This window comes from Pinus tabuliformis, chromosome 4_1, assembly GCF_031772625.1.
Source record: "Pinus tabuliformis cultivar Carrire ecotype Pingquan chromosome 4_1, CPIR1, whole genome shotgun sequence".
NCBI lineage: Eukaryota > Viridiplantae > Streptophyta > Pinopsida > Pinales > Pinaceae > Pinus > Pinus tabuliformis.
Genome location: NC_142303.1, coordinates 801,244,936 through 801,317,024, shown reverse-complemented (window position 1 = coordinate 801,317,024; position 72,089 = coordinate 801,244,936).

Here is a 72,089-nt window from a genome sequence, read left to right as displayed (position 1 = left end):
ATGGAAAGACTCACCCATGGACCCATCTGAAAACCTCACAAGGTTGTCACAATTCATAGGAGCCTATGATATAACAACTATTGACAAAGTGACAGAGGTCCAAATGCTACTTAGAGAAAAGGAACAAAAGATTCTGTTGTTGGAACAACAATTAGCTCAGGAGAAATCTAATCAACAAGGAAAGTTACAAGTAGCCCATCTCTAGCAGGAATTTGAACAGATGCAAATACAACATCAGGCCAACCTAGCAAAAAGAGAAGTGTGGATATAAGCCATGACATATAAGTATAAAGAAAATCTGAAAATCAATGAGCTCATAAAGGAAGCACTTAGTCTTAACTCCCAACTAATGTAGCAAAAGGAATTTCTATGCCATAAAATATCGCAAAGAAGTCCTTATTGCAAGATCAGTGATAAGCTAACAAGCCAAGTTGTCGACATGAGACTTGAGTATGAAAAAATCTATAAAAATATTTATGACTTTATCACCCAGCAAGAATCAAAAGAAGGGAGAAAGGCTGATCTGCCAAAGATGGAGGAATCACATAAACTCATCTTGTTCACAGATTGGGATTCTCGGCTCAAGCAAGAAGAAAAGGAAACAACGGTCACGGCAACAGCATCAAACAACATCATAGAACCCATCGACGAAAATCTGCATGGCGCCAACCTGGTCACAGAATCCGCACCAGGGTTTCTTCCAAATGTCAAATAGTTAGAGCAACAATGGAGGCAGGCAGCGAAGGAAAAGGAGGAGGTGATCAGACAAATGGGCAAGCTAAACTGGGAAGCATACTGGCAGTTCTTAGTAAAACCATACAACTAGTGGATGACCTTGCGATGCTTAACTACCTCCACACAAAAAATGGTGCCAGCACTGACATACACTATATTTGTTGGGTAGTTAAAATTAGCGATCGACCAACCAATGCAGCTCAAGCCAATGACAGATATTTGCGATCTCAAAGATCAAATGCAAAGGAGTTAGTCACTTAGTTTTATTTTTATTTCACTTTTATATTCTCATGATCTGAGGAAGTTCATTTAAAACTCCTCAACTATTTTTTTGTAATAATATATTTTATGACCTATAGTTTAGTATTTAAACCCCTCTCATGCATTTAGAGAGGGGTCCAGAAATTTTATCAGAAACATTCTTCAAAACATGAACTTCTGTACCTTTGAGGGGGTTCTGATGGAATGAACAGAACATGATATATTTTCTCTTAGACATCTAGCATGCTCTAGTGAAATGCACTTTTGTATTCTTAGAATATGTTGGATTGATTGAAAGTTGGTCAATATTGCTGAAGCACATGAGAAGGAATCATCATATATGGTACTTTTATCTTATGATCTTGTTTTATTTTTAGGCAATACTTATTCTTTTACTTTTTTTATGTGTGAAAGTATAAATTACAGTTAGCATTATTGCACTTTTTTATGATTTTGGCTTTGACTTTATTCTCAATACATGAATGATTTATATGTGATATATATTTCTCAATCGTTTTAACTAACTATTTATCCAAAACGATTATTGTTAATCGATATAATTTCTTATTGCATTTGAATGATATATATTAACAATTGTTGTAGGACATCATTGTAGATCGCATGTTGTATTTAATTCCCGAGTATATTTATATTCAAATAGTGTTTGAACTAGGATATATGCATGTGTTTAGTAGTTTAGATTATATTACACTTAGCTTAATCATTCCCTCGTTACATCATATATCACCCCATCAACACTATCAAAATATTTTATGGGAAACTGGTCCCATTACCCCCAGTCGGATCCACTACACCAAACAGAAAAGGAGCTGCTAATGAAGGTCTAGACCGGGTGGTTTTCCCCCATGTTGTAGCAATGATTTTTGAGGCTTCAACATTTTGGTACTAGAAGGAGGGCCTAACTATGAATGGTTTACTAAAGCACCGAGTGAAAAGTTTGGGATCCCCCCATTTGAATTCCCTCTACAAAACCATAAGAGAGCTAAGAAGACACAATTTGAATTCCATATTGAGGTTCTCTCATCATCACCTCAAACATCCTCATTCATTCCATCCATTTCATCACAAAATCATCCATCCACCTCACCACTTTAGATCATGGTTTACATAGGTACTGGAGCACAAGCCCCCTCTACCTAATCACCTTCAACTATTAGAACATATTCCTCTAAAAAGATACCTACGATGGCTAAAGACCCTCAAAGGACATGGACAAATCCAGGAGCTGTATGGATGGCAGGACCCTTACATCAATTTCTAGCCCATCCGGAAAAATGGTTACCAAAGTTCAATCCTGATGATGGCCTACCAGCTGAGGAACACATAAACAATTTTATGTTGTCCATAAACCTAAACGAAGTAGTGGAAGAAGATGCAATTGTAATATTTTTCCCTTATACCTTGCAAGGATCAGTAGGATCATGGTACTTTTAATTACCATCAGGTTCCATTAATAGTTGGGATGCCTTTCAAGAGTAGTTCCTAACCATGTTTGGAGATGAAAAATCAACAAATATTCTTATCAATGGTATATCCAACTTGAAAGTCGAACCTAGGGAACCAATTAAGGACTTCAATTCATGTTTTAACAAGCTATTGAATAAAATTCCAACAGCACCCAAGCCTAGCGATGAAGTCCAAAATGAATGGTACATTTTTGCTCTCCCTTCAAATAGAGTTATTTTCATTGATAGAGATTCCAAACAAACTTTGGCAGAAAACATGAAAGAAGACATAGCTGTAGAAAAATGTATCCTAGCCTTAGATAAGGAAAATGAATTAGAAGAATGAAAGTCAAGAAAGTGACTTTTAGTGACGAATCCAAGAAAAAACCACCTAAATATCCTTTTGATCTTGAAGGTTTAACAAAAGTCCTTAAAACCATGTCCAGTGAAATTGTTGATACCAAGAAACATGTAGTAGAGACTTCCTCAAAGAAATCTTTTAGACCATACAAAAGAAATCCCCCCTATGAAACTAAGCCTCCGAGCACCATAACAAATGCTGAATCGGATGTGGAGGAACATGAAGTCTCAATAGATGAAGAGAAAACATATGAAGAAGAGGTATTCGAGTTACAAGGAATGTGATATTTTATCCTACCTAATGAAGAAACACAAGAATCATTACCTGTTGCAACTAGGAGTAGAAGCCCTATTTATTTGAAACAAAAAATTCAAAGCAAAAGGTATCAACTCTAGCTCCCAAAGACAAACCAATAGGTAAGAAATGTTCATCTAAATCCACTCAAACTGCTCCTACTCAATCAAATGCTTCACCTCTAGCTAAAACCCTGATAGTCTCTGATGAAATGGAGTATAACATAGTGGAAGATATGAAAAAGACTAGGGTGAACATTACCTTTCACGAGCTTAACAAGTTAAAACATCAACAAAAGCTATTGCTCAAAGATCTAAAAGCAGTCCCTACTTCGCCTCTTCCTGCTACTGTAATCTCGCAAGCTGCCCAAGAAATAGGAAGGCCTCCTAATACCTCATTAGATGGAATCAATCCTACTAGCATTGCTCTAATTGGAGGAAGATCTAAATCCCATACTCCTCTATTTATTTTGGCTTTTGAAGTTTTCAACAAAAATATACACAACTGTTTAGTTGACTCTGGAGCTTCATCTAATATTCCACCATGAACAATTTATTCCAAATTGAATGTTGAACCCAAAAAATATGTTGTACGCATTATGTAGTTAGACCAATCCCAAGTCTAAGTTATAGGAGAGCTCAATCAAGTCACTATTAGACTCTCATAAAACCCTAAAGTGTTTCAAGTCATTGACATTCTTGTGGTTGATATCCCCGAGTTCTACGGTTTAATCCTTAGCAGAGGCTAGTCAGAAAAGCTTCATGACTATTTTGCAACTGACTGGTCCCACCTGTGGCTTCCCTATAATGGAAATCCAAATCAAATAAGTGTTGACCACAAAAAACATCAAAAGTACATTGTTACAGAACTAGAAGGAGAAAATGAGCTAGTCGCATATAGCAGCAACATCATCATAAACTACTCAGTTGAATCACTTCTAGGAAATTTTAATGCGAATACTTCACCTTTCTTGGAAAATTCTCTTGTATCCAAAGTTGAAATTTTTTCTCAAACATATACTTCTAGGTGTGTAAATTTTGTAGATAAACCTGTAGATAAACGATGGAGCTAGAGCAGGATGCATATTGGTTAGCCCAGAAGGGGAAAAACTATGTTAGCGTGCAGACTTGAATTCGAATGCACAAACAATACTAAGGAATATGAAGCATTAGTTCAAGGGCTGTATAAAGCCATCAACCTTAATATCAAACATCTTTTAGCGTTTGGAGATTCGGAAATTGTGATCAAACAGGTAAGAAATACTATACATTGTTTGTCTGGAAATTTGAAACATTATCAATCCTTAGTCTAGGATCTCACTTCTCACTTTACAGCATTTAATATTTCCCCTATCCCAAGACTCCAAAACACAAGTGCCAATCTTTTGGCTAATGTGGCATCCAAGCTCATTCCACCAGGAGATTATAATCCCGATCACTTTTCTATTGAATTGATTTTTAGGCCTTCCATTCCCAATAATATCGCCAATTGGCAAGTCTTTAATAACGATCCAGATATCATAAGCTTTCTAACATCTGAAGGCTCGTATGATGACCAAATAATTGATGAAGATCAACATGACAAACAAATTAAGCAAGAAGCAACTATAAATTCCATACCTAAGTTTGTGGTTAAGCTAGAAGATTTATATGATCTTAAGGACAGATTCAAGAAGCCCACCAACTCAAAACTTCAAAGTTCAACTTTGAGGTTTCAATTGGTTAATCTTGGAACTGACCTTAAACCTCAAAATATCAATCTAGATCTAGGTCTTACACTAGAAAAAAAAATCAGCCTTCATTCATTTGTTGAAGAAATACAAGAATGTATTTGCTTGGAAATATGAAGATATTAAGACATATGCCACTTCTATAATTAAACATATCATCTCCATGATATCTGATGAAAAAACCGTGCAACAAAAGCTAAGGAAACTCCATCTGAAGTTAGAAAATTAGATCAAATCTGAATTGAATAAGCTGCTCAAACCCAAAATTATCTTTCCTGTCAGGCACTCAAGGTGGGCTTCCAATCTTTTTCCCGTTAGAAAAAAAGAACGGTGATATTCGAATATGTATATACTTTTGCAATCTTAAGAAAGATTTTCAGAAGGACAATTTCCCATTACCTCGTATGGAATAGATACTGCAATCAATTGCAGGCTTAGAACTAATGTATTTTCTGGATGGATTCTCAGGTTACAATAAGATTCTAGTACATCCAAATGACTGGTTCAAGACTACCTTTCAAACCAAATGGGGCACCTATGCTTATCAAAAGATGTCATTTGGGTTAATCAGTGCTGGTGCCACATTTAAGAGAGCCATGGACATAGCTTTCAAAGTCTTGGTTAATAAATCAGTGGTAATCTATTTAGGTGATATAACTGTGTACTCAAAAGGCGCACTAATCATTTAAAAGATTTAATACAAATCTTTGAGCGTTGTGAGAGGTACGAAATTTCTCTTAATTCAAAGAAATATTTCTTTTCTCTAAGTGAAGGAAAGCTCCTTGGATTTATTCTATCCAAAGAAGGAATTCACATTGATCCTAATAGGATAAGAGAAATTTATGGAATTTCTTTACCTCATAATAAAAAATCTATGCAATCATTCCTAGGTCACATAATTTTTTTCAAAAGATTTGTCCCTGACTTTTCACAAATTGTTTTACCTCTCCAATCTATGATTAAGAAAAAATCTCTTTTTAAATGGGGACATACTGAGCATGAAGCATTTGATCTGATTAAACAAGAAATCTTAAATTCTCCCTCACTAGCAACCCCGAATTTTTCTAATCATTTCATTTTATATATCTTTGCTTCCGAGAAATCATATTAAGCTATATTAGCACAGGTCAATGATGATAAAGCCGAAGCATCAATTTCTTTCTTTAGCTCTAGTTTGTAGGAGCTGAATTAAACTATTCATATGTTGAAAAACAAGCTTTTGCTGTTTTCAAATCAATAAAGAATTTTAGACCCTTTCTCCTCAAAACCCACACCAAGGTAATAGTCTTGTTCTTAGCAGTGAGAAATCTATTAATTCAAAGGGATATAGGTGAGAAAAGGGAAAATTGGGTAACATCACTGCAAGAATATGACATAGAGATTAGACCAACCAAAATTGTAAAAGGTCAAGGTTTTTGCAAAATGTTAGCAGGAGCATCCAACTTACCAGCACTACAAGATTCAGGTGATGATATACAAGTATATGAGGTAAGCCTCAATGACACTGAATCCAAATATGTTGATATCATTTTTTATTTGAAAAATGGATATTCCCCCACGCAACTAAGTTACAAAAGAAAAAGGGCTTTAAGGTTAAAATCTAGACAATATCAAATCATCAATAATGTGTTATTTAGAATAAATTATGATTATGTTTTTCTTAGATGTCTTGAAAAATATGAGGCAGAAAAGGTTTTGTAGGAACTCAATGATGGACTAGCTAGTGGACATTTTGGAGGGGATACAACCGCACATAAAATCCTGCACGCTGGCTACTATTGGCCAACCTTATTTAGAGATGCACACGATTATGTAAGGAAATGTAAAGTTTGTCAAACAGCTACTGGGAGATAGAGGAAACTCGCATTAATATGCAGCCATTCAACATTGAACATCCATTTGAACAATTGAGACTGGACATAATAGGTGAGATTGTTCCTCACTCTTCATTTAAGCATCATAAATGTATCCTTACAACAACTGATTACTTCACAAAGTGGGTGGAAGAAATTCTACTTAAGGTAGTCAATTCTGAAAATATCATTGAATTTATTGATCAATTTATTATTACCAGATTTGGTCTACCATCTGCTCTCATGTTTGATAATGAATCTTATTTTACAGGCAATGCTATGACATAATTTTCTCTTAAAAGAGGTTTTAAACTTAAATACTCTGCTAAATATTATCCTCAGGTAAATTGCTTGGCCAAATCTACAAACAAAAGCCTCATAAGAATTATTAAACGAACAATTGATCAAAGTCAGAAAAACTGGCACAAATCTTTAATATTTACTCTATGGGCAGATCAAATAACACAGAAGGCCTCAATAGGCACTTCTCCTTTCAATTTGGTCTATGGGAAAGAAGTTGTCCTCCCTACAAATGTAGCTATTCCCTCCCTATCCCTAGTTCAATTTATTGAAGAAACCCCTTCCTCTTCTATGCAAGTGAGACAATCACAAATCCTTAAGCTCGAAGAAGAAAGGGAAAAGGCCAAAATCACACATGCACATCATCAACAATTAGTCAAATCTTCTTTTGATGCAAATTTTGTAAGTTCAAAATCCTTCCAACTCGGAGACTTGGTATTGAAATGGGATAAATCACATGAGGAAAAAGGTAAGCATACCAAATTCCAAAGAATGTGGCTTGGACCGTTTTAGATTATGGAACAAATAGGCCCATCAACCTTTTTATTGCAAGATCTACCAGGCAAGAGAGATTCTCTACTTGTTAATGGGCGGATCCTAAACAAATATTGTTCATAGAAGATAATCTCTTATATTCATTGTATATTATTGTTTTTACTTTTTAGGAAAATAAAAGTTCAGTAGCATTTACTTTTGGCCTTTATAATAATAGTCTCTTTTATATTTTGACTTTTCGCTTGTATAAGTAGAGATTGTTAAGAAGATAATTTTTACATTCAAAACATAAGCTAAGTTCTATCTCTCTGAAATTGCTAGTCCTCTACCAAAAGTAGTTATCCTTTGATGAAACTCAACTTTGTAAAAAAACCTTTGTTCTACCATCAGTCAAGAAAATTATTTGTAACAAGACAAGGCCTCTCTACAAAAGCATCTTTAACTCTATGTTTGTTATCTAGAAACTCTTGAGGAGTCAATGATTCTCCCCATCTAGTAAGATTTAACTTTTAGAGGGTAATTCTAAAATATGCTTAAACTTAAAGGATAAGAGGTCTCATTAAGAGCCTACTTGCCATGATCATAGGGAAATAACTAGCTGACATTACCAATACTGCATATCAAAATAAGGTAATGGCTTGAGATTATATCAATCAAAAGACAAGGGGTCTCATCAAGAGCCAACTTGTTCAGTTAAGTTACAACTAGTGAGTGGCATTTCAATTTTGGTCACCAAACCAAGACAATTTCCTTTAAAGAGAAAAAATAAAATTTCAAAGAAAAGAGAATTGTTTAGAAAAAAAGAAAAAGGAAGAAAGTATATAAATATGAACTTATCTTTAAAATTTCCACTCTTCTCTAGATGGGATACTAAATCATTTTTGGTTAAAAGGTAACCTTGTCGAGGCTATGGATGCCTGTTCGCAACAGAGACTATACCTATGACAACTAAGTACATCTAAAAGCTGATTTGAGAGAGTCTCCTATTTTTATCTTTAAAACCGAGTAATAAATGATGTAGGCAAAGAAATTTTCATATTGAAGAGGATAATCAAAAGGATAATAATTAGGTATATTTTGTTTTTATTATTCAGAGAAATGTTACTTATCTTATATTTCATGTATTTTTATTTTCTAAACTACCTTTATTTTGGAAGTTTTTAGAAATTTCAAAAAACTGTCAGAGATAACTGGTTCTTCCAATAAATCGCCAATTTTTGTGCTATTCAACAACCCCAACATTTATTAATATAATAGCTCATATTTGTTACACTAAAAAATGTCACCTTGACTACTTACAGTTAGTATGGCTCAAATCAACAAGTCATGCTACCCTCTTAGGCAAGTCTCATGCCTCTGTTATCCATCTCAAACTCAAAGAAGAGAGAAAGTCTTATAAAAATCATGTTTATCTCTGGGGTCGCAGGTTCTCTCTAGCCTTACCTGCGGGGACGCTGACCATGTTCACAAAATCTGCGTCCATAGACGCTCTGTATGTTAAGGGACAGGTGCGTCCCTCTGTAAAAGGCAAAATGCGCGAGTTTTATCTTGAAAAAGTTACTTGTGGTTACTTCTAGAACATTCTAGAGGTCGGTTTGATGAAATGGATGCGCCTCCAGTTGGTTCATGTATCTCTATTAAAGGGGAACTTATCCCATCAATAAGGGAGCTATCCCACCCATAGAGGGGGATGATCCCATTGATAGTGGACCTGAATAACCTCTTTACAGCACTATAAATGAAGGCATTGAGCCAGAAGGAGAGGAGGTTGGAGCTATACATTTTCTTTGGGTAAATGCTGCAGGATTTAGGTCTTCCATTAGAGCCTTTGTGAGGAGAGATTGTCTTCACTTGATTCTACTTGGGAGAGGGTGAGCTTTGTCAAAGTAGAGGAAAACCCTTGATGGACCCTGGGAGGAACTTGCACAACACCAAGGCCAGGTTGTAAGAGTTTCTTTGTTTCGTTATTAATACAAACTGGTTTATTTTTCTCAATAGCTTGTGTTAATGAGTTATTTCATGTGTTCCTTGGTCTGCATGTTGAATATATGTTTTATTATATGAAATGCAAGTGCTTGGTAATTGTTTGATTGTTTGTGGTTGCAGGAATTGACTTGAAGGAGGAGCTCATCCGGATCGTCAAGAACGGACTTCAACAACAGCGTTTTGGAATAAGGTAAGCCTAAACACTTGTAGTTTTCATGTTGTAAAAGGTGTATTTAGAGAAAGATCACTCCATTTTGTCTTGTTTGTCATTAGAATGTCTTAGACTTCTAGGAAGGTCAGTCGTGTCCGCACCCTTGACAGATTCCGTGTGACAAATTGGCGACTCCGCTGGGGAATCCATTAATGAGAGAGTCTTTTCCTTTATATGAACTTTGCTTTGAGAAAATCATTTTTATTTTCTGGTTTTTGACTGTGAGAATTAGTATTTGGGTGGCTTAGCTGTAGCTTTAGTTGGCTTTAGTTTTTCTTCCTTTTTCCAGAAAGACGCAGTCTCTGTGTGCTGCACAGTGCGTCCTTGGACGCGCTGTTGTCGACTGCACAGTGCGGGGCCGCACCTGTGACAACGGCTGGCCTGCGTCTTCCTGTAAAAGTTAAGAAAATTCCATTTTTGCCTTAAATTACTTTTAGATTTTGTTTTTTCTTAGTGTTTTCTGCCCAGATCCTTTAGTACCCTGTCAAGAATTCTCACCTGAACTCGTTTTGTGAGCTTTGAGTGTTTTAGTGGTTTTCAACGAAGTTTAGACCTAGGGTTTGATTTTTGGAAAGGCTTTGTAGTGACTTTGAGCTTAGAAAGTTGTCCAGCCTTAGATATCTCTGGTTAGTCAACCTTCTTAGAAGTTGAGCCTGCCGTAAAGTCTCCTTGTTTGAGCAACTTGTCATTTGAGTTGTTTTGGGTCAAATTTCGAATTGCTTGTTTTTAAAGTATTGATTTCCATTTTCAAAAAGGACAAAAAGATTAGAATTTTGTTTTGACTAGTTTTTGGTTCTGCAATAAGCTAGTCCTTGATTTGATTGTGATCAAGTAAAACACCTTAGAAATAATCATTGTTAGTTTTGGCCTCGTTAAGATTGCTTAGAGTAAATTTGCCTTTAGTTTGCTTATGAGTGCATTTTCATAGATTTTAAGAGTTTTTAAGATTGTTTTTTGGGTTATATTAGATTTATTTGCTTTATTAAAAGAAAAATACAAAAACATCTTCTTAAAAAGTCTTGTTTCAAGTAGCTTTTTGTTTTCAAAAGAAGAAAAGAGTTTTTTCGTGCATGTAAAGAGAAGTTATGTTTTTATGCTTGGAAAAGAAAAACGAATTGTTTCTTTGATTGTCTTCAATTAAGAAGTTGCTTTTATAAAGATTGCATTCTCTCAACTTTTTAGTTAAGCAATTCATCGAAAAAGTAAAGTAGTGGATAAATCATTTTAGGTGCATTTTGTAGTGGTTTCGAGTCGAGTCAACATACCACTAGTTTCACTTCCATCACCTTTTGACTTAAGAAACAACCTTAAAAGTAACGCTTAAATTAAAATCAATCTAGTAATCTTTATTTTTCTAGGGCTCTGAAGCACCAACATAGCTTAGGCTAGGGTCTTGGAGTAGGTGAGTACTTAACTCTCCAAGACTACAAAACCAAACAGATAGTCTATCTTGAGTAGAACAAATCCAATTGTTTCAGTTACATTCTGGGAAAGCTCCTCTTAAAGGAGAAACACGAGCTCGTGTCCGAACCAGTGAGGGGATCATTCCTCCCTCGTTGGGAACGACGCCAGGCAGTACGTATTACAAACGGTAAACCTCGGATTAACCATTGTCGAGGAGCCAGGGGTCACTTATCGGTAAACCTTGGATTGTTGTCAAGGAGCCGGTAAGGGGATTGGAGCTTGCTACTCTGCCCTTGCGTGCTGTCGGAGTTTAGACTGTTCCCCCAGGTGTAATTGTTGTGATTGGTAACCTTAGTGGCCATAATATCTAGGATTCTACCCAAGGTGACGGTGGAGGGAAGGTCCCACTGTACCTGGAGCAGACGTCGGTTATACTCACTTGGATTTTCTGGGGGGTTCGCTTCACTTCGAGACGGTTAAAGTGGAGGAACTTGGTCCAGTCTATTCATTAAGCAGGTTGCCGGGGTAACTGTTCCACCCACTATTTCTGTACTGAATCCTGCGAGGTTGGGCCTAATCACCAACTAGCGCTTTTGGTCCGGAAGACTACTGTTTGTGTGTGGTTTGACGCTCTAGATTATTTAGGCGTGTGCTTCAAATTTGATTGGTTCTTTAGAAGACTTTAGGTGGTTTGATTTGAAATTTTTTACTTTGATTTCGTGTGTTGTAGTTAAAATCTTTAATTGTGGCGGAATTACCGAGACAGTCCCGTAGACTTCGGGGCAAGTCTCCTGAGATTGTTACCGGGATAGATTTGTTAAGAAAACTCCGTAAATCGCGGGGTGAATCTCCTGAAAACATTCCGGGTCATTTAGAAGGGTTAAAGGTCCTTGTAACTCCTCCTAGTGGCAGTAGAGTAGGTTCACCTGAAGAAGGAGAATCTTCTTTGGTAGTCCATCCAGATTACCAAAGATTAGAAACAGGTTACAATCCCGAAGCTGTTACAGTTTCCGAGCTTGCTGGTAGTTTTTCATCTGCCAGTGAAACAGGCGAAGAACCTGAAATTTCAGAACCTGTTACTCCAACTCCTAGTGTTCCTGATTCACCAAGAATAGAAAGAATTATCACCGAAAATCTTCCTGTTGGATTAATTGCTATAGAAGAACTTGTTCCAGAGGAAGAAATAGGCGTTTCTGATTCTGAAGATCTAATTACCCTTGATCTAAGGGAGCGTGAATCCATCTTTTACAGTCCTCCTAGAAGTGAATCTTGGTACCTTGCATTAACCAATTTTTTAGACAACTCAGTAGGTTTTTCTACACCTCGTACTCCGGTTCCACCTAGAGGAATTCATTCTCCTGTAAATATGTCTGGTCAGTCATCTGTGTTTTCACAAAGTCCTGAATCATTTTTACATGGCGGTCCTTCTGTTCCTACTGGGTATCAGTCACTTTCTGGTACCTTTGCGGGAGCATCTCCTCAACCTGTTGATCATGGGTTATTAGTTGGAAACAGTGGTAATGTACCATTGAGTATAGGTGAAGTTTATATGATGTCAGGTTCAACTCCCATTAACCAACCTCAAGGTGGCCAATTACCGCCTGGGGGGCAACCTTCGTTAATGCCTGGGGGGCAACCTCAAGGTACTTCATTTGTGACTGGGGGGCAACCTCAAGGGTATCAACCCCAAGGGTATCAACCCCAGCCTCAATATGTACCCCAAAGTCAACCTCAGTATCAGTATCAACCTCAAGGATGGCAACCTCAAGGATGGCAACCCCAAGGGTATCAACCTCAAGGATACCAACCTCAAGGTCAAGGTCAACCCCAGTATTCGTATTTACCTCAAGGTTATCAACCTACGGGTCAATACCCTGGTCAAGGTTATCAACCACCTCAAGGGCAATCATATGGGACTACACCTTACAGTTATCAACCCTATCCTCAATACGGCTATGGATCTCAGTATCCTCAACCTGTTACGAGTCAATACCCTGGAATGTTAACATGGGATCCGTCACAGGGTCAACAGATGTCGCAACCAAGTATACAGTCGGTACCTCAAGCAGGACAACCTGCAGTTCCTGGTCCACCCCAGCAACCGCAACCTGTCCAGTCAAGTGTTCAGACCCCTGTAACTTCTGTAGTTACTCAGCCGCCAATTGCACCGAGTACTCCACCTCACACGGCTGCAGCAACTACCGCTTCATCTACCATGCTTACATCTGGAGTATCGGCAGCTCCGGTTTCTACTGTCCCTGTAACCGCTCCTCAGACATCTGTACCGTTGTCTGGACCCACGGTTCAAACCACAGTCCAGATGCCTGCAGGTCAACCTGGTACAAGTACGGTTGTTACTACTCAACCTCAATTTGTTCAACCTCCGTACCAGGGACAGTATCAACCTGGGCAAGCTGCCCAACAACCGGTTTACCAGTATCAACCGTATCCTGGGTACAATTATCAACCACCTCAACAACCCCAGTACGGTCCGGTTAATCCTGGTTTTCCAGGAGGATATAATATCCCCAATGCGAATCCTGTTCCTAGTTATCCTGGATATCCTCCTCCTGGGGCTGGTATTGTGACTCAGAGTTTCAGAGATCCTAACCGGCAGTTACCATTTATTGCGACTTTAGATTTACCCGACTTGACGCGCCTAACGAACGATCCAATTCAATATCTTCCGTTCTGGCCGCCAATGCCAAATAAGTTGCCCAGCGATATACCCAAGTTCGAAGGTAAGTCTGGAGAGGATCCGTCTAATCACGTGATGACTTACCACCTCTGGTGTGCATCAAATTCCATCTCAGATGATTCTATCCGCTTACGTCTTTTCCAGCGTACACTCATTGGTCTCGCAGCCAAGTGGTACATTGAGTTGCCACGGGCTTCTTTTTACAACTTTAGCCAGTTAGCTACTTCATTCTTAACTCATTTTCAGTTACCAGTCAGATACGATAATGGTACGGAATTATTAACTTCGCTAAAACAATCGACATCCACGTACATTTCTGATCACATCCATGAGTGGAGACGTCGAAGGAGATTAGTGAAAGTTTTTATCCCGGACCAAATTTTAGCTGAATGGTTTGTAAAATCATTATTACCAAGAATTACTGAAGATGTAGCTAAGGCCGGCGTAGTTACTGAGGAGCAAGTCATTGCTCAGGCACAATACCTTGACTTAGTTTACACTCAGTCGGGTACGTTACACGAGAAAATTCCGGATCTTCCAAAGTCAAACCAAATCGCTGCTGCTCCTTCGGGATCTCATGCCGCTGATGGTATGATCGGTATCGTGACTACGAAGAGTAAGAAGAAGTCTTCCAAGACCTCCAATACTCCAATTATCACTTTGCCTGATTCTCCGACAGGAGAGTCTTCTCCTCCTGAACTTACCGCCGACATTCACGCTGTAGAGTCATCTACGGCCAAATCCAAAAACGGTGGAAAGAAGAAAGGAAAGAAGAAGGCTAAAGCAGACAAGGCTCCAAAGGAGAAAACGGAAAAGTCGGAAACCAATGACGAAAAGCGCAAACCTCGTTATCCTTGTCTCATTTGTGAAGAAGATCATTTTACGAGAGACTGCCCTCATCGGGCCGAGGTAGTGAAAATAGTTAAAGGTTCTCCGACTCCTGCTGTGTTAAAGAATCCATTCCCGAGCAGGAAAATAAGATGATAGGTTCTTCTTCGAATGCCAGTGAAGAACCCATTTTGATGATGTCTCATGTCAGGATTGCGACTCGATCGCAAGATTATGGTAGTAAGGCTCCTGTTGATGGTAAAGAAGCAGAATCTTCTAACTCTAACCCATCAACCTCAGCTCCTGGTTCCGATCCACTACAGATCGAAAAACCTAACCCAGACTTAGTGATTAAGCCGCCCGCCAAGGGTGTACTTCGAAGGTCTGCTTTCAATCCACATGCGAGAGCAGCCCAGAATTACAACATTGTTGAAGACTTAGCTGTTTCACCTTCAGCAATGTCGGCACTCGAAGTGCTGCAATCATGTCCAGCGCAACGAAAATTGCTTTTGTCGGCTATTGGAGCTGTCGATGTTCAGGACCCGAACCTAATGATCTTTGATCTAGAAAGTAGTACACCGCGTCTCCCCCATCAAATGGCTTTCCAAATTCCAGTGATAGTCAAAAACAGGCCTATTCATCGGACTGTGATTGATGAGGGAGCTTCTACGTGTATTATGTCGATTCAATGTTGGAGATCGCTTGGTTCTCCTTCGTTGAACCAATCCCCCACCATCCTTAAGGCCTTTGATGGCCGTGGGTTCCGTCCGTTTGGTATTCTACAAGAATTGCCTATAGGGGTCGAAGGTAAAACCGTTAGTCTGGATGTGGAAGTGGTTGATGCCCCTCTAGACTACAACCTTCTTTTGGGTCGAAGTTGGTCATATGCTATGACAGCGGTCGTTTCATCGGTCTTCAGAGTCATTAAGTTTCCACATAACGGTAAGATCGTGACTATTGATCAGCTGACATACTTTTCATCCGACCCAACCTCTTTAGAAACTATCCAGCATGTTGGTAAAACGACAATCCCTTATAGGGACATTGGTGTAGGTTTAGTTAAGGATTCCGGTTTACTGGGAACTTTTCCTCTCCCTCCACTCAATGCAGACCCTTCGTTCGCAACAATTCATATGATCACGTCAGAAAACATTATTTATGATGATCCTTGGTATGTTCCCTCTGACTCTGAGCTAGACTCACTCGGTGATGTTATGCCGTTGAGTCCGTATGAGATTGCTTATGAAGCTCTTATGTCTTTTACCGACTTTCATTCAACCGACCAAATGAATGTGGTCAGTGAAGAGTCACTTTTCACCTCACCCTTAGAACGGATAACGTTTCCCGAAGAAGTGTCATCTGACGAACAACTTCGCGAAATCCTAAGTGTAGATGATCTACCATGGGACGATCTCCATCACAGATCTTCGTTTTTACCTAAGGATGATGCCTTTGAAAATGATTTTTCATCTATCTTTACCGCTGAATATGTCAAAGACGCTCAGGATCCAACGAAACATTCTGATTCAGAGCTGAATTTAGGGAATATTTCTCGTACTATTCCCATTGATATTTCAGTGAAGCCCGGAATCAAGGAGAACATTCATATAGGTGCCGCATGTACTGACGAAGAAATCCAAACTTACAAGGCCCTATTCCAAGAATTCCGCGACGTGTTTGCCTGGTCCTACGAAGAAATGCCAGGAATCGATCCTGCCATTGTTGTTCATGAAATCAAAACCTACCCGGATGCTAAACCCATTCGGCAACGGTTGCGTCAGATTCACCCTCGAAAAGCAGCTGCAATCAAAGCCGAAGTCGAAAAGCTGTTGAAAGCAGGTTTCATTTATCCGATCCCGTTAACGGATTGGGTATCGAATATTGTTCCCGTCAATAAAAAACAAGGAACAATAAGAATCTGTATCGATTATAGGGATATCAATCGAGCTTGTCCAAAAGACAACTATCCTACGCCTTATATCGATCAAATTATTGATGATTGTGCCGGAAGTGAGATGTTTTCCTTCATGGATGGTTTCTCGGGTATAATCAAATCAATATTCTACCTGCCGATCAACCAAAAACGGCATTCATTTGTCCATGGGGGACATTTGCTTATTGCAAATTACCTTTTGGCCTTAAGAATGCCGGTGCTACTTTTCAACGGGCCATGTCTTATGCATTTCATGACATCAAGCACATTGTGCAACCCTATCTCGATGATTTGCCTGCTCATTCTTTACACCGAGCTGATCACCTTGTCCATTTACGAGCAATCTTTATGAGGTGTAGGCATTATCGAATTCGGTTGAATCCCCACAAGTGTGTTTTCTGTATAGAAACAGGTCGATTGCTGGGATTTGTTGTTTCCAAAACCGGCATTCGCGTCGATCCCTCGAAAGTCGAGGCTATCATCCAATTGCCTCCTCCTTCGAGTTTGCGCCAACTCCAAAGTTTGCAAGGGAAAGCAAACTTTTTACGCCGATTCATCCCTAACTACGCCGAGGTCACTAAAGGTTTTACACGGTTGTTGAAACAGAACGTACAATTCTTTTGGGACGAGATTGCTCAACAATCTTTTGATGCACTGAAACACGCGTTGACCCATGCACCGTTATTGCATCCTCCCAACTACAACCAGGACTACTTCTTATACCTCGCAGCTTCGCATTCCACCATTGGAATGGTGTTAGTTCAAGAAGATGAATTCAAGGCAGAGCATGTGATATATTACCTTAGCAGAACCTTAAATCCAACTGAGTTAAAATATTCGCATGTGGAGAAATTGGCCCTGGCAGCCGTTCAAGCTGTCCAGCGTTTTCGTCACTACATTCTTCTCCGCAAAACTACTGTTATTTCGGATTGCAACCCTATGATTTATATCTTGACAAAACAACTGCTAGGGGGCAAGTACTCTAAATGGATCGTCATCCTGCAAGAGTTCGACTTGGAGTTTGAGAAGTCCAAGTCTAAGAAATCTTTAGTCTTCGCGGAATTGATGTGTGATTTCCCGAGTGCTGACACAGAGACTGTGGCAGAGGAGTCCATTGCGGACGAATCTTTGTTTCTTATTAGCACTGTAGATCCGTGGTATGGGGATATAATCATCTATCTCCAAACCCAAACCTTTCGGCCTGAAGCTTCCAAGGAAAACCGTCGAAAAATTCGGTTTCAATCCCAGCAATACAGAATTATTGGAGATACACTTTATCGCCTGGGGGCAGACTTAGTTTTTCGACGTTGTTTAACTCACGATGAGGCTGAGAGAGTTTTGAATGATTGTCACTCTGGAGCATGTGGCGGTCATATGTCTGGGTATGCCACAGCTCAGAAGGTGTTGCGCGCTGGCTATTTCTGGCCGTCTATGTTTAAAGATTGTATCCTTGCCGTCAGAAAATGCCACAACTGTCAAGTGTTTGATCGCAAGATGCGCGCTCCACCTGCTCCTCTCCACCCTATAATTGCCGCTGGTCCATTCGCCAAATGGGGCATTGACTTTATTACTTGTAACCCTCACTCGGCCGGGGGGCATGCGTATATCATCCTTGCGGTTGATTATTTTACTAAGTGGGCCGAGGCGATGCCTACATTCGACGCAAGCGGCAAGACAGCTGCACTTTTCGTATTCAATCATATCATAACTAGGTTTGGTGTCCCACAAGCAATCATTACGGACCATGGAAGCCATTTTCGAAATGTCATGATGACTGAACTTACAAGCCAGCTTGGTTTGCGCCACGATAGCTCTACACCTTATTATCCGCAAGCCAACGGTTTGGTTGAGTCAATCAACAAAGTTCTAGTCGTCATGATTCGACGGATCATTGGTATCCATCGAACGAATTGGCATAACATGTTATTTTCGGCGCTATGGGCATATCGAACTTCAGTGAAAAATTCAACAGGTTTCACCCCTTTTCAGCTAGTTTATGGCTTAGAAGCTGTGTTACCTATTGAGTGCGAAATCCCATCACTTCAAATGGCTGTCGAATTACTTCCAGCTACTTCCGAAGAGGAGAAACGGTTGTTATACTTAGCTAAATTAGATGAGACTCGACGTGACGCTACTTTAGCTATCGAGACTCACGCGAAACGAATGAAAGCTCAGTACGATAAAAATGTAACCCCTCGAAGTTTTTCGGAAGGAGACCTAGTACTATTATATGATCAAGCGAACGATAAGCTAGGTGCTGGAAAATTCGTTCCCATGTGGCATGGGCCCTACATTGTAAAGCGAAAGCTAGCAAAAGGGGCTTATGAGTTAGTTGATTTTGATGGGGACTCTTTGGGCAAACCCAGAAATGGACTTTACCTAAAGAGGTATTATGCTTAAAATGATGGATGGAGAAATTTTTAGATAGGTTAGATTTCCTTTCTAGCTAGCAAGTGTGTTAGTTTAGTCAGTGTGCTTAGCTTAGCAAGTGTGGTTTTTCGTCATTATTTTGGCTCATCTTGGTTTTACTCTTGATATTGTAGATGTCGACGCCTCTCCAAACATACATTGGATTTGCTGATGGTGCTTGTCGTAGTACACGGAATATCTCTTCCGCAGCTTGGGTTATCTATTCGCCCTCTGACGAGTTAGTTTCTATGCATGGGGTAAGCCTCGGTCAAACAACGAATAACATTGCAGAATACAGTGCAGTGGTTGAATTATTATCCGAATCTATTTCATTTGGAATTCGACGTTTGATAGTGAGGTTAGATTCTGAACTTGTTGTATTACAGCTTAATAGAGTTTATGCCATTAGAAATCCTGTGTTATTAAGGTTGTTTTTGAGAGTGCGTCTCTTGGAACGTGAATTTGATTACATTGAATATCAACATATTCCAAGGTCTTTGAATACATTAGCAGATGCAATTGCTTCTCAAGTGTTGGACAGACATTTATAATAATCATGCAAGTAAATTTAAAGACATTTCATCATACATGTTAAACAAGATAAGCCGATAATAGTGATATATAGATATAGATAGAAGTGTGTCCAAAAATATATACATCGTCTTCGATCATAGGTTTAACACACCTTATGATCGGCAAAATGATAGTGCAAAAAGTCAAAAATGTCACATGTGACTACAAAAGTGACTAGTCAATCACTGGTGGTGCTCTCTGTACGACACCACTGCGCGGGCTATCTTGCGCAGAAATCTCCTAAACGGTCCAGGGACTGCAACCACGAAGCGCTGAAGCCTCATTGGAATGTCATCCATAGTAGTCTCAGGTATATCTGCCGTGAGACGCTCTAGATCATGCTCCAAATCGGCTAGTACTTCTGCTGTCGCATCCTGTAAGGCCGGTGCCGGTGCAGCTGGATGTCGTCTGTCGTAAGGCCGGAGATTGGCTGGACGCTGTGGTCCAACATCTGCATTTTTAAAATTTTACTGTTACTTTGAGACGATATATATGAAAAATAAAAAATACATAATTAGAAAACTTGTGAAAATGAAAGTACCTCTGTCATCCCATTGTTCTCCCTGTGGAAGAACCATGTCCGGATCACCTCTGAAATCCATTCCGGCATATGGAAAGTCTTGTATCACAAAAAGCTGGCCCTCTAGCCAGTCGAAGTAACTGTCTGAGAATCGAACCACTGCAGCACCCTCGTCAGGATGCCGGGCCATCACCGCAACCCATCGAACAAGCTTTGGCTCCCGAGGACCCAAGTCATCAACAGTGAGTTGCTGAGGGATCAGCATAGGAACTCTCTCCAAGGCAAAGCTCACGACTAGAGGCCCATATCCAAAAGTCTTTAGTCGTCCGTTCTTTGCCTTGGTTAGTTGGCTCTTCATATGAGCCGACACAGCTTCGCACCAGTTGAAGATGGTGCCTTGGTAACAGTCAACTGCCATCCGCATTTGGGATCCGGAAGCAATGTGCAAGGCGGCCGCGCCACAAATCCTAGTGACCGTAAATGCAATAACTCTAAGTTCCGCCAGAGCGATGTGCTTTATCTCCACGCCTTTTTTATGGCGAGTCCCTGGTCTGCACCACTCCTCGCGGAGATCATCAAGGGATTGGCCACCCGGCCTGGTCCCCGCAAGGTTGAGTTGCTCACCTCTGTTTGGCAAGCCAGTGAGAAAGTATACATCCGAGGGCTCTATCTCGAGCTGGTGCCCTCCAATGTAAAAGCATTGATCTTGAACGTTCCATCGCTCAACTAGCCATTCCAAAAATCTTACCTGGCCCCTCATGCCCGGTATGGTCCAATATTTGTACAATCCACATGTTCTTAAGGCATCCAGAGAGGGTTGGTGGTTAATCGCAGCTTCATCGTCTTCTACGTGCTCTCTCTCTCTCCAGTCTAACATGTTTTGGGCCCTGCACATCAAAAGAGTCAATTAGAAATTAATTTGAGAAAATTTGGTGGTTTTTTGAGAGAGTTAGGGTTTTGAAATGCGCCCTTTGCGGAAGACGCACCCCGGCTTTTTAGCACAGGGCGTCCGGACGCAGCTCGCCTGAAGGCGGACTGCGTCCCCAGACCTTTTTCCCGTGTGAGAAAAAGTCGGGGGACGCGGCTCACCCGAAGGGCACCTGCGTCCGCCGAGGGGCGCATTTTGAACCCAAAACCCCCCCAAAAAATGAAACAGAGACCAAAAACAAAAAACTAAACGGATAAAAATGAAGAGTGGGATGTGTAAAATACCTCGGTGAAGCGGCGTTCGATTCCGACGGTCAGATTTTCCGCAGCAACCACGGGAAGTTTCTTGTCAAAAGCTCCTTTTTCAACCTCAACAGTGAAACGGTAAAAATGACATGGTAAAAGGTCTTTTTATAGGTTTTTTGGATGAATTAGTTCATTTTTTACCATGAAAAGATGTTTTCAAATGTATTTTTGCCTATTTTAAACAGGTATGAGTAATGTGTCGCTTTTGTGCAGGACGAAGGGATTTCAAGGGAAATTGTAATTTTTCACAAACAAAATTTCAGAGTCATCTTTTAAGCCCTTTTCTGACTCCTAAAACATGAAAAGATCGCCGAGTGTTTCTTTTTCACTCGTTAAAACGGAATTAAAAGACGGTCCCCTTTTAGCTCTTTTCTGACCGCAAAATCAGGAAAAGATTGCCGGGTTTTTGTCGTTTCAAACTCGATAAGGAAATAAAACGACGTGTCTTTGATCGCTTTTTACTTTTCAGGTCAACGATACTATTATGAAAGTACTCCTTGGTCGCAAGATCAAGCGGTTCCCCCAGGTATTATTTTATACTTTTTCGGGCTTGAGGGACACAAATATACGAAAAAGTTCAACGTGGAGTTTCCTTAAGTTTTTCAGACTCTCTAAAATTGAAAAACGCCGAGTTTCTCCTATACTGGGCTCGTTAAACTTTTACAGTAAAGGACCTGTTCAATTACAAACAGGAACGAACCACTCCTTCCTAGGGTTCGCATTTAAACTAGGTTGGACTCGTCCGAAGGATGAGCTTATAATCAAGCATATGTTATCCTCCTCAAGCTTGTTAAAAATAAAGAGGTACTTGCCAGAAATGGTGGGGGAAAAAAGAGAAGAATGAACCTATTTGTCACCTTTTGCCTCAGAAGAAACTTTATTACCGCTCTTGAACACGACACTTTTCATTCACCTGGGTTGGGAAATCTTTTACCTCACAGTTGACTAAATCACTTTGAAAATCTTTAACCGGGTTCAGGGATCAACTTTGAGTTATTCGTCACCAAACCATCTGTTGTGTCGTTATGTGTTCAAGAGGTCTGCAAGCAAAACTTTCATCTGCAAAATACTTGTCATCCATTGACCATCCCTGAGTCAGTCCTTACAGCAACATTTCTTCAACTTGAACAATGATTTCGTGTTGCGGGCTTGCCTGCAACGGGTCGCTTTCTATCGACATCGACACATTATCTAGAAAGATGACTTAGGAATCGACAGTACCTTGAAGTCTGCATGCATCAATGGCAGGTTTCTCGCCTTTGACGTCAGTTTACATCATTGACTTTCGATCAGAGGATTCCGTGAAGTGTTCGACATCAAAACATCTATTCACATTTCACGGGTTGTGCTTGGTACTTTGAGAACCATTGACATTACTGGTGGTTTCTCTCACACTTGTTAACAGTTTACATCATTGACTGGTAATCAAGTGGTTTCTACCATGTTCGACATCGAATCATTTAATCACATGACTAGAATCGTACCAATTCGGGAAGTAGAAGTGAAGACCCTGGATCTAGTTTCTACCATCCAGGCTGCGAGGAGTTTTGTATTCATTGTCTATGTAGACTTATCATAAACAGATGGCTGCGTCCATACTGTGTCTACAAAAGTCTATAAAAATAATGTACTGCAAGATCATTCCTGTATTAGGATAGTTAGTCCATTAGTTAAAGTTTTGAATCTGAGTATGGGAATGCCTACCTCAGTGATGATATAATCTTATCCATGTATTTTGTGTTGAAAATTGCAGGTTCCAACCAGGCCATCCACAAGGCAATCCTTGAAATGATAAAGCGCTTCACCCTTCCTAGAATTACAAAACCCTATTCTATTCCAGGCTTCGCACTTTAGGGGGCAATCTGTTACACTAAAAAATGTCACCTTGACTACTTACAGTTAGTATGGCTCAAATCAACAAGTCATGCTACCCTCTTAGGCAAGTCTCATGCCTCTGTTATCCATCTCAAACTCAAAGAAGAGAGAAAGTCTTATAAAAATCATGTTTATCTCTGGGGTCGCAGGTTCTCTCTAGCCTTACCTGCGGGGACGCTGATCATGTTCACAAAATCTGCGTCCATAGACGCTCTGTATGTTAAGGGACAGGTGCGTCCCTCTGTAAAAGGCAAAATGCGCGAGTTTTATCTTGAAAAAGTTACTTGTGGTTACTTCTAGAACATTCTAGAGGTCGGTTTGATGAAATGGATGCGCCTCCAGTTGGTTCATGTATCTCTATTAAAGGGGAACTTATCCCATCAATAGAGATACATGAACCAACTGGAGGCGCATCCATTTCATCAAACCGACCTCTAGAATGTTCTAGAAGTAACCACAAGTAACTTTTTCAAGATAAAACTCGCGCATTTTGCCTTTTACAGAGGGACGCACCTGTCCCTTAACATACAGAGCGTCTATGGACGCAGATTTTGTGAACATGGTCAGCGTCCCCGCAGGTAAGGCTAGAGAGAACCTGCGACCCCAGAGATAAACATGATTTTTATAAGACTTTCTCTCTTCTTTGAGTTTGAGATGGATAACAGAGGCATGAGACTTGCCTAAGAGGGTAGCATGACTTGTTGATTTGAGCCATACTAACTGTAAGTAGTCAAGGTGACATTTTTTAGTGTAACAATATTCTATCAATAAATGGGGACCCTTAAAAATCCTTCCAAAAAACAAATTTAGCATTTAGACACTTTATTTTAAATTTTTGGAATCAAACAAGATATCAAGTCAAAACCCCTTGAAAACTAGCATTTTGGCTTGAGGTGGCCAGACCCAGGTTCAACGTTATTTAGCCAAACAAATCCCTACACTACTGACCCTTTCAGCATCAGCTCATAGAGCGCGGAATGAAGTCTCACCTGAAGCAGTATGGGGGGATGCTGGAACCAAGTTTCTGCACCCTTGAGATGGTTGTGATGTCGGTTTATTCCAACTATACCTACCTTCGCGCAGGTTACTTCGCTCTTTGTTCCACCCTTCAGTACCTTCACAAAGTGTACAATCGGCTTCCGCTCATCCCTAACCAGGGGCTGAAGTCATTTTGCACTACTAGGGTAGTGAACTACGATATTTCCTTAACTACGCTAAGTACCTTAATTATCTTATTAACAGATCTTAGTTAGCTTCACGTAAACATATATTCTACTTGTGTTCACTTAACCAATACAGTTATACACATTCGCGCACCATATAAGCATTATAAGTGAAATTCATACCCAATATAACAGATGCATATACAGGAAATAAAGACGCAGAATTGATAGAAACTTATCTTTATTAATACTTCCAGATGATTACAGACTCGACTTGCCCTGTACACTCAGCTGCAGGAGTCTGCGCACTCAGCTGCAGAGCCTCTACCTATGCTATGACCCAAACTTAGACTTACACATCATAGCTATCTTGCATACATCTTCATTGCTTTTTTGTTAGATGCCTTTGACTACTTAGAGCTTCACTCTATTTATGCAATCACATGGTCCGCGAACCATGGGTAGGTCTTATACAGCCAACATTACATCATCAAAATAAGGACAAGCAATCCTATGACTCTTTAACAACTATGCGCTCCGCGCCCACAAAATGTGGAGTATTTACATTAGAATTACAAAATTGGACCAAAATTTGGGCTTTAAGCCCCAAAACTACCTTTGGGGTATCCCGCGCCCAACATGCCCCCAACACAAACATCGTGACTCACCCTTGAGTCACTCTGTAGGTGTGGAGATCTTAGAGTGAAGACTTCCTAGATCTGTTTGGATCGCTACAACTTCGACAGTGCATAAAGCAGCTACCTGCTAAACTTTCTCCACTACTGACCATGGCCCTATCGGAATCCTTCTTTGTAGTAAGTGCCCCATCGGGTAGCACTATCATGTTGGTCACCCTTGTGTGCGACATTTTCTCAGCAGCCGAAGTGCCGATCGGGAGGCTAATGGACACGATGCCAGCCTGTGGAGTGCATCCCTGCAGCTCTTGCAACTCTGTCCTGAGAGCCCCCAATACCAGCTGCTTCTATTCCTCAAATTTCTGGAGGGCCTTTGCGGTGACATCCCTCACCATTTTGCCGATATCATGCAAATCCCCCTCAGTGAGGGTGATTGGGTCGAAGGACGTTTTGGATGCCTTGGTCTTCTCTTGCAGCACTATTTTCTCTCATGGTCGCAGACGCTTGAGTTGGGTCGACGTCATCTGCAGGTCCTTGCCACCCTATTCTGGTTCTGTCTCTGGTTTGGGTGAAGGTGACTTCTGTCCTTTGTGCCCTTCTTCTCCTATTTTTTGTTGTTCTGCCAGCTTCGCAGCATCGTGCGCTGCCTAAGCCTTAGCCAATGCTTCTTCTTTACTGCACTTTTCCACCAGATGCGCCATCCAAAGTTTTTTCTCTTCCTTCTTGCACTGCGCGATGGACTTCTCTATTTCCACTACGGAGCCAGCTAGAGTGTGCCACTCTGGTGGCCAAGACTCAAGGACTACAAAAATTATATCGTCGGTCACTAAGTATGGTAAATCATGCCATGTCTTCATAGGGTCCTTGCGCACCCTGATTAAGACATGGTGGAAGTATGCTTTGAACTCTGCAAATCTCTACAAACTGTTGTAGACTGTGGGCAATAACCATGGCTAGCGATTGATCACCTTCTGGATATTCAACTCCATGCATATCCAAAATATTTTACTTTCCTTTATCCTTTGCGCGTCCCTAGTCACCCATAGCGAAGCGTACTTCGCTTCCTCTGGAAGGTTCTGCACGACTGAAGGGAACTGGCTATCTTTGGGCAACTCCCATGCCACCAGTATGATTGAAAACAGGAGCCATGTGTAATAAAACATTTTGCCCTGCTCCTGAACCTCATGACATTTCGCAAGGAACTCACCGCATAAATAGTTCGGCCAGTTGAACTGGACCCCTTCTGCACATTCCGCCGCTAGTGCAACCACTGGCACAAGCACCTCATCCGACGACACTTCTGCATTACCTTTCCTGCCAATATTTGTGTCTTGACCTTAACTGCAGGGTTGTTAATGCGGGAGATGGCATGCCCTCACTTCTTCTTCTCCAACTTAAACTTCTTTTTCATTGCCTCCGTGAGGGCCAACTCGCCACCTTTTCCCTATGAAATGTTAGCTAGGTCCTCTCCTAAGCAAGGTAGGCATGTAATCTGGTGAGTCAGATGGTCTGTGATGGGGATGGGTTCCTCCATCCACAAGCACCCACCATGCACCAAGCATAGAAACTACCTGATGACAAAAACGGTCACTGGGGTGCGGTGGTAATGCGACACCCAGATTAGGATTAGCAACCTAGCCTTCTCTACACCTCTGAGCCATTTGCGTGGCTCCAATTCAATAATTCCAGCTGTCACATCCATCTTCTGGCGCATTAGCTTTGTAGTCGAAATGCGGGAACTTCTCATGGTCTACGACATCCCAATCTTCAAATTTCAACACAGGAACTCGTCCCAAGTGCGCTCCTTCAAAAATAATATCATCTGGGAGCAGCGAAGTTTGCAGAGAGCTCTTGCTCTCATCTATATCCTTTGGCACCTTGGCTTAACCATTTCACGGAGGAACATATTCAAGTAACCGGGTAATAGGGTCCACACCATGGGTTTCAACGTCCATCTCTACATCCTCCTCCTCCACCAAGATTTCTTCAAACTCTTCCTCCTCATCAGCCTCCAGATTAATGGACTTCCCCTTTTCCTACAATGTGAGCTTGGTCCTCAATGGCTTTAAGGGTGAGACGCGCACCGAGATCATGGCCTGTGTATCCTTCTTGGGTCTCATTGTTTGCGTTGATTTAGGGACCTTAACAATTATTATGGCGCTCTTTGGGGCTTCCACATCCGTAATTTCTTGTGTGGCCTCCTCGGGTGTCACTACTCCTGTGTCCATGGCTTCTTCGAGTGCTGACATAGCGTTACTCCACAGTTCTTTTAGTGTCTCTGGTAGTTTCTCAAACAATGAATTCGCTTTTAGAATCTCAAATAAGTCTCGATTAATGAATACTTTGGCGCACAACAACTTAGTTCTCAAATTGCCAAGTGTTGTTTGTTGGACAGCCACTTGTAATTTATAGTGCCTTTTGAATTTGAATTCGACCGTTCCCCCCACATTCAGTCCATTAATGCTAGATTGGCGACAAATTTTCAAGAATCTATCCCATAAAGTTCGCCTTAAATGCCTGTCGCCCGCTCCATTTTTCCTCAAGCCAAGCATCAAATCGTGAATAGTGACTTTAATTGTCACTTTCTAGTAGACTTGTGTGCCAGCGCAGCTATCCTCATGCTATCGCGGACCCTGTGACACTTCGTTACTACATGTAGTCCTGACATCGCACAGTTCCCGGGTAGAGTAGTTTATAGTTCTGCACCTCCTTTCAACTGGTTGGAGTGCTAAGACTGTGCTACTTCCATATGGTCACATTTCCGAATCGTCGGTGTATGGCTTCAAGAAATTTCCATTCACCTTTCCTGGGAAGGGTTCTCCATTTAACTTGACTAGCTGTATCACGCCTCCATCAGTAATCTCCTTAATAATATACGACCCTAACCAGTGCATCTTGAATTTTCCAGGGAATTTATCAAACTTACTGTAATGTCCTATCTAGGGTGCTAGACTAGGCTATATTTATTATCAACCATGATGCGTATACTTAGAGGCATGCGTCTAAAATATATAGACATAAAGGATTATTAGCTAAGTGGTTATGATGGTAGGTCACAGGACTTCTTTACGGAAGATTGAGGTATGTTACCTATCACCGAAACACTTAGGTCACTCAGTTAATCTACCTAATTACAACACTGTCATTCAATTCATTTACCAAATTAAAACACTGTGTATCACTTCAAACCAAGATTTCAATCTCCTTACAGAGACACTATGCATAAAACCCTTGTTCAGCAAATACTTAGCATTCACTAATATTCATGCAAGATAAAGACAATTGGAAATCATAAGCATACTTTGAAATGATAACAGAGTTCATGACATTGCTTTAAAAGACAACAAAGGATCGAATCCCTTACAGGATACGATTCACGATCTCAGTGATGAACGATTCAAGCACTATCACAAACATAAACCATACGCATTCTATTGAAATCGAAAACCAATCTTAATTGCTATGCATATCATTTAATACCCTAAGTTGCGAATGAAAAGGAAATGACAGTATACCAGCTTAACGCAGGGCCCGTCCACGTTCAGAGGTATACTGGACTGTAATCACCCGATTATAAAATCAACGCAACAAGACAAGGATCGTGACTGCAACTGTATTCTTGAGATTAAGTTCAAACTCTGTTTTCAAACAATACAATGATAACCAACCAACTGACTACTACACAGAACTGTGTTTACATATGTTTTTACAAACCTTACATTTCGAAAACGAATGTACATTCATGATGTGGTTGTTGCCGCTTTTATCATGTCGAGATTTTTAAAATGTTTCTATCCTAAACTGATTTCAAAAAGGAACAAAACTAAATCAATTTAGAATGCTTTGCTGTTGCTACCTTTGTCGCCAACATGCTATACTTTGACCATCGTTGACCGCGTATGTAGGAGGGTCGATTCTGCTGTAGGATAGGTATTCTTCCATGCTTGGACATTCTACTTTTCATCCCTACCCTTCGCTCTAGCCTAGCTGTCATGCCACATGTCCAACAATGAACCAATTATAGGATGTTGGAACTTCCTGTAGCCATTTTACCAAAAATTCCTAATTCTTTAACATAAAACTCCTAAATCAATTTCGATGCATTTTAATAACTATAAGACTATTAACCAATCAATTTTCAAGGAATCTAAGAGATGTATGATGGAAAGAAGTAGGCAAATGATATGTTTTAGGAGGAAAAAGGAGGTCATGGGATGGTACCAACATCTCTCCCTGACTTAATGAATTAGCATGTCCTCATGCTAACCCCGAAGTGCTTCCCTTGAACTTTGTCCCTGCCTGTATCTCTGCTGCCTTTAGTAATGTATCCACATTCTTTTTCATCTGGGCATCTTTCTGACCATGGAGCTCCTGCTTTAATCTTTTGTATTTTTCTTTGAGGGTCTTCTTCTGGTTGTACCACTTAGTGGCCCATTTACAAATATCCGTTTGCTCAGCCTCAAGTTCACTGATTCGCTCCCTTAACTTTTCATTCTTCTGTTGAGTCTCTTTACTCTGCGCTCGGAGCATCTCATTTTCTTTCTTGATAACCTTTTCTAACATATTAGCCTCCATGAGTTCTTCCTTTAATTTCTCAATTTGTTTCTCCAGTTTCTTTTGTTTCTTAATGGGAGGTGGTGAACCTTTTTCCTGCCTGTTATGGCTTTCAACCTCTATATCAGCTCCTGGTCCTGGTGGTGAGTGGTCACTACTCTCAATATCCATCGGTATGGGTGCATTGGATTCAAGCTGGTCTTCTTGTAACTAGGCTTTTGGTGCTCTCCTTGTTCTTCTTGAATAATTGGTGAAAATTTTATCTTGCTCTGCCTTCTGAGCATCTTCTTTTCTCATTTTCCTAGTCCTTATGCTGCTCACAGGTGGAGGTACCTTACTTGCTTTGGATACTGGGATCTCTTCATCGATATCCTTCATGAAACCTGAGTTCTCCTGCAGTTCTTCTTTGTCTTCCTCATCTTTAATTTGATTAGTAGCTAAGAACTCCTTCCACGGTTTCCCTCTTCTCTGCAATTCATGCTCAATAATAATTTTAATTAAGCCAAAGTGATATAGGCTCTTGTCTTCATTTCCCTTCTGCTTTTGGATGGTCTTCGACATCTTGGTTAGGCTTTGTAATAGAAAATATGGTAGACTGATAACACACTGCCTTTTCAAGTGTAGCAGTAATTTAATATGGTATAGATAGACAATACTGTATCGGCCTTCGCAGGCTACAAATTTTTGGAGAATATAGACCATCTCGTCCCAGGGATGCATCAACCAACTCCTTGGGACGCCTTTCTTCCAGTTAACTGATGAGACTCTGGATCTAGACATAAATTGAGTCCATGCCTTCTCTTTAAATTGCTTTGTCTTAAAGTACTTCTCCCCTTCTGGGCTGATCCCTATTGACTGGGCTATGGTGTCCTCCGAAACCCTGAATGAGAAGTTACCTATTAGGGCTTTCTCTCCATTGAATGTGAAAGCGAATTGTTTGGTAACCTCTTCATTACTTCCATGAAATTTCTCTAAAAAGGGCAACCACGGTATCTCTCTGAGAATTGAAATGCAATCTTCATGATATTGAGAACTGTCGAACATGCTCGGCTCGACCCTATTGGTCATTTTGGAAGAGGGGTCGCGCTCTAGCAATTTCAACAAAGAAATTTCAATTTGTTACCTGGTGGTGTCACTCCCTTAATATTCAGTATGATGCTCGGTCGACTGTCTTGTGACTTTGGTGGAAGTCGAAACCGAATGGTTATATTTCCCTCTTGTGGCGCTCACTGCTTTCAATCCTTACTGTGGAAGTCACGGGAGTCAAATGCTAGCGTGAAATAACTGAGAATGATGGTGGGATAACCACTACACTTACTTCATAGCGTATTCATCTTTTGAAACAGAGGAATGGCTGTACCACTTGTATAGATGTCATCATAGGAGCGCTGGAAGCGTATATGCAATACTGGGGTATGATTTCAGGGAGTCCTCTGAATCATTTGGCTACGTCGGGTGGTGGAATCATAATTCGGCCGTGTGGAATACAATGAATAGGCCCGCTTTAACATTTGTTTCTTTCCCTTTTTTTTTTTAAAAACACAATCCACCACGTGTCCTGTTTCTATTGGTACTCGGCCAAATGGAAGATGTTGGTATGACTGTAGGGTGCGGTTGGCATAACAAGGTTGATATGCAAAGGGGTAATGGATTTAGAAGTATGAAATAGGTTGAAGTATGAAAAATGATAGAAGTAACAGTGAGATAAGGGATGATGGAAAATTTAGTGCCCTTGAAATCGATCATAACAGTCACAGTCATTAAATTTAACATTAAAAATTAATCTAAGAAATTAAATGTTAAGAATAAGGAACATATTACACTTTTGTTGGTTATTGTTGCATTGGCATGCTGAGTAGGATTAGCATTGGCATTGGCATTCTGACTATTCTTTACTGTTCATAACAGGTCCCCTGAGATAGATTCGAATGCAACAGGTCCCTCTGAAATCTTGAAGATGTTCATGCAGCTCCTTATATGTATACAGGTTCCTTGAGCTTGGGTATTTGATGGAGTCTTGGTGCCTAGCAACCTGTGAATCCTTGTAGAAACTTGATGAAGCTTTGTTGAAGTAACCCTGAAGTAACAGTCTCTTAACAGGTCCCTTTTATGTGTCTTAAACAAGTCCCATTACTACTAGTGTTGGTAGCATGGTCTTCTGGACAGAATAGGTCCCCCTGCATAATATTTATAACCAGGTCCCTCTGAGATAAAACAATGACAAAACAACTTATTTATTGAAATCTGGAATGCTGGAACAAACTGCTTTGGAAATTTACAGTGAGGAGATGAGATGAGAAATCTTTAAGAATTTACAATGGAGAGATAAAAGAATAAAATGCTGATGCTTCTCTCCCCCACTAAAGTTTTGACTTGTCCTCAAGTCATTATTCAGTTGATAAATCAAACAGTGAATTCTTACCCGCCAACGAATTGGTTTTCAAGTAAGAATTCGGGGTTAGAGTGTGCCAGAGGCTAGTTTTCACATCTAACCGATTATTATTATTTTTGTTTTGTTTTTTTTTTTTTTTTTTTTTAATTTCTTTTTGAATTTCTAAATTGAAAGGAAATGAACTAAGGTAGGGATACTGCAGCTGAGGGCTACAGTATCTCAACCTCTCTTTGTTGAGATACTGTTTGGAGAAAATCTTGCTTGCTGATGGGCTTAGTGTATAGTTTCAGGCGATGACCATTGACAGTAAAGGAATGACCTTCTCCATCAATAGTTTTGAGCTTGACGGAACCATTGTCGTAAGCCTGAATAATTTGGTATGGGCCCATCCAATGGGTGGTGAACTTGGCTTTATGATCTCTGAATCTAGAGTCAAAAAGTAAAGCCCAGTCACCTTCCTTGAACTGCTTCTTCTTGATATGTGCATCATGCCACTGCTTCCTTTGTTTTTGCATGAGGATTGTGGTTTCCTCTGCTTGCTGCCTCATTTCATCCAGCTGGTTCAACTGTTGAATTATTTCTTGTTGTGCTTGGTCCAAGTCAATTTGAAAATCTGCAGCCAGTTTAAAAGTATGTATTTGAAACTCAATAGGAAGCATTACCTCTTTGCCGTACACCAACTGATATGGTGTAAATCCTGTAGTATCCTTCCACGTAATTCTGTAAGCCCAGAGTGCATCTTTGAGCTTCTCTTCCGAATTCTTCCTGTTCATTGCCACAGTTTTAGTAATGATCCCTTCCAAAGTTTTGTTTGTGGATTCCACCTGCCCATTGGCCTGTGGATGGTAAGGTGTACTCTTTCTGTGCTTGATTTCGTATTTGTCTGTGATATCCTTCACTAGCTTTGAGGTGAATTGAGTACCTTGATCAGTCACTATCTCCCTTGGTACTCCATACCTTACAAAAATCTCTTCAAAAAGGAAATTTACCACTGTGTGTTCGGTGGCTCTAACCAGTGCTTTTGCTTCAGCCCACTTTGTGACGTAATCAGTACATACTAAGATGTACTTCTTACCATTGGAGGTTGGGTTAATGGGTCCTATAAAGTCTAGAGCCCATTTGTCAAATGGCTCTAGGTGAACTTAGGGCTGAAGGGGCATCTCGTCGGTAGCTGTTGGCCTGACCATTCTTTGGCAGCTGTCACAACTCTTCACATACTTCTTGGCATCCTTGAAAATGGATGGCCAGTAGTATCCAAGAGTTAGAACTTTGAATGTTGTCCGCTTAGCTGCAAAATGCCCACCACACGGTTCATCATGGCAAGATTTTAAAATATCAATTACCTCATCATTTCTTACACATCTTCTAATGATCATATCATAACCAGTGTAAAATAAATCGCCATTAAGCCATGAATATCTAGCACTTTGTTTGACTAGTCTCTTCTTTTCCTTTGCAGTAAAGTGTGGAGGTTTCCTTCCTGTAGACAAATAATTGGCCAAATCAGCATACCAAGGATTTACTATGGAAATTCCAAATAAATTCTCATCTGGAAAAGAATCTTCAACTAGAACAACCTCACCTGGATTTTGCAGTCTAGAAAGAAAATCTGCCACCTGATTCTCTTTACCTGGTCTATCTAACACTGTGGTGTTAAATTCCTGTAACAATAGTAACCATCTGGTAACTCTGCCACTAGTTATTGGTTTATTCATTAAATTTCTAATGGCAGAATGATCAGTATGTACAAATACTTCATAACCAGTTATATAATGTCGGAATTTATTCACAGCATATATGATGGCAAGTGTTTCCTTTTCTGTGACTGTGTAATTTGACTCTGTAGGTGTTAGATTTTTGCTAATGAAATAAATGGCATAATTACAAGATTCCTCTTTTTGGCCTAATGATGCACCCACTGCAGTGTCAGATGCATCTGTAAATATATGAAATGGTAGGCTCCAATTAGGCCCTCTCAAGACTGGTGCGGTTGATAACTTCTTTTTGAGTAGTTGGAATGCTTGTTGGCAGTTCTCATTCCAATTGAAAAGTACATCTTTTGTTAGAAGTTTAAACAAAGGTAAAGCTATTTTACTAAAATGTTCAATAAACCTTCTGTAATAGCTTGCATACCCAAGGAAACTTCTTACCTCTCTTTGATTCTGTGGAATTGGCAAATCAACAATGATCTGGATCTTTGCTGGGTCAACCTTGATGACTTGAAAAGAAATATAGTGGCCTAATACTATCCCTTCGTTTAACATCATAAAGCACTTTTCATTGCTGAGGGATAGATTAGCTTCAATACATCTTTTCAAAACTCTCTCAAGGTTCTCTAATGCATGTTCAAATGAATTGCCGTACACTGAAAAATCATCCATGTAAACTTCAACACAATCATGAATTAAATCAGCGAAAATAGCTAACACAGCTCTCTGAAATGTAGCTGGAGGATTGCAAAGTCCAAATGGCAAAACATTGTAAGCATAAGTGCCCCAAGGACAGGTGAATGTGGTTTTGTCCTGGTCTTCTAAGGCTATCCTGATCTGGTTGTAGCCACTGAAACCATCAAGAAAAGAAAATGATGATTTCCCAGCTAGGGTGTCTAACACTTGGTCAATAAATGGTAGTGGGAAATAATCTTTGAGCGTTGCTTTGTTCAGTTGTCTGTAATCAACACAAATTCGCCACTTACCATTTTTCTTGGGCACTATAACCAATGGGGATACCCACTGACTGTCAGAAATAGGATATATAAAATTAACTCTTAACAGTTTTTGCAATTCTTCTCTGACAATATCCTGGAGCATGGGGTTCATTCTTCTCTGTGGTTGCCTCACTGGTTTGATGGTACTTGTCATGTGGAAAGAGTCGATGGTGCGGACACAACCGACCTCCCTAGAAGTCTAAGACTTTCTAGTGACAAACAAGACAAACGAGAGCAATCCTTCTCTAAATATGCATTACAATATGAGAAATCAAGTGTTTAGATCTTACCTGTAACCCAACGCTGTTGTAGTAGTCCAACTTCGTTGATCCAGATGAGCTCCTCCTTCTCTTCGAAACCTGCATTCACCAACAGTCACACGATTAAATAACAACTGAATATCACATAAAATAAAACATATTTAACATATATACCAAGGAGTATATGAAACAACTCATAAATAACAAATTGTTGAGAAGAATGGACTAATTTGTATTAAAAGGTAACAAAAGGAACCATTACAACCTGAGCCTTGGTGTTGTGCAAGCTCCTCCCAGGGTCCACAAGGGTTCTCCTTTACTCTGATCAGCTCACCCACCTCCCAATGGAAACAAGCAAAGATGGTAATCTCTCCTCACAAGCTCTCACAAGGAAGTCCTAATTCCAGTAGCATCTACCCTTAGGAATGTTTAGCTTTCAGCCTCCCTCCCTCTGGCCCAATGCCTGTATTTATAGTGCTCTAGAGGAAGTTAATTAGCTCCACCATGGATGGGATAAGCCCCTCTTTCAATGGGGTAGGCTCCCCTCTTCATGGGATAAGTTCCTCTTTCTTTGGGTACATGAACCATCTGGAGGCGCTTCATACACGTCAAACAAGCTTCTAGAATGCTCTAGAAATGACCACAAGTAACTTTTTAAAGATGAAACTCGCCCCTTTTGACCTTTACAGGGGTACGCACCCACCCCTTTACATACAGAGCGTACAAGTACGCAGGTATTGTGAACTTGGGTTGCGTACACGCAGGTAAGGCTAAGAGAAACTGTGTACCAGAGATAATTGACTTTAAATGACTTTTCTCTTCTTTTTTGGAGTTTGACATGAAGAGCAGAGGCATGAGACTTGCCAAGGAGGATAGTATGATAGTGGATGGAGCCATACTAACTGCAAATAGTCATGGTGACATTTTTTAGTGTAACAGATTGCCCCCTAAAGTGCGAAGCCTGTAGTAGATTAGGGTTTTATATGATCTAGGAAGGGTGAAGTACTTTATCATTTCAAGGAGTATCTTGCGGAGAGCCTGATCAGAACCTGCAAATATTCAACACAAAATACATATATAAGATGATATCATCGCTGAGGTAGGCATTCCCATACTCAGATTGAAAACTTTAAACTAACAATCTAACTACTGCTCTGATACAAGAATGATTTTGCAGTACATCACAATCATAGACTTTTGTAGACACAGTATGGACGCAGCCATCTGTTTATAATAAGTCTACTATATAATGAATACAAAACTCCTCGCAGCCTGGATGGTGGAAACTAGACCCAGGGTCTTCATTTCTACTTCCCGAATTGGTACGATTCTATCCATGCCAATAAATGAGTTGATGTCGAACATGGTAGAAACCACTTGATTACCAGTCGATGATGTAAACTGTTAACAAGTGTGAGAGAGACCACCAGTGATTTCAATGGTTCTCAAAGTACCCAGTACAATCCATGAGATGTGAATGAATGGGTTGATGTCGAACACGTCACGGAATCCTTTGATCGAAAGGCAATGATGTAAACTGTCGTCAAAGGCGAGAAACCTGCCATTGAGGCATGCAGACTTCAAGGTACTGACGATTTCTAAGTCATCTTTCTAGATAATGTGTTGATGTCGATAGAAAGCGACCCGTCGCAGGCAAGCCCACAACACGAAATCATTGTTCAAGTTGAAGAAATGTTGATGTAAGGACTGACTCAGGGATGGTCAAAATGGATGACAAGTATTTTGCATATGAATGGTTTATTTGCAGAGACCTCTTGAACACATAACGACACGACAGATGGCTTGGTGACAATTGACCCGAAGTTAATTCCCGGAAACGGTTGAAGACTTTCAAAGAGGTTTGATCAAATTTAAGGCAAAGGATTTCCCAACCCAGGTGAATGAAAAGTGTCGTGTTCAAGAGCAGTGATAAGGTTCTTCTGTAACAAAAGATAACAAATAGGTTCATTCTTCTCTCTTTTCCCCCACCATTTCTGGCAAGTACCTCTTTATTTTTTACAAGCTTGAGGAGGATAACATATGCTTGATTATAAGCTCATCCTTCGGATGAGTCCAACTTAGTTTAGATTCGGACCCTAAGAAGGAGTGGTCCGTTCCTGTTTGTAATCGAACAGGTCCTTTACTGTGAAATTTTAACGAGTCCAGTATAGGAGAAACTCGGCGTTTTTCAATTTTAGAGAGTTTGAAAAAACTAAAGAAGACTCCAAGGTGAACTTTTTCGTAAGTTTGTGTCTCTCAAGCCCGAAAAAGTATAAAATCATACCTGAGAGAACCGCTTGATCTTGTGACCAAGGAGTACTTTCATGATTAGTGCCTTTGACCTGAAAAGTAAAAAGCGATCAAGGACACGTCGTTTTATTTCCAATATCGAGTTTGAAACGACAAAAACCCGGTAATCTTTTCTTGTTTTTACGGTCAGAAAAGGGCTATAAGAGGACCGTCTTTTAATTCCATTTTAACGAGTGTAAAAGAAACGCTCGGCAATCTTTTCATGTTTTAGGAGTCAGAAAACGGCTTAAAAGATGACTCTAATTTCTTGGTTCGTGAAAAATGATGATTTTACCCTAAAGTCCCTTTGTCCTGCACAAAAATAACACATTACTCATACCTGTTTAAGATGGGCAAAAATACATTGAAAAATATCCTTTCATGGTGAAAAATAAACAAACTTAGCATTCATTTATCCAAAAAACCTATAAAAAGACTTTCAGGTATTTCACAACATCCTCCTCTTCAATTTCATCCGTTTAGAATTTCATTTCAAGTCTTAGTTTGATTTTTTAGAGGGTTTTGGGTTTTAGGGTCCGCTTTTCGGGGTACGCAGGTGCCCCATGGGTGACCTGCATACCCCGACTTTTTCGTATATAGGAAAAAGGTCGGAGTACGCAGCCCACCTTCAGAACAGCTGCGTACCCACGCTCTGTTTTCTGAACGCGAGGTGCGTACTCCGCGCAAAGCGGATTTTCAAACCCCAAACACAAAAATCAACCATCAAATTTTTATTTTATGAATTCTAATCATTGTTTTTTGGTGTGTAGATTGCCCACCATGCTAGATTGGCGTGAAAGAGAACACAAAGACGTTGATTTGGCCGCAATAGGTCATCAACCTTCTATTGATGCTTTAAAGGCATGCCGTCTCTACAAGTACTGGGCCATACCTGGCATGAGGGCCCAGGTGCCATTCTTAGAGTGGCTGGTTGAAAGGTGGAACATTCAGGATCAATGTTTCTACATTAGAGAGCACCAGCTCGAGATAGAGCCCTCCGACATATATTTTCTCACTGGCTTGCCTAACAGGGGCGAGCAACTGTCTCTATACGGGACTAGACCGGGTGGCCAATCCCTTGCTAGTCTTCGGCTAGAGTGGTGCAACAATCAAAACCAGGAGAAGGGGATAGAAATAAAATACATATCCCGACCTGAACTTATGGTGATAGCCTTTACTGTTACCAGACTTTGCGGTGCTGCCGCTTTGCACATAGCCACTAGTTCCCAAATGCGGATGGCTATAGATTGCTTCCAAGGCACCATTTTCAACTGGTGCGATGCTGTGTTGGCCAATATGAAGGGCCAACTAACTAGGGCAATGAACGGACAACTGAAGACCTTTGGATATGGGCCTTTAGTTGTGAGCTTTGCCTTAGAGAGAGTTCCAATGCTAATCCCCCAGCATCTTACAGTTCCAGTTGGGCCTCCTCGGGAGCCTAAGTTGACGCGGTGGGTTGTGGTAATGGCCCGGCAGCCTGACGAAGGAGCAGCAGTTGTTCGATTTCCTGATGGTTACTTTCACTGGCTAGAGAGCCAGGTTTTTGCGATTCAGGATTTTCCTTATGCCGGAATGGATTTTCGGAATGATCCAGACATGGTTCTTCCACAGGGAGAACAATGGGATGACAGAGGTACTTCATTTTTCACAAGTTTTTTTTTTAATTATCTAATTTTTTTGTTTTTTATATATATCATCTCAAACTGACAGTAAAAGTGTTCAAAATGCAGATGTAGGCCCACGGCGTCCAGCCAATCTCCGGGCTTTTGAGAGGAGACATCCAGCTGCACCGGCACCGGCCCCACAGGACGTGGCTGCAGAGAAACTAGCTGAGTTGGAGCAGGATCTATAGCGTCTGACGGCGGATATACCAGAGATGACCATAGATGATATTACTATCAGACTTCAGCGCTACGTAGTCGTAGTCCCAGGACCTTTTAGGAGGTTTCTGCGTAGAGTGGCCCGCGCAGTGGTGTCGTATAGAGAGCACCACCAGTGATCGGATGGTCACTTTTGTAGACACATGTGACATTTTGACTTTTTGTACTTATCATTTTTGCCGATCATAAGGTGTTTTTCAACCTATGATCGAAGACGATGTATATTTTTTGACACACTTCTATCTATATATATCATTATTACCGGCTTATTTTGTTAGACATGTGTGATGAAATGTTTGTAAATTTACATTTATGATTGTTACAAATGTCTATTTAACATTCGAGATGCCATTGCATCTGCTAATGTGTTTAAAGACCTTGGAATATGCTGATATTCAATGTAATCAAATTCACGTTCCAAGAGACGCACCCTCAAAAACAATCTCAGTAACACCGGATTTCTGATGGCATAGACTCTATTAAGCTGTAATACAACGAGTTCAGAATCTAACCTCACTATCAAACTCCGAATCCCAAATGAAATAGATTCAGATAATAATTCAATCACTGCACTGTATTCTGCAATGTTGTTTGTTGTTTGACCAAGGCTCACCCCATGCATAGAAACTAACTCGTCAGAGGGCGAATAGATAACCCAAGCTGCGGAAGAGATATTCCGTGTACTACGACAAGCACCATCAGCAAATCCAATGTACGTTTGGAGAGGCGTCGACATCTGCAATATTAAGAGTAAAACCAAGATAAGCCAGAATAACGACGAAAAACTCACTCTCTAAACTAAGCACACTGTCTAAACTAAACACAGTCTAAACTAAGCACACATACCAGCTAGAAAGAGAAAACTAATCCTAACTAGAATCTCCATACCCATCATTTAAGCATAATACCTCTTTAGGTAAAGTCCATTTCTGGGTTTACCCAAAGAGTCCCCGTCAAAGTCTACCAGCTCATAGGCCCCTTTTGCTAGCTTTCGCTTGACAATGTAGGGCCCATGCCACATAGGAACGAATTTTCCAGCACCTAACTTATCATTAGCTTGATCATATAACAACACTAGGTCTCCTTCCGAAAAATTTCGAGGGGTCACATTCCGGTCATACTGAGCTTTCATTCGTTTTGCGTGAGTCTCAATTGCTAAAGCAGCTTCACGTCGAGTCTCATCTAATTTAGCTAAGTATAACAAATGCTTCTCCTCTTCGGAAGTAGCTGGGAGGAATTCGATGGCCATTTGCAGTGACGGGATTTCGCATTCAATGGGCAGCACGGCTTCCAAACCATAAACTAGTTGGAAAGGAGTGAACCCTGTTGATGTTTTCACTGAGGTTCGGTATGCCCACAGCGCCGAAAATAACATGTTGTGCCAATTCGACCGATGAATACCAATGATCTGTCGGATCATGATAACTAGAACTTTGTTGATAGACTCAACCAGACCGTTCGCTTGGGGTTAATAAGGAGTAGAGATATCATGACGTAAACCAAGCTGGCCTGTAAGTTCTGTCATCATAATGTTTCGAAAATGGCGCCCATGGTCAGTGATTATCGCTTGTGGGACACCAAACCTAGAAATAATGTGATTGAATACGAAAATCGCTGCTGTCTTGCCGTCTGCCTCGAATGTAGGCATCGCCTCGGCCCACTTAGTAAAATAATCAACCGCAAGGATGATATACGCATGCCCCCCGGCCGAGTGGGGGTTACAAGTAATAAAGTCGATACCCCATTTGGCGAAAGGACCAACGACAATTATAGGGTGGAGAGGAGTAGGTGGCGTGCGCATATTTCAATCAAACACCTGACAGTTGTGGCATTTTCGGACCGCAATAATACAGTCTTTAAATAAGGACGGCCAGAAATAGCCAGCACGCAATATCTTTTGGGCTGTGGCATACCCAGACATATGACCGCCACACGCTCCAGAGTGACAGTCATTCAAAACCCTTTTAGCTTCCTCATTAGTTAAACAACGTCGAAAAATCAAGTCCGCCCCACGATGATAAAGAGTATCTCCAATGATTTTGTATTGTTGGGACTGGAATCGAATTTTCCGACGTTCTGACTTTGAGATTTCGGGCCGAAAGGATTGGGTCTAGAGATAGACGATTATATCCCCATACCACGGATCTAAAGTACTGATGAGAAACAAAGATTCGTCCGCAATGGGCTCCTTTGCCACTGTTTCTGTGTCAGCACGCGGGAAATCACACATTAACTTGGCAAAGACTAAGGATTTCTTAGACTTGGATTTCTCGAACTCCAAATCGAACTCCTGCAGGATAACGATCCATTTGGAGTACTTGCCCCCTAGCAATTGTTTAGTTAGAATATAGATCATAGGGTTGCAATCCGAAATCACTGTAGTTTTGCGGAGAAGAATGTAGTGACGAAATCGCTGGACAGCTTGAACGGCTGTCAGTGCCAACTTTTCCACATGTGAGTACTTTAACTCGGTTGGATTTAAGGTCCGACTAAGATAATATATCACATGTTCTGTTCTGAATTCATCTTCCTGAACTAAGACCATTCCAATGGTGGAGTGGGAGGCGGCGAGATACAAAAAGTAATCCTGGTTGTAGTTGGGAGGATGCAGCAACGGTGCATGGGTCAACGCGTGCTTAAGTGCATCAAAAGATTTCTGAGCTATCTCATCCCAAGAGAATTGAGCATTTTGTTTCAACAACCGGGTAAAACCCTTTGTAACCTCGGCGTAGTTAGGAATGAATCGACGTAAAAAATTTGCTTTCCCCTGCAAACTTTGGAGTTGGTGCAAACTTGAAGGACGAGGCAATTTGATGATAGCTTCTACCTTCGAGGGATCGACGCGGATACTGGCTTTTGAAACGACAAATCCTAGTAATCGTCCCACTTCTATGCAGAAGACACATTTGTGTGGGTTCAACCGAATTCGATAATGCCGACACCTCATAAAGATAGCTCGTAGGTGGACAAGGTGATCAACTCGATGTAAAGAATGAGCAGGCAAATCATCGAGATACGGTTGCACAATGTGCTTGATGTCGTGAAACGCATAAGACATTGCCCGTTGGAAAGTGGCTCCGGCATTCTTAAGTCCAAAAGGTAATTTGCAATAAGCAAATGTCCCCCAAGGACAAATGAAAGCCGTTTTTGGTTGATCGGCAGGCAGAATATTGATTTGGTTGTAACCGGAAAAACCGTCCATAAAGGAAAATATTTCACTGCCGGCACAATCCAAGGATCATCGTAAATAATAGTGTCTGAAGTAATCATATGAATGAAAGCAAATGAAGTGTCTACGTTGAGTGGAGGGAAAGGAAAAGTTCCCAGTAAACCGGAATCTTTAACTAATCCTACACCAACATCCTTGTAAGGGATAGTTGTTTTACCGACATGCTGGATACTCTCTGAAGAGGCTGGGTTGGATGAAAAGTAAGCCAGCTGGTCTATGGTCATGATCTTGCCATTGTGTGGAAACTTTATAACTCTGAAGACCGATGACACGACCGCTGTCATAGCATAAGACCAACTGCGACCCAAAAGAAGGTTGTAGTCTAGAGGGGCATCAACCACTTCCACATCCAGACTAACGGTTTTTCCTTCAACCCCTATAGGCAAATCATGTAGAATTCCAAATGGATGGAACCCACGGCCATCAAAGGCCTTAAGAATCGTTGGGGATTGGTTCAGTGCAGGAGAACCAAGCGATCTCCAACACTGAATCGACATAATACACGTAGAAGCTCCTTCATCAATTACAGTCCGATGAATAGGCCTTTTTTTTACTATTACTGGGATCTAGAAAGCCATTTGATGAGGGAGACGTGGTGTACTACTTTCTAGATCAAAGATTATCGGGTTCGGGTCCTGAATATCAACAGCTCCTATAGCTGACAAAAGTAATTTTCGTTGTGCTGGACATGATTGCAGCACTTCCAAAGCCGACATTGCTGAGGGTGAAACAGTTAAGTCCTCAACAATGTTATAATTCTGAGCTGCTCTCGCATGTGGATTGAAAGCAGACTTTCGAAGTATACCCTTGGCGGGCGGTTTGATTACTAAGTCCGGGTTAGGTTTCTCGATCTGTAGTGGATCGGAACCGGGAACTGAGGTTGATGGATTAGAATGAGAAGATTCTGCTTCTTTGCCATCAACAGGACTCTTACTACCATAATCTTGTGATCGAGTCGCAATCCGTACATGAGACATCATCAATATGGGTTCTTCACTGGCACTCGAGGAAGAACCTATCATGTTACTCTCCTGCTTTGGAAATGGATTTGTCAAAATAGCAGGAGTTGGGGAACCTTTAACGGTTTTCACAACCTCTGCTCGATGAGTGCAATCTCTTGTGAAATGATCTTCTTCACAAATTAAATAAGGATAACGAGGTTTGCGCTTCTCGTCGTTAGATTCCGACTTCTCTTTTTTCTCCTTTGGAGCCTTATCTGCTTTTTCCTTCTTCTTACCTTTCTTCTTACCACCATTTTTTGATTTATCCGTAGATGACTCTACAGCGTGAACGTCGGCGGTAATTTCAGGAGAAGACTCTCCTGTCGGGGAGTCTGGTAAGGTTATTATTGGAGAAGAATTCTTTGAGGATTTCTTCTTACTTTTAGTATTCACCGTACCAATCATGCCATCAGCAGCATGAGACCCCGAAGGAGCAGCAGTGATTTGATTCGACTTAGGAAGATCTGGGATCTTCTCGTGCAACGTACCCGACTGAGTATAAACTAAGTCAAGGTACTGGGCTTGAGCAATGACTTGCTCCTCAGTAACTACTCCGGCCTTAGCTACATCTTCAGTAATCTTCGGTAATAATGATTTAACAAACCATTCAGCTAAGATTTGGTCTGGGATAAAAAGTTTCACTAAACGTCTTCGACGTCGCCATTCATGAATATGATCGGAAATATAAGTGGACGTCGATTTTTTTAACGAAGTTAATAACTCAGTACCATTATCATATCTGACCGGCAACTGAAAATGAGTAAGGAACGAAGTAGCTAACTGGCTGAAATTATAAAAAGAGGACCGTGGTAACTCAATGTACCACTTGGCCGCGAGACCAATGAGCATACGCTGGAAAAGACGTAAACGGATCGAATCATCCGAGATGGAATTTGAGGCACACCAGAGGTGGTAAGTCATCACATGATTTGACGGATCCTCTCCAGACTTATCTTCGAACTTAGGTATATCACTGGGCAACTTATTTGGCATTGGCGGCCAGAACAGAAGATAATTGATTGAATCGTTCGTTAGGCGTGTCAAGTCAGGTAAATCCAAAGTTGCGATAAACGGCAATTGCCGGTTAGGATCTCTAAAACTCTGGGTCACAATACCAGTTCCAGGAGGAGGATATCCAGGATAACTAGGAATAGGAATCACATTCGGGATATTATATCCTCCTGGAAACCAGGATTAATCGGACCGTACTGGGGTTGTTGAGGTTGTTGATAAGTGTACCCAGGATACGGTTGATACTGGTAAACCGGTTGTTGGACAGCAGGACCGAATTGGTACTGTCCCTAGTACTGTTGATACGTAAATTGAGGTTGACTTGTTACAACAGTATTTAAACCAGGCTGCCCTACAGGCATCTGAACCGTGGTTTGAATCGTGGATCCGGACAACGGTAAAGATGTCTGAGGGGTGGTTGCAGAGACAGTAGAAACCGGAGTTTTCGATACTCCAGAAGTGAGTGCGGTAGACTGGACAGATGTTGCGGCAGTTGCAGCAGTCGTTTGAGATGGAGTACTAGGTGCAACTGGCGACTGAGTAACTACCGAAGTTACAGAAGTTTGAATAGTTGACTGGACAGGTTGCGGTTGCTGGGGTGAACCAGAAACTACAGGTTGTCCAGTTTGTGGTAACAACTGTATACTTCGCTGCAACACCTGTTGACCTTGTGATGGATCCCACACTATCATTCCGGGGTATTGACCTGTAACAGGTTGAGGATACTGAGATCCGTAACCAGGTTGAGGGTAGGATTGATAATTGACAGGTAAATTTCCTATATTTTGAACATAAGCTTGACATTGAGGTGGTAGATAACCTTGAGTCGAGTACTGACCCTGGGGTTGATACCCTTGAGGCACGTACTGATACTGGGGTTAACCTTGACTCGAGTACTGACCTTGGGGTTGATACCCTTGAGGTAAGTACTGATATTGGGGTTGACCTTGGGGTACATATTGAGGCTGGGGTTGACCTTGAGGAATGTATTGTACCACAGGTATATACTGTCCTTGAGGTTGCCCCCCAGACGCAATTTGTGTACCTTGAGGTTGCCCCCTAGGCGTTACTTGAGGTTTCCCCCCAGGCGGTAACTGCGCACCTTGAGGTTGAGAACTAGGAGTTGAACCTGACATCATATAGATGTCTCCTACACCCAACGACTTATTACCATTGTTTCCAACTAATAACCCATGTTCAATGGGTTGAGGAGATGCTCCTGCAAAAGTACCAGCAAGTGACTGATACCCAGTAGGAACAGAAGGACCGCCATACAAAAATGATTCAGGTGGTTGAGTGAACATGGACGACTGACCAGACATATTTACAGGAGTATAAATACCTCCAGGTGGAAAAGGAGTACGAGGTGGAGAAAAACTTGTACCTGAGTTGTCTAAATAATTGGTTAACGAAAGATACCAAGTAGTACTTCTAGGTGGACTATAAAAGATAGATTCACGCTCTCTTAGATCAATAGTAGGTCGATCTTCAAGAATAGGGCCGCCTACTTCTTCTTCTGGAGCAAGTTATTCAATAGCTACCAAACCAGAAGGAAGATTTTCAGTTATGACTCTTTCTACCCTAGGTGAATCAGGAACACTAGAAGTTGGAGTAACAGGTTCAGATATTTCAGGTTCTTCGCCTATATCACTAGCAGATGAAAAACTACGAGCAAGGTCAGAAACTGCAACAGCTTCAGGATTATAACCTGTCTCTAGACTTTGGTAATCTTGATGGACTACCAACGAAGACTCTCCTTCTTCAGGTGAACCTACTCTACTGCCACTAGGAGGAGTTACAAGGACTTTCAAACCTTCGTAATGACTCGGAACCTCTTCGGGAGGTTCACCCCGAATTCTACGGGATGTCCTCAACAATTCGGCCACGGAAACAATCTCAGGAGACTGGCCCCGAAGTCTACGGGACTGTCTCGGTAATTCCGCCACAGTTAAAGACTTTTAACTACTGCACACGCAAACAAAGTAAAATCTCAAAGCAAACTGCCTAAAGTCTCTAAAGAACCAAACAAATTTGAAGCACACGCCTAAAGAATCTAGGGCGTCAAACCAAGCACAAACAGTAGCCTTCCGGACCAAAAACGCTAGTTGGAGATGAAACCCAACATCGCTGGATTCAGTACAGAAGTGGCGGGTGGAACAGTTACCCCAGCAACCTGTTTAATGAATAGACCAGCGCAAGTTCCTCCACTTTAACCGTCTCGAGTGAAGTGAACCCCCCGAAAAATCCAAGTGAGTCTAGCCGACGTCTGCTCCAGGTACAGTGGGATCTTCCCTCCACTGTCATCTCGGTAGAATCCTAAAGATTATGGTCACTAAGGTTACCAACAGCAACAAATACACCTGGGGGAACAGTCTACACTCCGACAGCACGCAAGGGTAGAGTATCAAGCTCAATCCCCTTGCCGGCTCCTTGACAATAATCCAAGGTTTACCGACAAGTGACCCCTGGCTCCTCGACAATGGTTAATCCGAGGTTTACCGTTTGTAATACGTGCGTGTCTGGCGTCGTTCCCAACGAGGAAGGATTGATCCCCTCACTGGTTCGGACACGAGCTCGTGCTTCTCCTTTAAGAGGAGCTTTCCCAGAGTATAAATGAAACAGCTGGATTTATTCTATCACAAGATAAGCTACTTGTTTGGTTTTGTTGTCTTGGAGAGTTTATTACTCTCCTACTCCAAGACACTAGCCTGATCTAAATTGGTGTTTCAGAGCCCTAGTAAATAAAAAGTTACTAAGTTGATTTTACTTTAAGCGTTAATTTTATGGCTTTTTTAAGACAAAAGGTAGTGGAGATGAAACTGGTGGTGTGTAGACTCGACTCGCAACCACTACAAAGATGCACCTAAGATGATTTACACTACTTTTCTTTTTCAATGTATTTCCTAGCTAAGAGAGTTGGAAGAATGCAAATTTTATAGAAAACAACTTTCTTTGCAAAGACAATCAAAGAAACAATTCTCTTTATCTTTTCAAAACATGCAACTCATGACCACTAATTATTCACGAAATTTCTTTTTTCTTCAAAATACTACAAATGCTACCAAAGCAAACTTGTTTCCAAAAGAATTTTTGTATTTTTCCTATATTAATCAAGCATGTAAAACTATTTATCAAAAATCAAATTTAACAAATCTAAGGCAATCAAATCAAGACCACTCAAAAACAAATTAAAGGGAAATTTACCTAAAAGTAAAACTAATGATGACAAAAGCCTACAAGGATAATTCCCGGATGTTTTACTCAGTCAAAATGCAACTAAGGATCAGTTCATGCAGAATCATAAACTAATCGAAAAACAAAATCGAAATCTTTTTGTTCTTTTTCACAAAAATGAAATTCAAAGCTTTAATCAACAAACTTTTTCGAGATTCGCAAAGAGAAGACACAAAGGTAGGTTTCTCACAAGGGTGAATTCTATGACAGGTCCGACTCCTAAGAGGGATGAACAAAACCAGGGAGATCCAAAGTTTGACAACCTCTAATGCCAAAGTCACTACAGGACCAGTTAAAAATCAAACCCTAAGGCAAAATCTCTATGAATTCCACCAAAACTCTCGACACTAATGGAACAAGTTCAGGTGAAGATCTATGACAGTAAAATAATGGATCTGGGCAGTAAAAACAAATTAAAAACAAAATCTAAAGAGCAAAAAAGCAAAAATTGAAATTTTCTCAAAATTGAGAGGGGTACGCAGGTCATCTGTTCACACAAGTGCGGGTACGCTCTGTGCGCAAAGCCGCAGTGCGTACAAGTACGCACTGTGACTAACTCAGAGGCTGCGTACTGCTGGCAAAGCTAACAAAAATAAAAAACTAATTTGACCCTAAGCTAACCCACCCAAATACACAGTCAGACAGCCAAAAACCAGAAAACAAGCGATTTTTCTCTGATCAAAATATGAAATCAAAAAGAACTCAAACACATTCATGGTTTCCCCAGCGGAGTCGCCATTTTGTCATGCGGAAAGAGTCGACGGTGTGGACACAACCGACCTCCCTAGAAGTCTAAGACTTTCTAGTGACAAACAAGACAAACGAGAGCAATCCTTCTCTAAATATGCATTACAATATGAGAAATTAAGTGTTTAGATCTTACCTGTAACCCAACGCTGTTGTAGTAGTCCAGCTTCGTTGATCCGGATGAGCTCCTCCTTCTCTTTGAAACCTGCATTCACCAACAGTCACACGATTAAATAACACCTGAATATCACATAAAATAAAACATATTTAACATATAGACCAAGGAGTATATGAAACAACTCATAAATAACAAATTGTTGAGAAGAATGGACTAATTTGTATTAAAAGGTAACAAAAGGAACCATTACAACCTGATCCTTGGTGTTGTGCAAGCTCCTCCCAAGGTCCACAAGAGTTCTCCTTTACTCTGATCAGCTCACCCACCTCCCAATGGAAACAAGCAAAGATGGTAATCTCTCCTCACAAGCTCTCACAAGGAAGTACTAATTCCAGCAGCATCTACCCTTAGGAATGTTCAGCTTTCAGCCTCCCTCCCTCTGGCCCAATGCCTATATTTATAGTGCTCTAGAGGAAGTTAATTAGCTCCACTATGGATGGGATAAGCCCCTCTTTCAATGGGGTAGGCTCCCCTCTTCATGGGATAAGTTCCTCTTTCTTTGGGTACATGAACCATCTGGAGGCGCTTCATACACGTCAAACAAGCTTCTAGAATGCTCTAGAAATGACCAAAAGTAACTTTTTAAAGATGAAACTCGTGCCTTTTGACCTTTACAGGGGTACGCACCCACCCCTTTACATACAGAGCATACAAGTACGCAGGTATTGTGAACTTGGGTTGCGTACACGCAGGTAAGGCTAAGAGAAACTGTGTACCAGAGATAATTGATTTTAAATGACTTTTCTCTTCTTTTTTGGAGTTTGACATGAAGAGCAGAGGCATGAGACTTGCCAAGGAGGATAGTATGACAGTGGATGGATCCATACTAACTGCAAATAGTCATGGTGACATTTGTTAGTGTAACAGTACTGTCTGTATAAATATGGTGAGTGCATGTGTCGGGGTGAATCCCATGCATATCGGTGTAGTCCCAAGCAAAGGCTTTTTGGTATTTTCTCAATAGTTGAATCAATTTCTCTTGCTGAGATGAGTCTAGGTGATTGCCTATGTTCAGAGTTTTCCCTGGACTAATCTCTATGATCTGACTCTGTGTGTTGGTGATGGATTGAACTGGAAAAATTTCGTGAAATGTGGTTTGCAAAGATTGAATGGTGCATGTTTCCTGAAATTTTTGGGCTAAAAGTACATCTGCAGCATGATATTGGTCATTTCTCAAATTTTCGGAAATATCAGGTTGAGAAAGGAATAATTCTACCAAATCATTATTGTCTTGTTCTTGGAAATCATAGATTTGGTCAATGCTAAAAACAGATTGTACTTCTTCTTTATCATTGAATTTATCATCAAGCCACAAATTGTGTGTTACTGCTGGTGATTGTGCCTATGGATAAAGAGTGAGTTGTTTTCTTTCAGTCCCTCTTGAAATGATCATGTTGCTTGATCAACATCCTATGAATGCATCAGCAGTCGCTAATCATGGTCTACCAAGGATGATAGGGTGCCTTCCTAAATTGGATTTGGGTTGAAGAACTAAGAAATCCACTGGATACTCCCAAGAGTCCAGCGAGACAATTATGTCCTCCAAGATCCCCTCAGGAATCACTTTAGACCTATCAGCTAGTTCTAGAACAATCGTTGTATGTTGCAAATTTATGAGCTGGAGTGTTCTCATGGTTTCAAGAGTCATGACATTGATTGCGGCCCCAAGATCTATCAAAGTGTTTGGAATCTGTATGTTGTTAATGATGGTGGTCACTTTTGGAATGCCAGGATCAACATACTTCTCCATGGAGATGGTATTGGTCATAAGGCCTGCTAAATGTCCTATAACATGAATGGTTTGAGGATCAATCCTTTTTCTAGCAGGCTTCTTGAGGCACATGTCTTTGATGGCTTTGGCATATATGGGAATGTCTTTTATAGCTTGCAGCAGTGGAATTTTAATGTAGACATTCTTGAGTTCATCTAAGACATCAAACTGTGGTATAAACAATGGAGGTTTTATTTGGACCAATCGGTCTGGAAAAGGTGGATGCAATGGTTGCATCTGCTTATCTTTGGTATCATCGTTTGGTTTTCATTGATTTGTTATTTCATTTTCTGTGTTTTCTTCTTGCTTATCTGTTATTGGAGAATCTTTGTGGAGTACCCTACCAGACCTCAAGTTGATATTTTGCAAGGGTAGTGTGGGATATGAGGTTCCCTCTTCTACATTATAGGCTGGCCTCTCTGCTCTATTATTTGGATTTGGGACAGTTTGAGCAGGAATTTGAGTGGGTCTGGGAGGTTGTAGTTAGTTGGAAATTGCAGTTGTGGTGGATTTATTGGTGGAGGAGCAGGCAGTGCTTGTTGAGTAGGTTGAGGCTGATAAACAACTTGCTGAGGATACTGTTGATATGGTTGAGAATGTGATGAATACGGCTGATGGTATTGTTGATATGGTTGTGAATATGGTGGGTATGATTGAGGATATGTATGATAGGATTGGGAGTACTGTTGAGATGGTCTCCATTGTTGCTGTGGGTGGTTTTTGTGCTGCCATGGCATGGGTACATTCCATGAATTCTATGCATACATTTGATCATTTACAGGAAATTGCAAATTTTGACTTGGAAACATACCTTGAGGTGCTGGCCTTGGCTGCCATGGTCTCTTTGCGCCCATGTAATACACGTTTTCCATCTCTGCATTAGCTGCCATATTACAGTTCTGCAAAACCTTAACTTTAGGACAGTTAAACATATCATGATGTTCAGTACAGAAAGCACAAACTTGGATGTTTTCTAGTGGGCAGTCTTTTAATGCATGTTTCTTCTGGCATTTTGGGGAGAAGATAGCCATTATCTGATCTTCATCTTCTTGTTTCTTCTTGGCTTTTAAAGTGTCAATTTGGTTCCCTAGGGTGTTTAACAGATCTGTTTTAAACTCTTCTAATAGATTCCCTATTTCAGCCCTTGTGACACTTGCGAAGGCAGCTTTTGTGACTTTGGATGACAGGGTTCTTTTTCCCATTTTAGACTTGCTCCTTGAATACTTTTCGCATAACTCAGCGATTTCTTCAAAGGGTAAGGCAGAAATGTCACCTTTGCCCATCAAGTTAAGATCATCCATGTATTCCTCTCGGATACCTTTCAAGAATATTGTGCGGATCAGATCAAGAGGCATAGTTCGGTGTTTGGATTTTTGTAAGTTGTAGACAAACCGTTCTAAGTATTCCTCTAAGGTTTCATCCTCTTGCTGGCTCATTCTAAAGATATCATCTTTCGAATCTTTGGATCTACAGTAAGGTTGATATTTCCTTAGAAATATTCTTCTCATACCATCCCAATCAACTATAGCATGCTCACCAAGCCTCATGAACCATCTTAAGGCTGATGCCTTTAATGTCGCTGGGAAGAGTCTAAGCCTATGGGCATCATCTGTATAGCCATATGTTCGACATACAATGTCAAACTCGAATAAGAATGAGTCCGGATCTTCCGAAGCCATACCATAAAATTTTGGTAGCACGGATGGGGGTATGTTTTTCATTTTGATGTCATCATCTTCTTGTGGTTCATGTATAGGAAACTTAAAAGTTGACTCTTCTTCGTCTCCCTGTCCGTGATTTGGTACTGACCCAGCTCCTTCCTCAGCCATTCTAATAGGTCTCTCTGTGTCAGTGTCACTTGTTTGAAAGAGGATATTAAAGAAATATTGTTCGGTCACTGTGCTACTTTCTCCTTGTATGGAAGATCTAGGAAAGTGCTTCTTCTGCGATTTATGTGTTAATAAAGTTTGCCTTTCGATGAGAGTAAGTCTCTGTCCTGACTTTTGTTTTTCTTCTAATTCTTGGATGAATTCCTCAGCTGGTGTTGTATTCCCTAAAGAGTCTGCTCCTGATGATGATGGGTTAGTTTTTAGATGGTGGGGGGTTTTTACAAATCTACCCTGACTCTCTCTAAATCTAGGCATAAATGAACATGATTTCTAACTGTGTTTTTGCTTGTTTTTGTTTATTGAATTTTTTTCTTTTTAAATCCTTTAAGTACGCCTCCCCGGCAATGGCGCCAAAATGTAATTTCCTATCTAGGGTGCTAGACTAGGCTATATTTATTATCGACCAGGATGCGTATACTTAGAGGCATGCGTCTAAAATATATAGACATAAAGGATTATTAGCTAAGTGGTTATGATGGTAGGTCACAGTCCACTTCTTTACAGAAGATTGAGGTATGTTACCTATCACCCAAACACTTAGGTCACTCAGTTAATCTACCTAATTACAACACTGTCATTCAATTCATTTACCAAATTAAAACACTGTGTATCACTTCAAACCAAGATTTCAATCTCCTTACAGAGACACTATGCATAAAACCCCTGTTCAGAAAATACTCAGCATTCACTAATATTCATGCAAGATAAAGACATATGGAAATCATAAGCATACTTTGAAATGATAACAGAGTTCATGACATTGCTTTAAAAGACAACAAAGGATCGAATCCCTTATAGGATACAATTCACGATCTCAGTGATGAACGATTCAAGCACTATCACAAACATAAACCATACGCATTCTATTGAAGTCGAAAACAAATCTTAATTGTTGTGCATATCATTTAATACCCTAAGTTGCGAATGAAAAGGAAATGACATTATACCCACTTAACGCAGGGCCCGTCCCCGTTCAGAGGTATACTGGACTGTAATCACCCGATTATAAAATCAACGCAACAAGACAAGGATCGTGACTGCAACTGTATTCTTGAGATTAAGTTCAAACTCTGTTTTCAAATGATACAATGATAACCAACCAACTGACTACTACACAGAACTATGTTTACATATGTTTTTACAACCATTACATTTCGAAAACGAATGTACATTCATGATGTGGCTATTGCCGCTTTTATCATGTCGAGATTTTTAAAATGTTTCTATCCTAAACTGATTTCGAAAAGGAACAAAACTAAATCAATTTAGAATGCTTTGTTGTTGCTACCTTTGTCGCCAACATGCTATACTTTGACCATCGTTGACCGCGCATGTAGGAGGGTCGATTCTGTTGTAGGATAGGTATTCGTCCATGCTTGGACATTCTACTTTTCATCCCTACCCTTCGCTCTAGCCTAGCTGTCATGCCACATGTCCAACAATGAACCAATTACAGGATGTTGGAACTTCCTGTAGCCATTTTACCAAAAATTCCTAATTCTTTAACATAAAACTCCTAAATCAATTTGAATGCATTTTAATAACTATAGGACTATTAAATAATCAATTTTCAAGGAATCTAAGAGATGTATGATGGAAATAAGTAGGAAAATGATATGTTTTACGAGGAAAAAGGAGGTCATGGGATGGTACCAACACTTACTATCATACAACGACACCAGATCATTTACCTTGAATGTGTGTAGCTTGATGTGTCGGTTGTGCCATGCCTTTTCACGCTACGTTTGGACCTGCTGGTGAAATCCAGACAAAAATCATTCTTCTTCAAGCTCATCCAACTATGCGAGCCTCTCCTTTAGCACTCTGTGATCCATCATACATGTGAGCTCTACTATGTACAAACTAGGGACGATGTATTCCATAGGCATTAGGGCTTCCACTCCATAGATAAGCCTCAAAGGTGTCTATCCCGTCAGTTTCTTGCATGTCGTTCAATAAGACCATAACACTGCAGGTATGCGTAGGTCCCAATCACTTCATTGCACATTTCATACCTTGGTCAACGCATTTTCAAGCACTTCATTTAACACCTCCACTGTCCCATTAGCTTGTGGGTGATAAGGTGTGCTCTTTTGATGATACACCTGAAATTCTTTCGTTAGCACGCTGATTGTCTCATTCAGGAAGTGTGTACCGTGATCGCTCATCAAGATCTTCGGACATCCAAATCGTATTAGTACATGTTCAAATAGAAACTTCGCGGCAGTCGTGCCCATGCAATTCTTCACCAACTGCGCTTCTACCCAATGAGTCAGATACTCTGTCGCCTGTCTTCCCTCGATGTCTAATAGGTCCTACAAAATTTATTGCCCATTTTTTGTAAGGATGCAATGCCATTTGTGGATTCAAAGGCATTTCATCCCTCCACGATGGCCTTCCTATCCACTGACATACATCACATGCCTTGCAATATGCTTTTGAATCCTTATGAAGGGTTGACCACCACAACCCTGCACATAGAATCTTTTGCACGGTTGCTCTTCCTGCATAATGTCCTCCCGTGGCGCCCCCATGAGTGTCCACGAGGATGCTGCTTCGTTCAAACTCAGGTACATACCTTCATAGTATTTCATCATTCCCCATATTTTATAGATGCCCAACAATGACAGAGAAGTCTGTCACGTGCACCACTAATTCCTTCTTCTGTTGGACAGAGTATCGTTCTGACACAATTCCATTTGTTAGAAAGTGTATTATATCTTCGAAATGTCCATCCGCAACATGCGCAGCAAAGAGCTATGTGTCAGGTAATCCTTCCTCCAAACTAATAGGTTCCTCCCCTATCTCGATGCACAACAAGTGGTCTGGTTTGGCGTTCAATTGTTCAGGCTTCATGAAAACTTCGAAATCATATTCTTGGAACAATAAAATCCACCTTTAAATGCACCCCCGCCAATATAGGCTTATTGAACAGGTACTTTAGCACAGAGTGATCTGTATACATTTTAAAGTGGCCTCCTAGCAAGTAGTGTCAGTACTTCTAGAGTGCATACACCATAGCTAGCCCCTCACGCTCAGTGGTCGAGTAGTTCATTTTTTCTTTGGATAATCTGCGTCTTGCAAAAGTGATAGGGTGATCCAAGCCTTCTCCACCATCTTGTGTTATTATTGCCCCCAACGCTATACGCAACACATTGACATGTACATGAAACTCTTTCTTCCAGTTCGAGAAGACAAGAATCGACGTAGTAACCATCTTTTCTTTCAATATATCCAGGCTTTTCTTACAGTGATCGTTCTAGCAGAACGTGACATCCTTCTTCAATAATTTTTCCATCGGCGCAGTGATCTGGGCATAGCCTTTGATAAACTTTCTGTAATACCCCGTATTTCCCAGAGTAGCGCACAACTGTTTCACACTTCTCAGTGCTTCCAAGTTCAAAATCACGTGATCTTCACGAGGTCTACCATCAACCCTTGTCTGCAAACCACATGCCCCAATAGGTTCCCAAAAGGAACGAGAAATAGACACTTCTTGAGGTTGAGCGTGGTTTGGTATCTTCAGTAGGTATCTAGCATCAAGTGCAAGCTCACTACATGGCACTTAACCATCCCAAATACAGTCCAGTCATCGAAATAGACCTCTAAGAACTTATGAATATATCCCTTGAATGCCGCAACATCCACATGTGAAAAAGATATCAGGAACATTCTTCAATCCAAATGGCATGACAATATATTGAAAGCAAGCCCACTTAGTCACAAAGGTTGTCTTTCTCCTATCCTCCGGCGCAATTTTGATATGGTGGTACCTAGATAACCCATCAATGAAATAATATGCTTCCTGACCACCTACGTTGTCCAACACTTCATCCGTGAATGGAGTTGAGAACGGATCATGAACATAGGTGTCATTAAGTTTTCTAAGATCCACACATATCCTTATCTCATACTGCTGCTTCTTCTCTTGTACCACCATCGTACTTACCCAATCAAATTCTTCCATAGGCTCAATGATTCCTACTACGAGCATTTTGTCTAGTTCTATGTAGACCTTCTCCTTATATTTCAGATTTAGGTGGTAAGGCCTTTGCTTAAATGGCTTCGTGTCGAGCTTTAATGTGATCCTCATCACTCTGAAATATTTGATTATTCCTTTCAAATCTATAGATTTGGTCGGGAATAAGTCTTGATATTTGCAGAGTAACTCAGTGACCTTATCCACCGTCACGTCATCCCATTAGTCTTCAATCTTTGCAAATTTGGGTTCTGCCTCTGTACCAATGTTCACCTGCTTAGTTTTCATTGGCGCGGTTATATCAGGGTTCTCAATCTGTGGTCCTTGAACCTCGTGATGGCCTTCCGTTTCTAGAATGTTAATATTCTATGGATCCTCATCCTCCTCTTCAACAGTTAGATTATAACATTCCACGGTGCGACTCAGCTGAGTAGCCCATTTAGGTTGAATCAGATCTAAAGGCTCCTGCGGTATGCTAAACATGGCTACTTTTACCTCTTGTAGCACTTCATCAATACTGTCCCACCCATCCTCAAAATTGAAGGTCATCATGAATCCTTCGCACAGGATATCTCATTCACCTATCCCATGGCGGAGCTCTGTTTCTATATACCAGTTCGTTGGTATAACATCTAGGGTATGACAAAACAGGTGCACCCACTCAGGTTGTGGCTTAACTCCATAGGCCTGTGTCCACTTCGCCATATGCGCACGCGGATCATCCTTTCCGTCATACTTATCTGTCAGTTGCATCTTAGGCTTCCTAAATCATGCTCGCATCATTCTCCTACATTTGTGCCAATCATCAAAGCTTCCTTTGTGCGCACCCCACCATCTTGTGGGCGTAGCACGCAGTACCCAGTCAAAGGCCTGGAAGCGTCACTTTTCTGGCACCTCCCTTTCAAATGCATCCAAGAAGGAACCTACCTCATTTAGACTATCATAAGTAGGTAGGCCTCTTACTTCTGTCGACATGCAGCGCAGCGATCGGGTCATCATATTGCAATTCTACATAGTTACTTCATGTAACTGATTCTACCATTGTTCCACTTCTTCATTAGAATCTGAAGTGCAGGAGCTCTCGTGCTCCCATGTAATCTATCCATCCATGATGGGATTCACCCAGTCTTGGTCTTGCGTGCTTATCTTGTAGATGTAGTCCAGATCATCATCGATCTCATAGTCACGGACCGGCTCCATATAGCGCAATCCTTCATCAGGGTCCAGGGTTATAATTATGTGTAGTGATTTCTTCTTAAAGATCATCTTTCACTTCTTCAAATTAATTACCCCATTCATATTAGTGGCCCAATCAATTCCTAGGAGCGTGGGGTAGGGATTGCTGTCATCAACAATCTCTATTACTTCAAAATCTTCCAGCACACTTTCTCCCTCAATATCCATGGCTACTCCCTACAATCACCCCATGTGTATGATTTTCTGTTGGTTCACCATTCTCAGCTAAATTGGAGGCCATTGCAATGCGTGTCTCCCCATTCTCTCCCATGTCTATTTTGGTAACACATTCGCATCTGATACCAAATCCAGAATGACTTGATCCATCTCGTATTCTTTGATCTACGTAGTGAGTCTCATTTCACGCCCTATCCTTGTTTTATGTTTTCCGATCTTCTTGACTACGTGTGATTCTCCTAGCACGATCCCAAAACATCTGTTGATGAGTTCCTATAGCCCTTTCATAGCCTTACTGTCGCACAATAACTTCATACAGGTTTCCAGGAATTTCATCAACATAGATGGGTGCATCTCTGGCTCAGGCTTACCTTTGCTTCTTGACGTGGAGGCCTTAGCGAAGCTCTTCTTAGCTTCCATGAAGGTTTCTCGAGTGCGCTCCAAATCAAATTCAGCTTCTTTTGTCAGGGCTTTGCGAACCCAGGTACTGTCTTCTAGTTGTTTCCCCTTATCATCTCCCATTGCGATTCTTCTTCGGAGCACTATATTTACGTTCAGATCTTCCTCACGTGGCTCAAACCTCATCATCTAAAGGTTCTGAGTCAGGGGAGGTGGTAGCGCTCCTTTGTCATGGATCCTAGCTATCAGCGTGGGACAAACTTCTGTCTCATGAACAAACAACATGCAATACTTGCACGACGGGCACGTTGGATTAGTGAAATTGTGGGTATAGTGTCCTGGTCCTCCGCAATTGTAGCAAATCAACTGTCCATGAACTCTACCAGGTCCTCCTCCACCTCGACCTCGTCTACTCCCTTGAAACCCTGTCTGCACCATACCTGTATTCTAGTCAAGGGGATGCGTTTCAGCCTAAACCCTGTAGGTGGGAGTTCTATCCATCATCAGTTCATAACTCCTACAAGTACGCTAGTCATGTCCCATTGATCTACAAAAGTTGTAGAACAACTATTGCGCAGTTTGTGTATACTTCTGTAACAAGTGGCAGTTATCCGTGGCATGCTTTCTGGCTACTTGACAGATAGTGCACCATAAAGCATGTGCTATGTTAGGTCCTTCTTGAGCTTCCAGCCTAAGAGGCATCGGTCCTCCTCCTGCAAGGTAATTTGTAAAGACTAGGCAGTGATCTTTGTCATGACCCTGACTCTTGCATTTCACGCACCATACTTCTTCGCACACTTCTGGTCGAACTGTCCTGCTTCAAGCTTTGCATCTCAAGGCACAAATTCTTTAGCTACGCGTGGATCTGCTGAACTCCTAGATAAGGATCTTGCATTGGGGTCTCATGTAGTCTCATGGAAATCTCCAGGGCCTCCACCTGAGTTGTTATCTTCTACTGCGATAGTGCACTTCTTAAATGTAGTAGTAGCGAAGCCACAAACCACTCGCAATGTTGTGCATCTGTCAAATTCATGTTGGCTTCGTGAATCGTACATTTAAGCCTCTGATCTAGTTCCAAAGGAGTCTCACCTGGTAGCATCATGATCTCTTTGAATCCAATAATCAACTGCGCCTCATATTTAGGCCTGCTAACTTCCCTATTCAGTGCTGCTTCGATGTCGACTACTCTCGCATCCGGGTTATTGTTGGATTACTTAATATACCAAGTCAGCACACAAACTTGTAGGGCACTAACCAATGTATCTTTCTTTATATGGTCATGTGTGACACCTTGCGCTTCCCATACAGCCTTCACTACAAACTAGAATTGGTCTGGGTCCTCATTTAACAAAGCCTTTGAACAAAGGAAACTTCACTGTGTTTGCCATATTGAATCGCGGTGGTGGTGGGGTTGGCACAAGCGAAGATGGAGGTGATGGCGGTGAAGCTAGAAGTGGTGTGGGAGGAGGTGGTATTCGCGGAATTATTTGTCTTATCAGATGAATATCACTTTGTAGAGAGACCGTCGTAAGCTATTCCTCATCCCCTTTCAGAGGTGAAATCAAGGGGCTATTTTCTAGACCCTTATTTCCTTCATTCCTATAAACCTTTCTTCTTCGCGTAGCCCCGAACATCAAGGTAACTCCATAACCCGCTTTTTGCACAGCAACAATTTAATCCAAGTATTCAAATATTTTACGTTCTTACCTTGTGGTCCTTTGAAAAAGCGTGACTCTGCCTCGCTATAGCTGACTGAGGTATCAACCAAAAACTTAGTAACAAATCATCCTATAATGCGATCAAACCAATGTTCAAAGGTGCGCGCGATGTTATCCTCCGATGCTTCCAACCTTCGCACTAGCCCTAGGGTCCACACAATAGGACCGTCAAGTTTCCACCTTCCTTGGCTATTCGCTAGCTTTATGATCCACTTGTATAGATTAGTAGGGAAGGACGCCAAAAATATTTAGTGGATCTCCTTACACAGGTAGCTATATAACCACTTTTCTTTTGACAGTCACAGGTTTCTTTTTTCCTGTGCCACAAACTCGTGAATCCTTCTGTCCAACCAGCCTTCAATTTCTTTCTTAGTTGGATTCCAATGATACGACATCGCATACCTTCTATGGAGATTTTGGTCTCGGAAACAGAACCATTTGTTGGCTTGAGGGGGGCTGACCTAGGTTCAGTGTTAGTTAGCTAAAAAAACCCCTATACTACTAGCCTTTCGGCATCAGCCTGCAGAGCACGGACTGAAGTGTCACCCAAAGTAGTATGGGGAGATGCTAGAACCAAGTTTCTGCACCCTTGATATGGTTGTGATGTTTATTTATTCCAACTATACCTGCCTTCGTGCAGGTTGCTTCTCTCTTTGTTCCACCCTTCAGTACCTTCGCGAAGTGTACAATCGGCTTCTGCACATCCCTATCCAGGGGCTGAAGTCCTTTCGCGCTGCTAGGGCAGCAAACTATGATATTTCATTAACTACGCTAAGTACCTTACTTATCTTATTAACATATCTTAGTTAGCTTCGCATAAATAGATATTCTACTTGCATTCACTTAACCAATACAGTTATACACATTCGTGCACCATATAAGCATTAGAAGTGAAATTCATACCCAATATAATAGATGCATAAACAGGAAATAGAGATGAAGAATTGATAGAAACTTCTCTTTATTAATACTTCTAGATGATTACAAACTCGACTCACCCTGCGCACTCAGCTGCAGGGGTACGCGCACTCAGCTGCAGACTACTAGGTCTCTGCACACTCAGCTACAGAGCCTCTACCTACGCTACAACCCAAACTTAGACTTACACTTCAGAGCTATCTCGCATATATCTTCATTGCTTTTTCATTAGATGCCTTTGACTACTTGGAGCTTCGCTCTATTTATACAATCCCATGGTCTGCGGACCATGGGTAGGTCTTCTACAACCGACATTACATTGTCAAAATAAGGGCGAACAACCTTATGAATCTTTAACAACTACGTGCTCCACGCCCACAAGATGCAGAGTCTTCACATTGGAATTACAAAATTGGACAAAAATCTGGGCTCTAAGCCCCAAAACTGCCCTTGGGGGATCCTGCACCCAACATAGCAATACTTGCCTTTTCGCATATCATTGGACCGAGTGTGTCAAAAGGCTTATTAACAAGAAAAACTTGCGAAATGTGATCTAAAGGAATCATCATTCTTAACCTAGATATCATTAGGCTTTATCATTAAAAACTAGGTCCTAAGGCATTTCCTCTTGAAATAAAGCACGTATCGCATATTGCAATTCACAAAGGGTGCACCCTCACAAAGCATGTTAAAACATGAAAAATGCAATACTAGGATGTGACATTTAACTTAATCGCATCGTGTCGGAAATACTTAAGAAAAGTTTGAAATCTTACAAACCACGCGATGTTGCGAAATGCGATAAAAGCCCAGACCTAATTGAAACCTATGTTATAAAGTAACACTTAAGTCCGCTACACAAATGAAAAATACTTTATAAGGTAAAATATCATTAAACAAGCTATGCTTTAAAAAACAATAAAGAACTTCCCACATCTCGCATCCCGCAGAAAACTAAGGAACTCTAAGAAAGTGCACTATCAAATATGCGATAATGCGATTTGTGATATTGCATCACAATCGCAAAATCAACATTCTCACAAATTAAAGCTCGCCACCTTAAAATTTTTCCTTCCCATTTTATGATGTGGTACATTAATGAGCAATAAAGGTAGTGATAAGAAACCATTAGTGGGTATTTAGTATGGGTTAATGGCATTTATGTTTGAAAAGCAGCTCGACGTGATATGATATCTTTTCATCTGCGTTTAATTAAAACTCCTTTCTTGTCACCTTTTCAAGGTTATCTGTATCATTCATTCTTATTTTCATTCTTGTTTGTGTCTATCCGATAGCTTCTGCTTTGCTCCATTTCAGGAAAAATCTACAGCAAGAGTCGTTAGAAGCAATGGAAAAGAAGGGAAAGGCAACTGCGTTTGAAAAGTCAGAAATGATCCCTCTATTCTCTGATACTATGTGCAATAGAGATGGAGGAACTTCAACATGGGAAGCCATGTATGATTTGTTAGAAGAAGAGAAACCAAGGCCTCTCGTAGAAAAGGCCACCGCCGATGCTCATGTTTCCTTCGATGGTTCCTACTTCAAGACAGCATGCTCGTTTCTACATCGCATAGCCGCAAGGCCAAAGATAATCCCATATACAGATATGGTCAAGTGTATAATTAATGTGGTGGATGTCTCAGATAGATATTTCAAGAATAACAGGAAAGAATTTATGGGACCTTTTTCAACAAACATCCTTCGGGCTTATGTACAATTTACTAGAGCCACAGAAGCTCTACAATAAATAATTCCTCGAGAAATTTGCTAAGGAGAATGAAGACCCGACAGACATTACGTAGGCCTGGATAAAAAACAAAGGCAAGATCAAATAGGATAAGACAGGTATGTATTCTACGACATATATTTCTCCCCCTTATAGTTTTGTAGTAGCCATGCTATGTAGATTGTTCGATAAGCCTGATAGTACCAAACTTTCCCTTGAGTGGCTGCCATTAATAGATGCAGCTGTGAGTGCAACAATAATGAATTGGGATCAAATTTTTATCTCATAATTTGTCAAAGGCCATTTTGGAGTATAGGAGAAAGAGGAGTCCCTCTTTAAGGGTTTATCCCCCATTTTTCATGAGCGCCTTTGTAATGGATGCAATCTATTTTAGCTCTAACTTTCCTATTATGGGATGGAAGTGGACTGTAAGAGTTTGTGGGAGTCTTAGTTTCACCCCCATTTTTACAATATTTGTCAAGGAGTTATGTTGCCCATCCATAAACAAGTCTACAACACTACCGCCCCTAGATTTTCCAAAGAAACTGAAGTAGATACTTTACCTATAGCCAGATGGTTTGGGGAGGAGACATTTACCTATGTCAAATTATTTGGGAGCATTGCTTCACCGCATGTTCACTGATACTATGTCCCTAACAAGTTAATGACCAGGGAGATAGCCTACCAAATGGTAGGTGAAGGTGGGTTGAACAGAGGGTTGAAAGAACAGAAAAAGGGCATTTGGCCTACATTTTCCATTGCAATGTGGTGTGTTTTCACTACATGATTTTGGAAATGAATGTAAAGAGGTAGAGATTATGAAATCTCTGAGATTAGCTACATTCCTAGGAAGGCAGCATGACCCAAGTGGCACTGCTAAAGACTTCACTACTATGGTGAAACTGAAACCATTCACCCATGAGGAAGATGCCTTCGATGACCTCTTCCTACAAAAAGAAAAATTTTCAGATGTGAAACATATGGCATCACTACTTTTTTCACTAGATGATGTTGAAGATTTCCATGTGTATAGAAAGATGAGATTATTGAAGGTCCCATTGGACCTATTACATATTGCACCAATAAGGGAGCCAACTCCCAGTGTAAGCTTGGAGGACAGCTCCAAAGAAGGTTCCAAAGAAAATTCTGAAGCAGAGACCCAGGAGAGATCTACTCATGAGTAAGAGCACTCATAGCAGCAGCCTCAAAATTGGGGACGCAGTAAAAATAAAGAGTCCGAAAAGGACAGTCAGAACTACGGAGGAAACATCCAAGCAAACCTCGGCAAAGAAACAAGTAGAAATTCACTCTACTTCCACTCAGTTAGCAAAAACCCCAGTTATTGATTTGGAAAAGGAATGGGAACATTTCAATAAGAAGCTTCATATAGATGAACAAACATCTGAGGTAGAGACTCCACAGCACAAGTAAACTTGAGAAATAACAGTGGAGAAAATTGTAGGGACTCAGGATGTGGAGCTCATTCCTGCCACCCCCACTTCAGGAATTATTTTGAGAATTGAGGAAATTCCTCCATTAGACGTGGTTTATAGTCCTACCCACAAAGCTATCATTATGAGATAGAGGAAGAAAAGGAAGCTAGATGCTGTAACTATTACAACTCCCGACAATGAACCAATGGACATTATATGGAAAGACTCGCACATGGACCCATCTGAAAACCTCACAAGACTATCGCAATTCGCAGGAGCTTATGCTATGACAACTATTGGCAAAGAGACAAAGGTCCAAATGCTGCTTAGAGAAAAGGAACAAAAGATTCTACTATTGGAACAATAACTAACTCAGGATAAATCCATCAGCAAGCAAAGTTAGAATTATCACAGCTCTAACAGGGATTTGAGCAGATGCAAATACAACATCAGGCTAGCCTAGCAGAAAGATATGTGCGGATATAAGCCATGACAGATAAGTATAAAGATAATCCGCAAATTGATGAGTTCATAAAGGAAGTACTAGTCTTATCTCCCAACTAATGCAACAAAAGGTAGTTCTATGCCAAAAAATCTCACAAATAATTCCTTATTGCGAGATCATTGATAAGCTAACAAGCGAAGTTGTCAACATAAGATTTGAGTATGACAAAATCCATAAAACAATTTATGAATTTATCACCTAGAAAGAATGAGAAGAAGGGAGAAAGGCTGATCTTCCAAAGCTGGAGGAATCGCATAAAGGAATCTTCTTCATATATTGGGATTCTCGGCTCAAGCAAGCAGAAAAGGAAATGACGATCGTGGTAGCAGCAACAAAAAACATCACAGAAGCCATTGAGGAAAATTTGCATGGCGCCAACCTAGTCGCAAAATCCACACCAGGGTTTCTTCCAAATTTCAAATAGTTAGAGCAATAGTGGAGCTAGGCAGTGAAGGAAAAGGATGAGGTGATCAGACACATGGTGTTGGATTTATGGGCCCTAACCTAGGTTCAACATTAAGTATCCAAGAAAATCCCTACACTACTGGCCCTTTCAGCATCAATTTACGGAGCGTGGAATGATGTCCCACTCGAAGAAGTATGGAGGGATGTAGGAACCAAGTTTCCACACCCTGAGATGGTTTTGATGTTAGTTATATGCCCTAACCTTTCCTTCATCCAGACCGCTAAGCCCTTTAGGGCTTATCAAAGTACTCCTCTTATTCGTCCTTAAAACCTCCGCAAAAGTCTCTGATCATCCTTCACAGACCCTAAATAGACAGATCGGGCACTCACTTGCCACTGTAATTATTCTTACTTCTGTATTTACTCAGATTCGCTTAAGTATTGGTTAATCTTTAACATGCATTATGGTTATCTTCTTGTAAACAAATATTCTTACTTGCATTCATATGAAAAAGTGAAATACATAGGTTCACGCATCAATATAGCATTAATTCACAACCCCAGTATTCAACATAACATAATCGCAACATTCATCGCATACAGATAATTCTAGAATACTTCTCTTTATTGATAATCCAAATTTACATTACCAACTCTGACTACCTTGCGCACATAGCTGTAGGGGTCCGCACTATCAGCTGCGGACTTCTACCCTAGGCCTCTACGCACTCAACTACAGAGCCTCTTCCTACACTAAGTCTCTTTGCTCTTAGCTCTCACAGGCCCATAAACTTACTCAGAACTCTAGTGAAAGGTTATCAACTGCCTTAGACACTCTAAGACTTCCTTTTTATACAACCCAATGGTCCACGAACCAAGGGTAGATTTCATTAAGCCGACACAAACTATCTAAACTAAGGGTGGAAATCATTTTTGAATGCTTACATCTTTGTGCTCCGTGGCCACAAAATTCGGATACTTTAAATTATTTACACAAAACTTGAGCTTTTAGCCCCAAAACTTGGGCTTTTAACCCCAATTTGACCCTAGGGTACCCGTTCCCAATGGGCCCCCAACACAAATCTAGTGACTTGCCCTCGCGTCACTCTGTTGGCATGAAAATCTTGTCATGAAGACCTCCCAGCTCCACATGTACCACCTTGACTTTGTTGGTGCACTATGTTGCCACCTACTTCACCTACTCAAGTAACTACTCCATTGTTGGCTCTATGCTGTCTGCCTATATTTTCTGCTGTGTCACTTGTAGACTAGACAATTTTTCTTCAATGGAGGCAGTGAATACATAGGCCTACTTTAGCCAAGGCCTCAATCTGGCCTTCAGTACTGTCTCCTTGCACTGAGCTACATGCAACTATTCTTTCAGCGCCTTTTCTTCATGTAGCTTTGCTAACATTTTTGTAATGGTGATGGTACACGTCGTCGCTTTAACCTCATCATATCTCTGCGACAACTTCCGCGCCTCTATCTCCAGCCTCTGCACAGTGGGATCCTCCTGTAGGTTGGTGACTACTTCGAGTGACTGCTCAAAGAGCGCAGTGCACTCCTTCATGGCGGCATCTATAGCTGCTACTGCATCTTTGACAGTGGTCACGTGCTGCTCTTTAACCTCTGGTGGAGTCGAAGGCTGGGCCCTCAACTCGAGCTCTATAGTTTTAAGGTTTAGTTCAAACTAAACCTTATCTAGCTCTGTTCTTGCTTCACGCACTTTGGCAGTGAGCTTCCAAATTCTCACATCCACTGGTGCATCTTCAGGAATATCCAGCTCTGAAACAGTCTTGCATGCCTCAGCCACCACCTTGGTCATGTGCTCATTCTTTTCCATGGTGGCCTTAAGAATATCAATGACATAATTCTTCTGTATAGCCAACTGAGTGTTCTTCATCTTCTGCTCACTGATAACATTCAGGGTGCGCTGTTCACAAGCCCGAAGTTTTGCAATCACACCATATTGCAAGGTATAAAGGGCTTCACTTGGAAGCATAGCCAAATTTAGCCCAACCCTCTTGAGGGTGCTAACAGTGACCCTTTCAGCCTCTGCTTCTATAGTCAGCACTCCATCCAACAACACTATGGCTCAACGATCCAGCATGCACACCATTTCGGCTGCCTCCAATGTTCCAGCACCAAACTAGTTGACGCCGCATTGCTTTGACCCACACTGGTCTATACCTATGATGCTTGGATCTGCAGTTCATGCAGACCTGTTTGAATGGCACCCAAGGCATGTTGTTGCTACTGCTCAAACTTTTGCAGCAGTTCTGTAGTTGCATCCTCACTGCATGACCAATGTCATTCAAATCACCCTGTGTCAAGGTGATTGGGTCAAGGGACATTTTGCTAGCCTTGGACTTCTTCCCCGGCCCTACTTTCTCCTGATCCCTATTGCACTTAACCCATAATAGAGTAGTCTCTGGGTCTGCTCCTCCCTGGTCGGATCGCTGCTCTTCCTCTTCTGTCTCCGGGGAAGGAGATTTTTGACTCCTGTCAGTGTTGTGCTCCTCCGCTTCTTCCTGCCCTTTTGTCTGATTTTTGGTAGCACGCTCCACTTTGGCTTTATCCTCAGCCTCTTTCTTCCTCTTCATGGTCAAATGTTCCATATTTAGTATGGCGTCTTCCTTCTTACGCTTCGCTATAGACTTGCTAGACCTAGCTATCAAACCTGAGGTCGCACGCCACTCTGCCAGCCAGCGGTTGAGGACCACCATGATCATGTTGTCTGTGGCAAGGTATGGAAGGTCATACCACTTTTTCTCAAGGTCCTTCTGCACTCACATGGAGACACAGTGGAAGTCTGCCTTGAACGCCACATACTCTGCCAACTAGTCGAAGACTATTGGTGACAACTGTGGTTTGCAGTTGATGGCCATGTTATAACTCATCTCCATCAAGATCCAAAAGACCTTTCTATCCTTGACCCTTTGGGGGTCCTTGGTGGCCCAAAGCGAAGAAAACTTCGCTTCTTCCGATAAATCCTATGTGACTAGAGGAAACTGAGTATCCTCTAGTAACTCCTGTGCGACCAGTACTATGCATAACAGAAGCCATGCATAGTGAAAGGTTTTGCTGTGGTCCTGTGCCTCTCTTCAGTTCGCGAGGAACTCGATGCAGAGGTAGCATGCCTAGTTGAATTTTACACCCTCTGTGCATTGTGCCGCTAATGATACAACCGTTGCTAGCACTTCATATACGTGACACTTCTTCATAGTTTTCCCAAACTGAATCTAGGTGGTTACTTTAATCGCGAGGTCAGTTATACTAGAAATGGAGTAGCCACGTGGCTTCTTGACGAGCTTAAATTTGTCCTTCATTTGCTCGGTGAGGTCACACTCCCCTGTCTTTCCACCAAATTCCATGGCCAAACTTAATCTGAAATGTGGTAGTCGAGTGATCCTATGGATCAACATGTTAGTGATCGGGATTGGTTCTTCCAACCACAGGAACCCATCATGCATGAAGCACAACAGCTGTTTGATCACTATCATGGTTACGGGCACGCGGTTGTAGCGCATCACCCATAGCATGTTTAGTAGGTCTGCCTTTTCCACCCCTTTTATCTACTTCCTTGGCTCCAATGTAGTCATTCCAGTGTCCTTATAGAAGACACAACACACGAACTGATTAGTCGCTAAGTGGGGAAAGTTCTCTGTATCGGCTAAATCCCAATCCTCCAGCTTTAAAAGGGCGATGCACACTAGGCATGATCTGTGAAATGCAACCTTTTCCCATAGCAACAGTGTATGCAGTGTGACTTTGCTCTCATAAATGTCTTTGGGTACCTTTTTCTTGCCTTGGCAGGGAGGAATGTCTTCAGGTTGTTTAGAGATAGGACTGGACCCTTCAACGTCAACAACCTCAGCCCCCATGTTAATGTCATCCCCACCCATATTGATTTCTTTACTATCTTCTTTAGGTTCTAGGTCAACTACCTTTCCCTTCTCTTGCGCGTGGGTTTTTCCTTCTACAGGTGTTTTCTAGGTGATGCTCGCACCGACGGTGTCGCTTTCTGCTTATCTTTCTTAGCTTTCAGACCCTCTTTGGTCAGTGTAGGCCTTAGCCTGCGTGACCTCGGTGGTTTGGGTACCTCTGCAGGTACTTCGACACTTCCTATCTCTGGGGTAGATTCTGTTCAGTGTGGAGCTTGATTATCTTCTCTATTTAGAGGTACCACTGCATTGGACCCAGTCCATAATGTGGCAGAAACACCGCCCGTAATATTTACACTACAGGGAGGGTCTAGGGGGGGCGACTGCAATCTTTGGTAGCCCCCCCTGGTCGCGGATCGAGGGAAGCACCTTTGAAGCTAAAAATAGATGTAAATTTGCGTTGTCAAATGTTGTAATTTTGTAGTTAATCTGAGTCGTTCATTAGGTGGAGATCTGATGGTATAAATTATGTTTAATTTAAGGTTTTTTTCCCTAGAAGGAAACCCCTTGCTATATATGAGGGAATTTTATTACATCTATGTAGATCTGTATTCTGAGTGAGAAAGAGAGAGGAGATTGTGTGAGAGTGAAGAGGGAATTACACCAGATCTATTGTAGGTTGTATCTCTTCAGTTTGATGGATAATATAAAAGGAAGTACTGGATATTTCTCCGTGGATGTAGCCCAAATTGGGTGAACCACATATATTTGTGTCTCTCTTGTTTTATTTGTTTTCTGTGTTTGTATTTCTGCAATATATTTTATGTGTTCCGTTGCTCTATAATATATAATTTTCCAACAACTTCCTCAGTTTCCATTTCTACCTTCAGGGCAACTCCATCAGCTGCCATTGCTTCTCCAGCACTCACAGTTTCTGCGGGTGCCGACATGATGCTAGACAACAACTCCCGCATCTCCTTTGGAAACTTCTCAAATGTTGAACTCGCTATCAAAGCTTCAAATTACTCATGGTTCATACGTACCTGAGATATCAACACCTCAATTCCCAAAATTCTAAGTGTATTTTGCTAGGTAGCCACCTATAATTTACAGGCATTTTCAAACTAAAATCCGACCTTTGCCCCCAAAATTGGTTCATAAATGCTGGATTGGTGACATATTTTCAGAGATCTTGCCCTTAAATTTCAACTTAAATGTTGCCCCTACTCCATTTAGCCATTTTCCACTATCAAGTCATGAACAGTGACCATAATGGTCACTTTCAGGCTTCCCTGTGTGTTCCCTTCTTCAATAGCGTAGCTCCCTGCTCGTTTTTGCTGACACTGTGACATTCCTTTGTTTCGTGCAGTTACCCAATCACGCAGCTCCACAACCTGGGCAATGTAGTTTATAGTCATGTGCCTCCTTTCAGCTACTTGGAGCACTAAGACTGTGCTTCCACCATGTCATTATCTAACCGGATCGCTCGAGTATGGCTTCAATCTGCTGCCATTCACCCTCCCTAGGAATGGCTCTCCATTCAAATTTACCAATTGAACTACTCCACCATCGGTAATCTTCTTGATGACATAGGGCCCCAACGAATGCATCCAAAATTTTCCTAGAAATTTATCAAACTTGCTTTCATATCATAGAACTAAATCATTTACCTTGATGGTGCGCAGTTTAATGTGTCAATCATGCCATGCCTTTTCGAGCTCCTTTTGAACTTGTTGATGGAATCCAGCTAGAAATCTATCCTCTTCAAGCTCTGTTAGCTATGTGAGCCTCTCCTTTAGGGCTCTGTGATCCACCATTCCTATAAATGTTGCTATGCATAGACTAGGTACAATGTACTCCATCGACAGTAGAGCTTCTATGCCATAAACCAGTCTGAACTACATTTGCCCAATCAACATCTTGCAATTCATTCTCTAAGACCATAGCATCGCGGGAATGCGCACATCCCAATCGTTTCTTTGAGCATTGAGAACCTTTGTTAGTGTGTTCTCCAATATTTTTTTAAACGCTTCCACCGTCCCATTAGCCTACGGATGATATGGCATGCTCTTCTAATGGTAAACCTTAAATTCCTTTGTCATCGTGCTGATCGTTTCATTAAGAAAATGCGTATGGAAATCACTCATTAAAATTTTTGGACAGCCAAACCTTATCAACACGTACTCAAAGATGAATTTTTATATTGTCATGCTTGTATAGTCCTTCACAGGTTGCACCTCCGCCCATCTAGTTAAGTACTCAGTTATCGTGATGATGTCCCGCGCACTCGTCTTCTTTCTTGGAGGTTGAATTGGTCCCACAAATTCAATTGCCTACTTCTCGAAGGGTTGTAATGATATCTACAGATTCAGTGGTAGTTCACCCCTACGTAAGGGTCTTACAGTCCTTTGGCATGCATTGCATGCCCTACAATACGCTTTTGAATCCTTATGCAAGGTTGGCCACTACAACCCAGCGCGTAGAATCTTCTACGATATAGCTTTTCCTGCATAATGACCTCTCGTAGCTCTGCCATGAGCCTTAGCGAGGATGAAATTTCATTCAAACTCTGGCACATAACGTCGCAATATTTCATCTCATCCCATTTTGTACAGCTTCCCTACAATGACAAAAAAGTCTATCGCGCTCACCACCAGTTCCTTCTTCTGTTGACTTGTATATCCTTCCGGAGGTGTTCTTGTCGTCAGTAAGTGTATAATATATTCAAAGTGGTTGTCCACGATGCGCACTGCAAAGAGCTATGCAGGCAGTCCTTCCTCCAAATTAGTAGGCTCTTCGCCAATTTCAATGCGTGACAGGTGATCAGGTCCTGCATTCAATCGTCCTGGTTTCACAATGACTTCAAAATCATATTCCTGGAACAACAACAACCACCTTCATATCTTCCCCCCCAACATAGGCTTGTTGACCAGGTATTTCAATGCAGAATGGTCTGTATACATCTTAAAATGTTTGCCCAACAGATAATGCCTAAACTTCTGGAGCACATACACCATAGCTAATCCTTTGCGCTCTGTCATGGAATACTTTTTCTTAGCTTTAGATAGCTTCCTACTTCCTAATGCTATATGGTGATCCAAGTCCCCTTCACCGGCCTATGTCAGTACTTCTCCCAGTGCAATACATTATGCATCCACATGCACATGAAATTCCTTCTTCCAATCCGGGAAGACTAGGATCGGCGCGGTGACCATTTTCTCCTTTAGCACATCCAAGCTCTTATGGAATTCTTCGTTCCAACAGAATGTAACATCCTTCTTTAATAGTTTTTGCATTGGTGTGGTGATCTGGGAATAGCTCTTGATGAATTTCCTATAGTGTCCCATATGCCCCGGTGTTGCGCGCAGCTATTTCACCCTTCTTAGGGCTTCCAAATTTATTATGACAACGATCTTTGTCGAGTCTACCTTCAAGCCTTATCTACATAGCACATGACCTAGCAAGATCCCAAAAGGGACACAAAACAAGCATTTATTTAGATTGAGCATGATCTGATACCTCCAGCATATATCTAGCATCAAGCGCAGACTTGCCACATGGTGCTTTACCAATCCAAACACTATCCAATCATCAAAGTATACCTC